The sequence below is a fragment of the Rhamphochromis sp. 'chilingali' genome, assembly GCF_963969265.1.
Source record: "Rhamphochromis sp. 'chilingali' genome assembly, chromosome: 11".
Lineage (NCBI taxonomy): Eukaryota > Metazoa > Chordata > Actinopteri > Cichliformes > Cichlidae > Rhamphochromis > Rhamphochromis sp. 'chilingali'.
Window position 1 is genome coordinate 18,445,999 of NC_137938.1, and position 72,089 is coordinate 18,518,087.

General features: G+C 40.4%; 5 protein-coding genes across 5 annotated transcripts; 2 read left to right on the top strand and 3 right to left on the bottom strand.

The window, feature by feature from the left end:
- Positions 1-1,949: 1,949 nt before the first annotated feature.
- Positions 1,950-5,222, bottom strand: LOC308405475 (chemerin-like receptor 1; the record flags this gene model as incomplete). Its single annotated transcript, XM_080896150.1, is given in 3 exon segments — positions 1,950-1,970; positions 1,973-3,048; positions 5,132-5,222. Coding segments are annotated over 2 exon segments (1,077 nt in total). The 5' UTR covers positions 3,029-3,048; positions 5,132-5,222.
- A 4,757-nt stretch (positions 5,223-9,979) lies between these two features.
- On the bottom strand, positions 9,980-13,343 carry fpr1 (formyl peptide receptor 1). The gene is made up of 2 exons (XM_080897037.1): positions 13,289-13,343; positions 9,980-12,531 (listed from the first exon to the last, which is right to left on the bottom strand). Exon 2 carries the CDS (start codon positions 12,518-12,520, stop codon positions 11,384-11,386), a length of 1,137 nt encoding a protein of 378 aa, XP_080753163.1. The 5' UTR covers positions 12,521-12,531; positions 13,289-13,343; the 3' UTR covers positions 9,980-11,383.
- A 5,735-nt stretch (positions 13,344-19,078) lies between these two features.
- LOC308405542 (trypsin-3-like) lies at positions 19,079-20,260 on the top strand (the record flags this gene model as incomplete). Its single annotated transcript, XM_080896213.1, has 5 exons — positions 19,079-19,157; positions 19,283-19,436; positions 19,537-19,799; positions 19,896-20,032; positions 20,111-20,260. Exons 1-5 carry the CDS (start codon positions 19,118-19,120, stop codon positions 20,258-20,260), a joined length of 744 nt encoding a protein of 247 aa, XP_080752339.1. The 5' UTR covers positions 19,079-19,117.
- A 4,108-nt stretch (positions 20,261-24,368) lies between these two features.
- On the top strand, positions 24,369-26,709 carry has1 (hyaluronan synthase 1; the record flags this gene model as incomplete). The annotated part of the gene is made up of 5 exons (XM_080896306.1): positions 24,369-24,459; positions 24,626-25,330; positions 25,428-25,653; positions 25,769-25,901; positions 26,034-26,709. Exons 2-5 carry the CDS (start codon positions 24,635-24,637, stop codon positions 26,707-26,709), a joined length of 1,731 nt encoding a protein of 576 aa, XP_080752432.1. The 5' UTR covers positions 24,369-24,459; positions 24,626-24,634.
- A 22,691-nt stretch (positions 26,710-49,400) lies between these two features.
- spaca6 (sperm acrosome associated 6) lies at positions 49,401-54,186 on the bottom strand (the record flags this gene model as incomplete). The annotated part of the gene is made up of 9 exons (XM_080897049.1): positions 49,401-49,522; positions 49,680-49,860; positions 51,965-52,121; positions 52,509-52,612; positions 53,102-53,179; positions 53,287-53,310; positions 53,537-53,608; positions 53,796-53,882; positions 53,973-54,186. The coding sequence occupies 9 exons, from the start codon at positions 54,184-54,186 to the stop codon at positions 49,444-49,446; spliced, it is 996 nt and encodes a 331-aa protein (XP_080753175.1). The 3' UTR covers positions 49,401-49,443.
- Positions 54,187-72,089: the final 17,903 nt, after the last annotated feature.

Here is a 72,089-nt window from a genome sequence, read left to right on the forward strand (position 1 = left end):
GATGATGAAATTGTCGCTGTATATTGGGAGATTCTGCATTACAGTCATCAGAAACCACGTAGCTGTTTAAGCAGAGAGTTTTGCTTTCATTCTTACACGCTTGCTCTGTGTCCATGATGATGGAATATGGAAAGCCGATCATCAAAGCCACCCCCCAAACACCCAGAGTCACAACCCTTACATACATTTTTTTAATCACCACCACAATGTAGACACTATCAAACATGTTCAGAATAAGTACCATGGTGTTGTGCTTACATATGAGTTTGCCAAAAGGCCAGTGGAAGTCTAAAGCAAGATTTATTAAATTAAGGGGTATAAATGCTACAAAGTAAATGAAGTTGGCCACAGGAAGGTTGAGGTACCAAAATGTGGGTACTGTTTTCCTTATCTTGAATCCAGTTGTCCAGATAACCAGTACCATTCCTGAGCACACCAAAGACAAATATCAGGAAGTGAAAAATGTTAGACACAGTAATGAAAGACTTTCTAATTTCACTAGTGGTTGTACTGGTGTTAATACAAGAGTTAATGGTTTGTTATTGTTGGTCTCCATCATTTTCTTGCCAAAGTCAGTTATAGTTTGGTTATACTCAATTAATTACCCCCAAATAATTACTTGATGTCAAATACAGTTGAAGTTACAAAGAAAATGAATTTTGTCGACATGAGCCCCCAGTGCTAAAACAACACGAATAGTGATCCGGATTAAGGCACTAAACTATGCCAAATTACAAAAATTACAGTAGTAATGAGTAATGAGTAAAAATAAATAACTAAAAGTGAATAAGAGCAGTAATAATGTCAAGTTATGAGGTTAATTAAACATTTTAAATGTTCAAAGTTATCGAAAATTTATCTAGAGGCAAATTATAATACAAATATAGGGCGTTACTACAAAGTGAATCAATATATTCAAGGTTCATTCCATGTATTTGAGTTTTATTCAATATATTCAAAGTTCATTTTATTCCATTTATATTTATGTTTATTTGACTAGATTTTATCTTAATCTGAATAAATGTCTCTGAGAATATGCATTTGTATTTGCTTTCAGGTGCAACTGTGTGGCTGAACACAAAACTGTGCTGAAAACAAAACTGTTCAAAATGCATGTTTCATGAATCTTATATATTTGTTTGTGTTGTGTGTTTATTTATTTACACAGGATAATTACATGTCATCTTATAAACACTGTATTCTCTTAATTCACCCTTTATTTCACTTGTTTGCCTACTTTTAATAAATAGTTTTGGCATAAGAAGTGCACCAAAAATGATTATGCTTATAAATGGCAGATTTAACCATGCACGTCCTGTCTAGTCAACACATAAGAGAAACAAAGCGCATTTTGTCTGATTTTCTTAATTTAGTTTTTAGAAGTTGCAACTCAATCATGTGTGGGGGTGCCATGACGTTTTAGTATGCAAACGGCTCCCTCTACTGGTTGATGTTATAATAATCAGTGTTTTCTGTTACTTGTTTTTTGATAGTGATAAGCTGCTGTCATTAGATCAGTGGTTCTTAACCTTGTTGGAGGTACCGAACCCCACCAGCTTCATATGCGCATTCACTGAACCCCTCTTTAGTGAAAAATAAAATGTGATTTTTTTACTGGTGCACAAAATGAGCCATGCATGTCATGGCGAAGGCTCTGCCGAACCCCTGAGACCGACTCACCGAACCCCTAGGGTTCGATCGAACCCAGGTTAAGAACCACTGCATTAGATGCTTCTTATTAGATGTTGGATTAATTGATACACATATGAGGATTTATTTATAGATATACAATGCAATACAATATATATATATCTTGAGCCCACATGTGGTGATTATAGGATGTATAAGTGGAGAAACAGTTCACATATCTGAATCATACTTAAGGTAGTAAAAAGCCCATAAGCAATTTGACATATGCTTTACAGCTTAATTATTTCGTTTCTTATACCTCAGTATTCAAATCTGAACTCTCTTGGTTCTGACTGGTGTCCACTGACTTTGTGTAAGTGTAATTGCGTGTCTCCTCTTCCTGGAAGGCACTCTCCAGCACAATCAGGATGGATTTGCGGACTTTATCTTTAAAATCTTGGCCCATGAACACATACAGCAGTGGATTCAAGCAGCTGTTGAGAAAGGCCACGCTGGTGGCTATCGGGAACCCAATTGTGATGATATCATCTAATATCTCACTTGAATATTCTGGCATGTGATATGCCATCTCAATTAGACCCATGATGTGAAAGGGAGCCCAGCAAAGAAAGAAAGTGATGATAATGGCAGCGATGATCTTAAAGGGGCGACTTGACTGATTGGCCAGTGTGCGGTTTCTTCTGAGACGATGGATTATAACAGCATAACACAAGACAATGAAAGTGAAAGGCACAGCAAATCCTAGGAGTACGTGTGTGATAGTCATGGCCTGATGACGAAATTCCCTTAACTTTTTCACTGATGGTGTTTCATAGTCATCAGAAAGAGCATAGTTGTCAAAGCAAATCATTTTGTTAGAGTCTTGTTCAGTGTCCCTGAAGATGAAGTATGGAGCACTGAGAATCAAAGCCACCACCCAAACACACAGACTCACATAGGATGCTCTGCGTACATTTCGGTAGTTCTGAGCCCAGACGGGCCACACCACAGACACACATCTATCCACACTGATCACCACCAGAATGTAGACACTGGCAAACATGTTCAGAAAGCTGATAGTGGTGTTCAGCTTGCACATGAACTTGCCAAAAGGCCAGTGGAAATCCAAAGCTGTGTAAGTCACACTGAGGGGCAAAAACGCAGTGAAGAGGAAGTCAGCCACAGCAAGGTTGAGGTACCAAACTATGTTAACAGTTTTCTTCATCTTGAACCCGGTCACCCAGATAACCACTCCATTCCCGAGCACACCGAGGACAAAAGCCAGGGAATAAATTATGAGAGACATGATGTTAAGCCCACCATTGCTGTCACTATTCTTGGAGCCATTTCCATTAGGTGCAGCAGTTGTATTGATTGGATTGAAAGAGTTAGTGGTCATCTCCCTCACTGACTTTAGACCTGCAAAGAAAAACAATAAGTAAAAAGTTCAGCTCCCAGTCAAAGTTAATAGGAAACTGAAACTGAAGCTATGGTGACATTCAGTCTAAGGCAGTATGTCAACATAGCTCCCAGACAATTAGACAAACATGAAAGGACATTATCTCTACATTTGAAATCCTCAAAAAAGCACACATTTTCTGTAATCAAGTGTTGTAAGTAAAGTTGTAAAGTGTGATTTCGTTTTTCTTCTTTTCTCTGCTGCACCCTTTAAGGGTCACCAGAGTGGATCATTTGCCTTCGTGTGACACTATCCCACATAGCAGCAGTGTTGGGCAAGTTACTTTGAAAAAGAAATTAATTATAGTTACTAGTTACTTCTTCAAAAAAGTAACTGGATTAGTAACTGAGTTACAAGATTCTAAAAGAAATTAATTACTTGAAAAGTAACTATTGCGTTACTTTAAAAAAAAAAAAAAAGTGGGGTCCAGGGTATGATTAGCCATTTTTAACTAATTTTCATGTTTCCTCTACATTTCACCTTTAAAAACTATTTACTTTACCTTGTTTGGTATCGTCCTTTTCAGCACAACCTCATGTGTCTGAATTTACAGTTATGTTTTCATTTTGACATACTGTATTAACACAATTGATCTAAATTGAGACAAAAAGCATAAAATCCGAGTAGGAAAAGTTATATTTTTTACTGTAAATAACCATTTCAAACTATTTACATAACAATCAGCTGTTCTGCATTCAATAAGATGCCACACAAATTATTTGTGCCACTCCAAATATTTCTGTCCACTATAGAGAAGAACATCACAGCCTGATACCTGCAGGTCTGACAGCAGGAGGTGTATCACTGCCGGTTTCTATCTGGAGACAGCAGTCGCCTCATTGTTCAGACATACAACACAAAACTATCCACAACACTACACAAGACTACACACTGGCTACACACTCCAAACACGCTAAACGTCACAAATCTCTCACATCTCAAAACTCGCTCTCTCTTTTTCTGCTCTCTCTCTCTCACTCCTAAAACTTCCCCCTCTTCCTAAACAACCAAATGTCATTTTGCCATATCATTTTTGATTGGTGGACGTGGTACATTTTCTCACCAACACAAAGGGCTGTTTTTGTCTTGTTTTTTTTACATTTTTGGTCATAAGCAGAGAGTGCTTGCTAGCACTGTCCTTAGACAGTAAACGTGACAAAAATATTCAGGAAAAAACAAGCATATATATTGTTTATCCCCCATCTTACACTTCCTTTGTCCAATATATATCCATTATCCCTCTGCACATGTCAAAACCATCACAGTCTTGCCTCTAATGTTCACCTGAGGTGTTCCTCTGAAGGACTCATTTCTAATTTATGTACTCAAAATGGTATTGTTTTTGCCACCCCATCTGAATCCCATGTCACTCAGAAGCCACACTAACAAAATTTCTCTAGATTTCCCTGCTACTCTTTCAATACCGTCACCTCTTCAGGTTCTCTTCCACCTGCTCAGTCCTCTCACTAAAGAACACAATGTCATCATAGTCCACAAAGACGCCTTGTTGACCTCATCTGTCAACCTAATGTTGCAAACAAGAAGGGGCTCAGAGCCGATCCCTGATGTAATCCCACCCTCACCTTGGATCCATCTGCCACTCCTACTGTCTCGCTGTTCTCATACATGTCCAGCACCACCATCACATACTTCTCTGCTGCTCCTGTATGAATTCTGACCTTCTTTATACTTTGCATCTACATTCTCAAGGCAAACATTACATCTGTAGTGCTCTTTCTTGGCATGAAGCCATAATGCTGCTTATCAAACATCTCCTCCCTTCTTAACCTGACTTCAGCAACTCTTTCACATATCCTCGTGGTATGGCAACAACTTTATCCCTCTGTAGTTTAGATACAGCTTTGCACATCACCCCTGTTCTTGAAAACTAGCACTAGTCCTGTGAAATAACACTAAATTAGCGTTTTTACATCATGTGACAGTGTAAGAAAATGAATTTCCTGTTTTTTTTATGCACATATACATATTTAGAGCAATATTCCTGGGAAATCTTTCATGCTTGGTGAAAAATGAAGTAAATACCTTGTGAAGCTGTCTTGTTGGTTGTTAATGAATCCTCTGCAGAAGAATGTTTGATCCAACTCTGACAGCTTAGCTGAGACTCGTGTGGGGTGTATGTCGCTGCTGATAAACATGCAAATCCACAGGAAGTTTGTAAAAGTTAAAACATGAGAGAGCATTCTATGATGGTTGGGAGCATGAGGGTTTGCAATGCCCTCATGCAAAATTTGGACTGCAACATATTGCATCAAGAATGCAGCATTATTTTTCTAAAAGCAAAAGACATGTAATATTAGAACATATATATTCTTGTGAGAGGGCCACAGTGTAACACGGCTAACAGCTGGCTGTTTTGCTATTTAACACCATTATCTTTCTGTTGCAACCTTGGGTTTGGTGAGTATCAAGTCATGAAATATTCTGAGGACAACCAACCTGTTTCCATAATCAGTAGCATATAATATAATTCAGTAAATAAAAGCAAAATATTAACTTTCTAACTTATTGTCCCTATGCCTTGGGTGTTTATTTTGTTTTTGTTTTTATTTGCAAGAAACATAAAAAATACTTTATGTTCATGATTAGTGATTTTTAAAGTTCTTCAGGTTTATAGAAAAATATCTGATGTATCTGGAGTTCTACAAATATGTTATTTAGTAATTTAGCAAAGCTCTTTTTTTGTGGATGAATTCACTAAAGATTAATGAAACAGTTAATGGATGATATGTCACCCCTTATAAAGAACTAGATCTACAGGAAGTTTGCACAACATTTAAAATGAGAATGTTTCTATTCCTTTTCAGTGATGCAGTATGGGGCTCTTATCAGCATCCGGTTTTGCAATCTTGATAAAATACTTTTTACGCTGAAGGCCAGCTGTCCTTTTCTTGTGTCTGCACAATATTCTCACGAAAAAATTAAAAAAAAAAACTCCATGTGGAAATGTAACTAATATGTCAACTTCTCAAGGAATAGCAGCTGAAACAGCATCTGTAACAACAGAGGATAATTTATTTAGGGTCTGACAGCAGTTTAGCATCTGTGTCCAGATGCTCATACCTTTTTTCTGGACTGTACATTCTTAACAGCTTCAGATCATCATCATCATCATCATCATCATCATCATCATCATCATCATCACCACCCTTCTTACATCTGCCATGCATTTGGGATTTAAAGGAAACTTAACTCAGTCTAACAATTACCAAAATTTGACCCTTTGAGCGAGTATGGTTAAATCTGATTTTCTGTTCCTTTTAACTTATGATCAGAATTGAGACAGAGAATTTTTTTTGCGTCAGTTACAACACCTCTACTGATGTTGTATTACAACTCATTTCTGCTTAACCCTGAAATATGTGCATTGAGTCCTTTTCCATTCCATGAAAAACAAAACTATAATGTCTTCATGGCAAGAGGATGTCACTAAATACTCCTTGAAATAAAAATGTAGAAGCTAACCAGCAAACCTAAAAAAAAAAGAAAGTGTATCTATATAGAGTGCTATATGAAATTTATCTGTGAGCCAAACACTCAGTGGTCCAGAAGAAGATGGAGCAGCTGCTGCTCGCCCTCCGACATGATAGCAGGACAGCATTACACTACTTGTCTTGAAGACCCAAAAGGAAAGTCTCCTCACTAGCAGGAGATTTAATAATAGTGTCATTAAGGTGTATCAGGTGTAAAATTTACACTGTTGGCTCACACAAGCTCTGCCAAAGCTCCAGACCACATGAGCTCATAGCCCATGAAACAGTCAGGCATGAAACAGTTATAAATCGACAATATAATAATACTTTAAAGTAAAAGTAGAGCATATTTTCTGGAACTGCAGTTTCATTACAACATGACACAGTTATACAAATAATAATAATAATAATAGTAATAATAATAATAATAATAGTAATAATAATAATAATAATGAAGCGCACTCTCTGGACTATTCTCTTTTAAGTGAATAGTATTGCATTTGGTATATAAAGTAAGTAATAAATAATAGGCACTGAATTTTGCTTCTAATCTATGGAAGAAAAACATTCACTGATTCTAATCAACAAGAAGGATTCCCCTGCCACCTACAGCTCAGTTTGAGGTATATTGTGTTGATATCCCTGGAGCTACAAAGGAGTTGATTCTATGTGAGTTTGCAGTTTAACTTTGAGTGGGACATTTACATGATAATCCGTCCATCCATTTTCTTAACCAGTTCTCAATCAGTGGACAAAGAAAGAAATGAAGAAAGATTATATTTATATTTTCCATAAATCATGAAGGTTGGGGTTAGGATTCAGAGCTACAGTTAAGGTCATCGCTGATGTTGACTTAGGTGTCAGAGGGTTGACCTTTGCCTATCTCCATTTTATTAACTGAATAATAGTCTTTGACACCTGATTTCTATGAGACTCAGACCAAAAGTGCCTTTCTTTATGACGCATAAAGCAACTAAACTCATTTAAAAAAGATGGAAGAGTGAAGAAAAAAGAAGGAAAAAGAGGAAAATATGTAAAAGATACTAGTAGTAACTGAGTTTTATTACATAAAATAGCTTATCAAACTCCATTTATTTACCAGCAGCCTGACTTCTTGACCAGAATACACTTACAGTGACAAAAAGATGGGGGTTTACTGGCTGATTTGTACCCAAGCATGTTGCTGCAATTACATCATTAAAAACTGCAAATCAGCCCGTCTGTGCTCATGTCTTCTTCTCAAGACTGCTGCACTATATCAGTAAAGCAAAAGCGTAAAGAGTCCCTCTGCTGGACAGACATATACAGTGCAATAAAAAAAGCATTCGCACACTTCCTGATTTGGAAAGAAAAGCAACTGGACTTCTTTAAGTTGCTTGAAGACGTTTCACCTCTCATCCGAGAAGCTTCTTCAGTTCTAAAGGGTCAAATGGTGGAGAGTCCCAGATTTAAACCCAGTGGGAGTATCCTCCCAAAGAGGGATAAAGGACCCCCTGATGATCCTCTACCTAATCACACGAGCCAAGGTGTGAAAACGGGTGTTTATTGGGGTGTTTTTTGCATTCATATGTTTTAGTTACTTAAGATTACCAATTGTTCACCTAAATTTCTGTCATGAATTACTGTATTGCAGGAATTACTATACAAAAACAATACAAAAGCAGGAGCCAGGAACTAACAATCCAGGAAGGATCAGAGAAAACACAGCTTTGAGGTAGAACATGACAAAGAACACAGGGAGGCTTAGACAATAAATACACAGCAGGTAATGAGGCTGCTGTGTATTTAAGGGAAAATAGGTGGGAAACATAACACACATGGGCAAATAGACTTAACTGTGACAGTCCTGGGTCAGTTTACCCAGTGTATATATTTTGGCCAGAGGTTTTATTTATTTAATTATTTATTATTTTTAAATATATTTTTGTCATTATTTATTTTATTTTATTTTTTTATTTATCCATTGTGATCCCTGGTTTGTTAAAGGTTTATATTCACTTCATGTGTTCTTTAGTGTTTTTAGGTTTGCTCCTAGTTCTCAGTTGGTTTAGAGTTTAGCTCTTTTCCCAGCGTTTCATCCACCGCAAAGTCCATTCACATGTCTGCGGTTTCCCTATTTAGTTCTGTCACTTCCTGTTTTATTTTGGAGGTTGTGTTCCTTTTTCATTGTCTTAAATTTTGCTTCCTTTCTCTGGTCTGTTATTCTCTATTCTGTTCTATTTGTTATCTTCACTGCTGTAATCACCCTTTTAAGTATATATAGTTATTGCCTTCTCCTTGATCTTTTTCAGAGTGTCAGTTCATTTTCCCCTCTTATTTTCCAGCTCCAGCACTCCCTTGCCTAGTATTAGTTCTCAGTTTAGGTTTCAGTTTCTTTTTTCCCTTTAGTTCTTTTTTTGTACTTTGGTCATCAGCCAGTTTTTTGTTTACTGCATCTACCTGTGAGTCTGAGTCAAAAAGCTCAAATAATCTCAAACAGCTTTATTAAACATGACAGTGAATTAGATGACCTCCACAGTCGCCAGATCGCTCCAACAGAGCACCTTTGGGTTTTACATAATGGATGTGCAACCAACAAATGTGTAGCAACTGTGTGATGCAATCATGTCAATGTCCTCCTGAAAAACAGAATATTCATTTATGTCCTATTTGAACTACCCTGTTAAGGCCTGATCTACTAAATAGAGGACATCCTGGGCTTTCCATTGACAGCTTGTGTGTTTGGGTGGCTTCTTTTAGCTCCAAAGAGGAAGGAAGTCTTAGGAAAAAGTTCAATGAGTAGATTCTTTTTGATATGGATCAAAATTTCCAATGTTTTATCCACTGCCTGAGAACTTCACTGTAACACACTAAAGAGGGGAAACAGATTGGAGCCTACTGACTGATTTAAGGCCTTTAATTGTGCAAAGTGGTTTAAGGCAGTAATCACTCGATTAAAAGCTACAAATCAGTCAGCATGAGCTTATCTTTATCTTTCAACACTGCTGCGATACTTCTCATCAAAGGTATAGCAAAATAATGTTATTTTAATAACTACTGTGTTTCTCAGTATCATCCTTTAACCCTCTCAGGCTCAAATTAAACTTTTTGTTGCTAATGCACAACCAAGTCCTGCAGTGGTACTTCTGAGTAAAAAAAAACCTCATAAAATATGTATGTGGGGTAATCAGGTTGTTAGTTTTTAACTGTTGCAAATCAGCAACACCTGCCTTGAGAGGGTTAAATATTCAGTAGAGGGAAATAAGTTGTTTTCTGCATTTATGTTTTGATAATGAAATGAGATGTAGGTCGACATTATCAGTGGGAAAGCATTAAAGCCAAAAATGTTTTATTGATGCAAATAATGTTGACAGAAATATTCACAATAGTAATACAATACTTATAGACATTTAAAGACAAGTAGATTTGGCCATTTGGGATTAAAAAAAATTAAAAAATACATTTTTTCTTATAGTGGAATCAAGATTATATAATGTTGACGACATGCTTACCAAACTCATAACATTTTTACCGATTGGATGATTATTCATTTGATAGATCGAGGACTGGCAACAAGGCTGACAACTGTTCCTTCTAGTTTAGTTGTTGAGGTAAACCTCCAAAAGGCTGATTTTATCTCTGAAATGTAAAAAAATGTAGATTTGTAGTCTTTTTGGTTACAAACAGAATTAATTAATATTTGAAGAATTATAGCAATACTTATGAAGGCCACAGACATTGACCTCTCACTCCCTATCAGCTTTCCAGTGGTTCTATAGTCACTATGTATCCATTAGATCTGTTGTTCATTATGCTCAAATAAATAAATACTAGAATAGATTTCTGTCAAATGAGAATTTGATTACAGGGTTACACATTTTACTTTCATATGTACCTAAAGGTGCCATTTGTTTTCAATATTGTGAGCCAGTTTTGTCATTTACAATCATAATTGTTATCAGTTAGTTCAGTGGTTCAAAACTTTTATTTCAAACTCCACCATTTATACTGGGCAGAATCAGTTTTGTAGATTCATCTAATTTAAATTCTGTTGTATTTATGTATTGACAAATCATAACAAGGGTCACCTCTAGGTGCTTATTTACAGGGTAAAATTTGATAGGTTAATTAACAGGACAATGTATTGTCTAGCAAGAAGCACAGTCTTTATTACTATGTCAGTGATCAGTAAAACCATAAGTTAAGGCCTATTCTTGAACTGGTAATGCACTTCTAATCTGGTTTCTTTTATGTCTCATGCAGAGAAGAAGAAATTTACTGGAGTGTGAACAAAAGATGCTTTCTTCCTACAGATGATACATTGGTATTGCTTGTGTTGCATGAATTCAACCACAAACAAATTACCAATTCTGAAACTAGTTTCTCTTCTCGAAAAATTTGCAGATCTTTTTATACCCTGAGTCTGAGAAAGTGTGACAGCAAAACTAATAAAACATCACACCTACCATAGATCGATACATTTAACTCAGATTGTGAACACCTTAGAAGTAACACGCATCTCATTTCAGGTGTTGCTATAAATACTAAATAGTTGCCACTGAAACAATTTTAACCATCCTCAATGCTTTAACACATAAATGAATTGCAAGCTTATTGTACAGTATCACTAAAACAAAGTCTAAGAGGCTGTAGCTGAGAAACACTCTGCTGTCACAACAAAAAAGTGAAGATAAAGAGGAAATCCTCCTGTACACCTGACAGATTAACTCTTTTGATTAAGAGAACTTTTGATTAAAAGTTGTTTAAAAGTGATTTGTTATACAGTTATTTCTACTCAGAAAGTTTATTCATGTCTTTAACGGCCTTATAACTCAGCATCAGAAAATGACTTATCTTTGCTGCGAGTGGTGACCATTGAGTTTGTATAGGTGTATGAGCGAGAAACCTCTTCCTGGAAGGCACTCTCCAGCACAATCAGGATGGATTTGCGGACTTTATCTTTAAAATCCTGGCCCATGAACACATACAGCAGTGGATTCAGGCAGCTGTTGAGAAAGGCCATACTGGTGGCTATTGGTAACCCAATTATGGTGATATCATCTAATATCTCACTTGAATATTCTGGCATGTAATTTGCCATCTCAATTAGACCCATGATGTGAAAGGGAGCCCAGCAAAGAAAGAAAGTGATGATAATGGCAGCGATGATCTTAAAGGGGCGACTTGACTGATTGGCCAGTGTGCGGTTTCTTCTGAGACGATGGATTATAACAGCATAACAGGAGACAATGACAGTAAAGGGCACAACAAATCCCAGTAGGAAGCGTGTGAAAATCATGGCCTGATGACGAAACAACTGAGTGTCATTGTATGTGTCTTCATCATCAGAAAGAGCAAAGTTGTTGAAGCAGTTGATGATATCCTTATTGTGGTACGATGGCCCGATGTCCCTGAAGATGAAGTATGGAGCACTGAGAATCAAAGCCACCACCCAAACACACAGACTCACATAGGATGCCTTGCGTACATTTCGGTGGTTCTGAGCCCAGACAGGCCACACCACAGACACACATCTGTCCACACTGATCACCACCAGAATGTAGACACTGGCAAACATGTTCAGAAAGCTGATAGTGGTGTTCAGCTTGCACATGAACTTGCCAAAAGGCCAGTGGAAATCCAAAGCTGTGTAAGTCACACTGAGGGGCAAAAACGCAGTGAAGAGGAAGTCAGCCACAGCAAGGTTGAGGAACCAAACTGTGTTAACAGTTTTCTTCATCTTGAACCCGGTCACCCAGATAACCACTCCATTCCCGAGCACACCGAGGACAAAAGCCAGGGAGTACACAACGATAGACATGGTGTTCAGAGAATGTCTCAAATCGGCGTGCTCGTTTCTGTAGTCATACTCTGTGCTTTCATCATATATAGAGCCATTACTTCCAAAGTCATCTGTTCCATTAAAGAGATTTGGAGGGGTGCCAGTCATTAACTCCATCATTGTCTTTGAACCTATAACACAAACAAACATGAATATTAACCTTTTTAGATTTTCCTGAGATTACTAATGACCAACAAAGCAAAACTCTTTAAATTGAAACATAGAAAGCAGTTCAGTCAAATAAAAAGAAAGAAAGGTTGCCTTTATTTCATTCCCCCCAAAATCATACCGAAACATGACATAACTCCAACATGCCCTAAACAGGGCAACTCCATTATCCACCCATTTAGTGCACCCTAAAAGTAATTAGAGCAAATATTAAAAGCATTTTAATAAAGTTTACTTCTGCATGCTTTTTAAAGTTTAATTTAAAAAAGCTCAAACCTCCTCAAGTTTTGTGCAGCGTGCATGTGCAAATTTCCCACTGTGTTAAAAATCACATGAACGTAAGTTGGGGTTTTTTTGGGGGTTTTTTTTAAAAAAGGAGAGAAAAATACGGAAGAGGATTTAAGGTTTAACCACAGATAACTACATGCAAGAAACAGTTCCCACGTATGAAAATATGGCTATACGTAATAATACTTACATTTAATACATATAATACGTTGCTAATTGCATAATGTTTATATAGTTCACGGCTCCACAAAACAATTAAAAAGCCCAGTTCCCGACGTTTTTCCAAAAAAAAAAAAAAAAAGCCCAACCATTCTAATGTGAGATGCTTCCCAGAAACAGTGTATATTTCTTACATTTAATTTTCTTTTCCTACTCCCCCCCCCCTTATTTTTCTTCGTCTGAATAACAAAGCAGAAAAAACTACAATCCTACCTCTCTCGGCGACCCACTCAGATCTCTTATGTCGAACACCCTCCCTTTACCTCCGACTGGGCTTTGAAAAAGCTGGAGCTCAGATCGCGGAGTCGTTAAATATGTGACGTCAAATCTGGGACGGGGTGCTGAGGTCCCGCCCTCCAACTACCATAACTCTCACCGACAATGAACTTAAATTAACTTCTCGAACTTTTGATTTCCATGCATCGCAACATATTCTAATGCACAGTGCTAAACCAGCAGTTTGTCAGTGATGACTTATTAAATCTGTCCACGCAGAGTGGAGATTTAAGTGTGAGTTTAAATGTGTTGCCTGCACACATTAAATCCAACACGACAGTCAAAATGATGCTCTAATCCGCAAGAACTGCGCTAGTGCTTCACTAAAACTCCTGCCTCTGCAAGATTTTCTTCAAATGTCTGCCACAATTGTCTTCATTTTTCTTCGGGAAACTCCAAAAGTGAAAACCCTGAGTAACCAAACAACTAAATGTATAAATTGTGGGTTGTTGAAATGACTACCTGAGAAGGAGTGGAGCCTGGACTTCTCATACGCCCACCTGGGCTCCTGCTGCCTAATGTGTTTTTCTCTGCGTAGGTTGAGCTCATGTTTGCTTGTGGTTAAGTGTAATTGCTCTGTGTTGTTGACTGATTTGACATCTTTGCATGTTGGTATATGCATCTCCAGCCTTCCAGCATCTGTCAGTATCTGTTGCGCTTCTGTAGATAACAACCCGCAAAAAACAAACAAAAGAAAAAACCTGATACTGGAAGCATTTTGGATATTTCAGTTATAAACTTGTTAGAATCAAATAAGCAAACTTTTACTTGTTAAGTAGACTTCAGTTTGTTGACTTGTAAATTTTGGATGGACTTTCAAGTTAAACACACTGGGATATGATGCAACACTTTTGGTCACACATCATTGAAATCCATGTATTTCTGAGGCATTTTACATTTAGTGTATATGCCAAAAAAAAAAGAGAATGGGACCAGCAATCAACTCTAGACCTGATCACATGCCTTAAAAAAAAGAGGAATTCACACAACTACCCTGGAGCAAACCTAAACTGTAATCCAGAGCAATTTCATTCATGACATCTATCTGGCACGTTCCTCTTCTTTGCACTTTATGTGTTTTCTGTTGTACTTTATGTGACTCTTGAGCTTCGAGAACTGAGAACTCATCAACAGTCATTCTTTAAATCAGTTTACCTTATTTTCTATGCTTACATCAACCACATCTGGACCATCAAACTGAATTATGACAATATCCAATTAATCAAGTTTCAGGAAGAAGAGGGCTGAATAGTAGATATATATAATAAGTTCAAGATGGTGGATCTAGGGAACTTTTAGCCACAGACAATGAAAATCAGTCTCACATCCCCCGAGTAAAGCCCTACCTTTCACTTGGGGTGGGGGATGTTCATCTGAGCTTAAATTCATACTCATATTTCCTCCCACATGGGCTCCCGCTACTCTTGGTTTTGTTGTTCTGCTATCCACACATTTCTACATCTGTGTTTTATGTTTAGGAGCTCATCGTGTGAGCATCAATACTTTGTCTCTTCACCTTTCACATGGCCTAACTCTAAAGTTGCAGCTATACCGTTTTCTAAATTGGCTGCTAGCGGATTTTAATCCTCCGAATCAACCTGAAATACCCTCCCAAAAACAAATATTTGTAGCACCAAAAGAAACTCTGATGATACTAATAATTCAGGAAAACATCAAGCTAGACAATGGTGGTTATAATAAGTGAACTTGTTTTCACAGTAAAGCACAACGAGTTTTAACTCCTGCACAGATCAGATTCACACAGTTCAAACTTCTGCTAGAACCTGCCCAACCCAGAAACTGGGTCCCCCTCTAATGTACACACATCACACAGGAACTGGATCCTGCCAGAAGTCCAGATGTGAGGGGGAGGAAGAAATGAAAGAAAGTTGTGGGAGGGACAGAGGGAGGAAGAAACACTACATGTGTGCGTGTATGTGAAGATGTATGTGCTCTCAGTCGCTGCGTGTGTTCAGAACAACACCCTGATTTGAGTGTGTGGGAGGACCCATGAGTCTATTTTCTTTTCTTTTTGTCTTTTTCTAGCAGAGTGTATAAATATTTAGCAAGTAAAAAAAAAATCCCCAGTGAGCGATACCTGATGCTCGGACCAAACTCATTCCATTAGCTACAGGAAACTGCTCGCATCTTTTCATCTCCCTTAAACACAACATTAAGCTGTTCAGCTCCAAAACTAAAGTACATGCCTGTTTTAGCTGAAGTCTAGACAGCGTTTAATTTTATCACGGTTCTCTTGAGCAATGCATCCACTATTTTTCTGCAAAAATGTGTGTGTGTGTGTGTTTTCCCCATTTTTCTGCTGTGCTGTTTTGTTACAGAACTTTAAGGCAAAGCATTTTGCTAGAGTCTGTAGAGGATATTAATAGCTATCTCAGGGCTATAGTTTGAGGGAAGCTTTCAGAGCCCAAGGCTTGATTTACCAACCAAACCTGCAATTATGTGTATGCCACACAAATACCAATTTGGGTGTGTAGAACAACCAGTGGAGGTTTAAGGAGAATATAGATTTAGCAGAGTGTGATGCCCACTGTTGAAGTTTGGGGAGGGGGGTTATTATTTAATACAGCAGCTGTGAGCAACTGTTCTGGAAGGCACACCAAACATATATGTACATTTATACATGTATCTTTCCCTGTCTGTGCATGTGTGCGCCTTTGTGTGTGGGATAGTGAAGTACTAATGACATACTGCAGCTTCCAGCGTCACTGTAATACACCCAGTATTTTGCTTTTGAGTGCAAAACAGTGTGACCTTGCAACTTTTCTAAACTCTAAAGAGGAATGTGTAAATTCCCGAGTTGTTTCACAGGGGAACATAAGTGTTGAAACTTCTACACCTCCATTACACTGCCATAAAGTCACAAACAGTGGGAATCTGCTGTGTCTTGCAACCTCAAAGGTTTGTTGATCTTATTGCGGTGCTGACTGGAAATCAAACCCTCATCTCACTTGTGTGGAGAGGTCAGGAATTTTGTTTTTTGAGTCAAAACCCGTGCCAACTGTTTTTGCTCATAAGGGTAGGAAATGTTATTTTTTTTTCCACAAATAAACCACACACAGGGAAAAAAGCTGCACCTCAGTAACCAAAACCACTTCCTTACATTCGTCCCCACTTTAAACCGCAGTCCCCCTCAGCAGACCTAGTGAATATGAATACTCAACCTCAGCTCTGTCTGACAGAAAACAAGCATGGCACTGCATAAGTCATACAGATCTGACACAGTGCTCTCTGTCTTGTCCGTCTGAGAGTGTTTTGAGGTAAAGTGGAACGGGATTAGGGGAACCGGAAGTGGTTATGCAGGCAGTGCCAGATGATGAAATAAATGGAAGTTTTTATGCTTTCCATATAATCTAAGCAAGCGTTAGGGTAGCAAATGTGGAAAAACAGATGCTGCGGTGTTGGAAATAACTGGAGGTCAATGACAGTCTTAGGCTGCAGAGAAAGCAGCAGTGAACTTTTTTTTCCTTTCTTAATTACTTAATTCATCCAGCTGATCACATCCTGAATGATGTCTTGCAGATGTGCAACTAAACAGGCATCTGGCTATCATATGTGAGGCTGTCACAGATTTGAAACTTTCCAACAGTTAAATCAGCGACTTTGGGACTTAGTCTAATAAATACCACTGTGGGTTGCTGTGATGTCTTGCAGTGTTGTAACTTCTTTTGATATTGCGATGAAATTTGTCAGCAGGTCTTGTAAAATCTAGACCGAGAAGAGGTAAAGTGCTGCTCATATCGGGGAACAGATAAGCAGCCTGATGTGTTTTTGACTTTGGTGAGTAAGTCCAGTAAGTCTACCAGCAGAACCAAGCAGCTGTTTCCAGTCAGAAAAAGAAGAAACGAAGATACAGGTTGGACGAGGAGTGAAGCAGACTATGCGAGTGTCTCATAGCAATGACAGGGTGAAGAACCTGCCTGTGCTGGATGGGAATGCGTTATATTTTAACCTTAAGTGTATAATCACAGGGTTTGGGTAAATGGGCCCTAACATTTCAATGTTTTCCTGTCTGGTGCTGATAAACACCTACGCTCACACATGAGTAACAGAGCTTTGTGCTTTTCAGTATATCTCTATTGTGAAATTATGACTCAGCAGTGTTGGCTTAATATTTTTGTTTAATATTTTAAACTGGACAGATTAAAATGATTCACTGATTTCCCAAGGAACCAGACAGACTGTGTATCAAGAGCTTAATACTCCAGCAGCACTTGTAATTGTGTCTCTTGATGGAAGTACGTGAAGTTGTGCCAGAAAATTCTACTCTGTACAGTTTCAAGACAGGATTACTTTACATTTTCTAGATTTACTTCTTTAATTTGCTGTGTTAGTAGATATTACTAAAAAGAAGAGATGAAAGGAATACTTTAAAGGTCAAAAGGTGACATTTCAGTCCTTCTTCTACTTGTTCTTCTTCCTTTTTTCCTTTAGAGGCCAACTGCCCACATTACACCCGATCGCTAGAATCTTTCTCTGTCCACCAACCTTCTGCATGTCCTCCTTCACTACCAACATTGGGGTATTGAAGTAGTGAAGTGGGGTTTTATCATCATTCAATAAAAGTTGTGTATTACACATTCCTTATAGGCCTACTTCTCTTAAAAGTAATGGTGTTTGTTGCTTAATTGCTCCCCAGAGAAAGTTACTTGGTACACTACCTATTAGATTACTTTTACCTTCTGTATTCTGTAACATGACCTGAAATGCATTCTAACATAATAACCAGTCCCACAAACAAAACACAATCCGTTTTCTAATGAGGACACACCTTTGATCTTTATTGGGGGTCTATGTGTGACCACAAAACTTACAAAAAAACCCAACCAAAGTTGAAAAGCAGCTCAAAGGGACTTCAAAGCGATTGTCACTGTGATGCTAGTGTGGAAACGTCTGCGTACACTCAGTTTCTTCAGTTGTGACACCAGCACCACACACCATGGTTCCTTTGCTAACTTTGTGTTAGCGTGCTGTCTGTCCAGATGTTTGCAAAGATCTGAAACTCTGCTAGCAGGATAATGCAGTTCTTTCTGTCCTATATGCAGCTATTATCCTTAGATGCAATAATAATATCACTACCATCTTGTAAACCTTCCCTTTCTCTCTTGCTGCTGTCATTCAGTCACAAATCCCCCCTGACACTCATCTCCAGGCAACAAATTTCTTATTCTACCTTAAATGAAAAAGGCTAACATTTATAGGTTAAATATTGCCACCTTAGTTCTCTTTAAATGCATTTTTTGCTGTCTTTGTGCTGAAAAATGGTACGTGAGCATCTGTAACCACATGAGCTTCACCCACATGCACAGTCATAACTTCCATTGACGTCACTCTGTGGGTCACTTGAAGGCAGTGCATGTCATGTAAAGTATTCAATTTATGATAAACCTGCAATAAAAAGTATAATGTCACATGACTGTTCTGTGAAGAAAATGTATTTAGGCAAAAGTGAGCTTTAAACATGCTCACGTAATGCAGCACAAAGGAAATAAACAAGAATGCACACTGTAAAGTGTAGCACTCACATTGTTTCCTAATCCAAGCTATGTTCTAACTTGTATTGAACTGCTGTTTTGTTTCTCCTATATAGTGTACTTCAAGCACAGTATCACTGGGGAAATGTAACACCTGTTTAGTGTCTGAGGCGTGCCTCTGGTGGCCCTGAGAAAAGACAGATAAGAGGGACTGAAATACCTGAAACCAGGAGAATTAGGGTACATTGATCTGCCAGTGAGAAAAACAGAAGGCATGAAGCTTTTCCTTCTCCTGATTCTCTCTGGAGGGGCAGGTATAAAATCTAATTTATAGATTCAAATGACGAACACTCAAGTGTTAAGGATAGGATGCCGAATCACTGATAAAATAATTTTCTGATTTTGCCACTTATTTAATTGTATTTTTTTTACTCTACAGTTGCGCTGGAAGGAGATAACAAGATTGTTGGAGGATATGAGTGCCCCAAGAACTCTGTGCCCTACCAAGTGTCACTCTTCACTGGGTACAACTTCTGTGGGGGGGTTCTTATCTCTGATGAGTGGGTGCTCTCTGCTGCACACTGCAAACCAAAGTAAGGCACACAATCCCCATCAAGCCTGAATCCAAGCAGCTTTAAACTTTAAAATGAAGTCGGGTGTAAGAAACTCTCAAAGTGGGCTTTGTTCTTTCAGCTCAAATCTAGAAATTCGTCTGGGGGAGCACAACATCTGGGAACCTGATGGGACTGAACAGCACATCATGTCTGCTGAGTTTATTCGCCACCCTGACTACGATTCCCGTACACAGGACAGCGACATCATGCTGATCAAACTGAGTCGACCTGCCGCTCTGAGCAGCTACGTGCGTCCTGCTGTGCTTCCTTCAAGGTGTGCCAGTGAGGGGACAGTGTGCCAGGTCTCAGGATGGGGGAATCTTCGTCCCAGCGATGAGGGCTGTAAGTTAAACTGTGCTATACGGCCTATCTGTGTTGCTTGAACAGGCAGTCAACTCAGGTATTTTTAAAGATATTGATCTGTTTGTGTCTTTGCAGCAAGATACCCAGATAAGCTGCAGTGCCTGGAGGTCCCTCTCCTGAGTGATGACACCTGCTTTAACGCATATCCTTTCCAAATTACTGAAAACATGATCTGTGCTGGATATCTGGAGGGAGGGAAGGACTCCTGCCAGGTAAGATCAAAACAGGAAATGTTTATGCGCCGTGATAAAAAGGTTGAACCACTGAAAAATCATTTATTTTAACTCCAGGGTGACTCAGGGGGCCCATTGATGTGCGACGGAGAGCTCCAGGGAGTTGTGTCATGGGGGCACGGCTGTGCACAGAGGAACAAGCCTGGGGTGTACACAAAAGTTTGCAATTATGTTTCCTGGATTAAGAACACAATGGCATCTGAATGAACAGAAAAGATTCATGCCAGCTGGTTAATTTCAGTAAAGTCATCTACATGATGTGTGGTGTGTACATATATGTCTGTTTGTGCGTCATTTGAAGTTTCTAAAAAGAGAACACGTTTCTGCCTTGTGCTTAATATTTTCCCAGACATACGAGTTCTCTTTTAGACCTTACCTAGCAGTAAAGTGACAGGCAATGTGCTAAAACAAGTGTGTCCAAAGTATTTGGCTTTGAAAAGCCCACTTGTGTGTAATTCAAACTTTAGTATGTAAGACCGTAAATCAAGATGTCACGCAGGAATTTTATGCAGTGTGTGACACATCTAGCAGCCTCACATGCCGTCACAGCATTTGCAGTTACAAGCCCTGATTCAAAATGGCTTTACAATGAATAGGCATCCAAGTTTCATGCTCAGGGATGTCTTAGTAGTTAAGAAGCAAACCGAGCACTTAAAGTCAGGCAACAATAAATCACAAAGAGCAAAATACGCCGCCACACTCCTCTCTGTGGGTTGAAACTGTAAAGCATGTTGCACACAGGGCGACTCTCCATAATCACTGATTATAGTAGAGTGCTGCTGCAAATGTGGTACAGTCAGTTTCATGATGTATCGGTTTAGCGTTAATGTTAAGCTATCAGCTAAAGAAGTAAGCATCTGTCACAGCAGCACAGCATCAGGTGCACACATGGGAATGCTCGATTAGAAAATCCTGAAATGATTTAAGTGGATTTCGGTTTCCTGGGTGTGGCGCAGAGCAGCTGAGTGAGTCACCAGGCACTTGCTTGACCACCACATAAAGACCGGGACCTAACAAGGTTTCTGAGGACTTTTATCCTCCTCATAGCCTCCCTACAACGCCCATACAACGGCATGTGGGGGCTGACATGTTTTTTAGAAAGCATGATCCTGGTCGATATGTTTATTCTGGCAACACAGCTGTCTGTGTTTTGAATCCATCTGGAACCCCAGAAACCATGTTTATGAGCTACTTAGAGGTTATGGCAGGTTGGTAAAGGCATCTTCATCCTTCTGCAGTGCGCTTTAGAGGACACATTCTTGATGTGGCCACAAACTAATGCAGTTTAACCATCAGTAACTGTAAGGATTAGTCAGGCATATGATAGAAGAAACCACCAGTTTAGCCATGATCTTTTCAAATAAGCTCGGTTATGAAAAGGGATGGGAAGCAAAGGAAAAAAACTGAGGAGCTGAGTGGAATAAAAGTAACATGTGAAAAGCTTTCATGAACTCTAAATGTGTCCATCTTAATATATAATAACAAAAACATTTAATAGAGATGATAAATTGAACTGACAAAATCATAAAAACACAGCTTAATGCATACACTGATATCATAAATCAGTATCATATGAGACATTGGCACACAAGTATTGCCATATACAGCTGGACTTTAGGAGAAGTTTAAATCAGGAGCATTGTTTGAAGAAGTTTCTGTTTGAACCAATAAATCTGCAGCACATTGTTGGAAAGATTCAAAAACATAACCATTAAGTGAAGCTTGTTCACCAGCCCTAAGCACGCATGGGCTCCCTGCGTGACATCAACGTCCCTGTGGCTGCTATTTGGGCATGTTGATGGCTACGGCCAGCTCAGAGGGTGTGGACCATCATGAGTGGTCAACAGAGTTCCCTTAAAGACACTCTCCAGGGATGTGATCATGTTTAAATCAAGAGTTGTAGGCAGCTGTGGAATAAATCATCTGGGAGAGTTTTCTTCTTCAGAGAGGGCAGACTGTTTTCAGTTGTGACACAGAGGAGTGAGTGTCACATAGTGTGTGTGTATAGTGTGTGTGTGTGCATGTGTGTGCAAGTGTACACACACACACACACACACACACACATACACACACACACACACACACACACACACACACACACACACACACACACACACAGAGGAGTGAGAGCTGGCAGCATTTACCAAAATTAGATATCCTCACCTTGGAGCCTCATTTTAAAGGCAGGTCAATATGACATGTTGCAAATATTCAACATGTTAAAGCAAACAGCAACTGTATTTTTATGATCCCATATGCTGTTTTCTTTACTTTGTTTGTGTTACGCCCCTAGTCTAGGCGGGTAGGGACGCACATAAGGTTGGAGGAGAGAGAGACAAATCCCCGCCCTGGTTCCCAAGCCAAACATCCAAACCAGTTGTGAGTAAAAAAAAGTGATTTTATTTAAGGACAAGAAGCATAGCTCCAGGGTGAGCCCAGGCCAAAATAATAAACAAAACCAACTAAGTCCCACCAGAAAAGACTAACTAAACCCTAAGAAAGAAAAAAGAACAAACAAATGACAGAGCTATCCCTCGCTCCCTGACCAAGAAAACAGGAGAAAACGATTCCAAAAGAAAAGGCAGCTCACCCCTTCCGCTTCAGCCCACGAGTGCCTAAGCTCTCAGCTAATGCACTAGGAGCGGCTTTTACAATTCACACTCCCACAAATACACAAGATAAACACAGGCTGGGAAAACCAGGGTCAGGACTGCGACGGCTGTCAGGCTACTCGCTCGTTCCACACACACTCTCACTCTCACTCTCTCTCTCTCTCTCTCTCTCTCTCCCTGGAGCTGTCAGAGCGGCTTTTTGAATGTGGTCACCTGTTCCATGGTCCAATCAGCTGCTCACTACTCTTCATTAGGGGAGGGACCTGTAAAGAGTCTTAAACACAGTAAAGAGACATAGAACAAACAGCCCACACAGTGTTCTTATGGCCACAGCCGTAACAGTTTGTTTTGTTTTTTTAGTAATTTAGGTTCTTTTAATATGAAAACATAGCGCAATGTAACTGGTATCATATACATTGTTAATTTAAATCACAGCCTCAACCCTTTTTTTTAACTTGACGTGTGGAGTTTCAGAAAAGAACCACAAGAGGGCAACATCTAACTGTGAACAAACCCTTAAATGAGCGAAAATGCTGCACACACGGTAACAACAGCTTCTGTAAAACATAAAAACATAAAAAGGATTTTCAGCTTACAGCTTCGAACAGCCTGATATGGTTTTTACACTGTTAGTGGATGGAAAGCTTCTATCTGCAAGCTGCAGATCATTGTAAGATGAATTGTCATTGTAACTGAAGTTAAGATCGGTCTCATTGATAGGCTTTGACTGATTACATTTATCAGTTGATTGTCACCAACAATAAAACGGCTAGAGATTTTTCATACATTAGATTTATGACATTTTGGATTACACTTATAACACATTAACAATTAAAAAAAGAGTTAAATATATATTTTTAAAAAACAACAACAATAAGTAAACAGATAAATAATGTTCGCACCAAACGTCGGTTCTTTGCTCCGCAGAGCATCTGTGAAATGCTCCTATAATGGGAAGCTTGGGAATTCCCTTCTTTACAGCAAACGGCAGCATGGTCGGAGGTCACTCTCTACACATCTCCATGGTAAAGAAAGAAAACATAACAGCTGTATGCAATCTGCACAGCGATGCCCTCACGTTAAATGGACCACCGCCTTGCTCCTGACGCACGACTGACTCAGCGAGGTTGCGTGAGCGTGAAAAAAAAAGGAGGCCCCCTCCTCTCCTACACTACACTTTAAAACTCATGCATTTCAAACCAAGTTCTGAGACAAAGAGAACTCCGGGTGGATATCACATAATTCTACATGAAGCCAGTGTTAACATCAGGTAGGGTTAAAAATATGTGGTTTCATTATTTTATTCATGCTCTTATTATTATTATTATTATTATTATTATTATTATTATTATTATTATTATTATTATTATTTGTTTTTGCTTGGAAACTAACATTCGACTTAAGTGGTATAATAATAGTATATAGTATTATCCTATATTGAAAGTTTTATATATAAAATAGAATTAGATACATTAAAATTAAACAAAAATTCTGATCAGTTACTTCAGCAAATTGTTATTTCTATATACATATATATGTTGTATCACTTTTTTCCGTATGCTTTCGCACAATAGGGCACAGTTCTTTTGATAACACCTTCTAGGATTATCAGCCGTGATAACTTGATCACTGGTTAATACAGTGCAATTATAGATAAATTCTGTGGTGTATTTCACCCCTGACTGTAGATTGGTAATGAGTCCCACAAACGTTTTGCATAAAACAGTTGTTTTCACTGAATTCTTTTTCTCCCAGTCTGAGTGTCTGTGTATATTCCAATGGATAAATTTAAAGGTATGACAAAGAGATCTGCTCAGAAAAGTTTCAGTCTTTAACCGATTTTTGTCATGTGCTGCTAAACAGAAAACATCTTTCACTGCAATGTGTTGACATTTTGACTGACAAGCTTTCTTGACTGTATTTAAAACTTTACTGATATGTGTTGTCTGTGTCTCCTTAGGTGAAATAAATGGAGCTAAAACCTTTATTGAAGAAGCTGGGTTCAATAATCCGCGCCATCCTCACTTTTGTCTTTGCTTTGGCCGTCCTGGGTGTGATGGTGTGGGCCTACGTTCAGGGCTATCAGCTGGTGTCGTCCATGTATGGCATCATCTCCTTTGGCATTTATGGACTCCTACTCTCACTCCATGTGTTGGTCCAGAGCTTTTTTGCCTTTGTTGAGCACCAGCGAATGAAATCTCGAACAAAACCATGCTCCTATACCAAAACAATCGGTTTTACTATATCGGCTTACCAAGAGGACCCTGTTTATCTCAGAGAGTGCTTGAACTCAATCAGGGCCCTCAAGTATCCCCCTGAGCTGCTGCGCATCATCATGGTGATAGATGGGAATTCAGATGATGACCAGTATATGATGGACATGTTCAAAGAGGTGTTTGCAGACCAGGATCCGGGCTACTATGTATGGAATAACAACTATCATACCTGGGATCCCACCCAGGTCCAACATGATGAAGAAAATGGCTCAGCAATGGGCATTGAAGGGGGTTCTGATTATGTGGTAGGAGAGGATCCACAGAGAAAAGAAGTAGAGCGCCTGATCCAGACCAAGAGATGTGTGTGCATCATGCAGAAGTGGGGAGGCAAGCGGGAGGTGATGTACACAGCATTTAAAGCCCTGGGGTCATCGGTTGATTACATGCAGGTATCTACTTTTACTTAAGTGTTTTCTTTCTTATTTTTTTATGAAAATAAAAATGAAATGTTTCCAATTTTCAATGACGTTATGTCTCATTTCTCAGGTGTGTGATTCAGATACGAAGCTGGACCCTTTGGCCACGGTGGAATTGTGCAAGGTATTGGAGAGTAATCCCAAGTATGGGGCTGTAGGAGGGGATGTGATGATCCTCAACCTTAAAGACTCTTACATCAGCTTCATGAGCAGTCTCAGGTACTGGATGGCTTTCAACATCGAAAGGTCCTGCCAGTCCTTCTTCAACTGTGTGTCCTGCATTAGTGGCCCTTTAGGTAAGGGAACTCTTTTCTAGCTAAATAGTATTATATTAAAGGCTTAAAAGCATTGATGTAACTCATTGTAACCAACATCTTTTGAATTTGTCATTTCTTGTACTTGTTCATGCAGGTCTGTATAGAAATGATATCCTTCAGCAGTTTCTGGAATCGTGGTACAATCAAATGTTTCTGGGAACTCATTGTACATTTGGTGATGACAGGCATCTCACCAACCGTATGCTGAGCATGGGCTATGCCACTAAGTATGTTTTCTAGATATTATTAGGCACAGAAATTACATAATAGGACCCAACAAAGCTCAGTAGCTACAATAATGATCCTACAACATCAAACAAGCAGGTTCTAAAGGTCTATTTTTTACCCCCTTTCTTCAGATACACTGCTCGCTCAAAATGCTACACAGAAACACCCGCTCAGTTCCTTCGCTGGCTCAACCAACAGACTCGCTGGACAAAATCTTACTTCCGGGAGTGGCTCTACAATGCAATGTGGTGGCACAAGCACCATCTCTGGATGACCTATGAGTCCATCGTATCAGGTATTTTCCCCTTCTTTGTCACGGCCACCATAATCCAGCTGTTTTGGACAGGCACTCTGTGGGACATCCTCTGGGTTCTGTGCTGCATCCAGCTTATCGGGCTGGTGAAAGCAGCCTACGCCTGCATCCTGCGGAGAAACATGGTGATGGTGTTTATGTCACTTTACTCAGCTCTCTACATGACCAGTTTGCTGCCTGCTAAGTACTTTGCCATTCTCACGATGAACAAAAGCAGCTGGGGAACATCGGGCAGGCGTAAGATGGTTGGTAACTACATTCCACTCCTTCCCCTGTCGGTGTGGGCTGCCATTTTATTAAGTGGACTTGGTTACACCATCTACAAAGAGAGCAAAGAGGACTGGTCAACTGAGGCTAAAAAAATGGAAACTAGATTTCTTATTTATGGCTGTGTAGCCTACGTATGCTACTGGGTTCTTATGATGTTCCTCTATTTTGTGTGGTTCCACAGAGCATGTAGAAAGCGTTCTGGAAGTTACAAAGTGAACGTATAAAGCTGGGCATACACTGTGTGTTATTCAGCTCCTGCTCAAACTGAATCGCAGGGGTTAGAAGTTTGTAGGTCACGATGCAGGGTCTCACACTATAAGGCCCGATGCTGTGATGCGACCTGAGTGCTCACACTGGTCGTGTTAGTCGTGTTAATCGCTTTTCGTTTACTACATGATGCACGGCACACGATTAAGAAGAAAATTGGGCTGATCCCTAAAATGGTCGCACGACTGAAAAGTCGTCTCAAAATGGGGCCAAAAATCACACAGTGAATGTTCAGCTTAAGTCTGAAGAGCAAAAGTAATTTATTCAAATTTAAACCTGACTATGTGTATTTATTTTGTGTCACATTACTGAAGGACAGGGATGTTCTACAATGCTGCTAAAGAAATAAACTGAAAACTCTTTTGAGAGTCAAAAAAAAAAGAAGAAGAACAGTATTGTTTCTAAGATTGGGGAAACCTGCAGTCAGCTGAGACTGAAGAAGTCTCTTGGATGAGGGACGAAATGTTTCTCCCACTGAAGACGCTACGTCCAGATGAACCGAATCAACTTTTGCAGAAAAAGAATGAAAATAATAAAATATTAAAAATCTGTATATAGAGACAAACAATTTTTTATATGGAGATGGTGTTACGTATTCTTTTTTAAATTACACTGAGATGTTTTGTTGTCTGAGGTTCTCTTTGAGGTTAATGGAGGTGATGCATTTGCATAATATTTATTTATCAGAATTGTGGTTTTTTTTTAATGTTTGTGTATGTCTATGCTGATAATTTAATTTAATTTTAATTTTACCAACACAACAAGTTCAAAGGTGTGTAAGGTTTCTACAGCATTGTTGGTGTCATTGCACTGGATCCTGGATGCAACTTTCTGCAGCACTGCAAGCTTACTTGAAAATAAATGTTATAATATACTGCAGTATGAAATTAAAACAAGCAGAAAACTGTTAAATTACTGCGACATGAATCAAGAAGGACTTAAATAATGTATCACATTGTTTGCTGTATCAAGAAAAGTGAAGTAGGGATGTATTTTGTACAGTGCACTTTATTCAATGCTTTGTTGGAGAGAAAATTTGAGAAAACATATGTATTTTTTATGAATCACCTTAGCAATTGTTTGTAATGGTGGAATTTTTTAGGAAAATGTGAAAAAGAAATGACGAAATAAATTTGTTTTATCATGGACACTTTTGTCTCTGGTACAATTCATGTTACCAATGGAAAACTATGGAAATGCTGACTTGGTAAATGAAAGAAAAGTGGACACAAAGTTACATAACACAAGAACATTTCTAACATTCCCACATAATTCACAAAGCACAAAACCAAAGTCTTCAAATGTCTGTGCTGGAAATGCATGAATTCAGGGTGCGACTATAGGGGACGAAAATCAGTCATTCACACAGTGATAGATTATGGTGCAAAGCACATTTAGGAATATAAATCAAACACAGTTTTTCCACATATGGCTAGGTAGTATATATATTTTTTCACATATTAACAGATTATCGTGGTGACTATTCCCGGACTGGAAATTAGATTAGCAGTGTACACTACAAGTCTGGAAACACCCCTTATTTCTTTATATTTTGCTTCCAAGGAGACAGTCTTTTCTTGTGATTTTTAAAGTGGTCTTAAGCAGTAGGTCTCCAGGCTTTCTGAAGGTATTTCAGTGCTTTTCTTTGGACATTGGCTACTTTATTTTAAATTCGTTTGTGATCTAGTCCTATTCATTTTTTTTTTTTTTTTTTTTTTGTGTCCCGTTTGGATCTTTAGCCATCAGAATTGTTGTCTTAAGGCCAAGAAAGATGCCAAGCGGATTTATTTTACCAAGTGGATCATCATGGCCTTGCCATATTGGTCCATTTGATTGACCTTTATTATAATTATGAATTTATTTTATTTTCAGTTGCTACAAACGGGACAGACATGACTGGGGGATAGGACAGGGAGAAAGAATGAAAGAAAGAGAGGGAGAGAAAGAAAACCAAAGGGGAGAAGAGACGATGAGAAGGGGGGGAAGAAAGAGAAAAAAAACAAACAAAAAACAAAAACAAACAAACAAACAAACAAAAAACAAACAAACACCTGGGTCACCTGTATGGAGAAAAAAAAAAGAAGAGAAAGCAAACAACAAAGAGCAACATAATAAAAAAAAAGAACGGCACCATCACAATAAACTAGCTAGCAGTAGATACTAAATAATAAACGATATTGTGAAGCACGCAAGATAGACAGCGCACAATGTGCTTTGAGGCAGCAGCCAAGAAAGCTGTAGTCCGCGTCTGTGAATACCTGTGTGTACACCCGTGTGCATACCTGTGTGGATCAGCATGCTTGCATTCCAAAGGTTTCTCCATGTAACGATCTGCTAGGGAGTGTGGGGAGCCACAGCCCCGTCCTCCAGGGTATGAAGCAGGTATGGAGGAGATCAAAGCTCCAGACATCCAGAGGCTCCCAGAACACAAGAGACCAAGGAAGACCAACAGAGGGGCAGCCGCGCCACTGTCCCAGTAAGAGCTGAGGAGAGTCCCAGATGAGGGCTCACTCAGCAGCCGCGGAGCAGAAGCCAGGGGGAGTTGCAGTGACGCGCCCGTGAGCTCCGCCGGCCGCCAGCTGTGCCTGAGTGACCGAGCCCCAGGCCGAGAGGCCGGGGGCACCCCACCTCCGAAGTGGCCCGAGCGAGCCCCAGGCTCCAGGCCCCGATAAGCGGCCGCCAAGGAGTGAGCCGGTGTGTACCTGGACGCCCATCCCCAGACACAAAGAACCACCAACGCACCGATGCCTGAGGGAGTCCGCCACTGGCAGGGGAAGTGGTGGTGGGTGGAGATAGGCCTCCAAACCTTGGAGGGCCTGAGATGTCCCTAGAGAGGTGGCGTCTGATACCCAACCTGACATATAGACACAGACATACAGGCAAACACAGACACAAACATCCATTCCCACCCTCATGCTCTCATATGCACTTACTCCACACTCAACCAACGTGGAGACAGACATAAAGAGACGTTGTACACACGATCACACTCCCCAAGCGTACTCTACAAACCGGGTCTAGGTACCCTTGCCCCTGGAGGGGGGAACTGCACCCAGACCCAGGTGGTGTTACCCTTTTCCCTGCGGTGGGGAGAGGCAGACAGCCCCGACTCCGCAGCAGCAGGAAGGCCCCACACTCCAGACCGCAGTCGGACGGCCAACTCCTCCTAGCCCCCCCGCTCCAGCAGGCCGCAAAGAACGGGGGTGAGAGAAGACTCCAAACCTCCCTCCACCCGCTCATTGTAGTGTTGATGCATGTGTGTTCTAAGGTGCAATTAAAACCCAGGAGGGCATGGAGCTACCTGCCAGAGAGCAGCAGGTAAGCGCATAGTCCCTCCTGCTAGCCCTTAATGTCTACGTGTATTCAAAATTGAGAGGTGGGCAACGACGCCTCCTCTGCACCCTGGTGACATACCCCTACTCCAAGGCCCTGCATGTGTGGGTGGTTGTGGTGGAGCGGGAAGAGGGAGGCAACTGGAGATGGGGAGGGAAGGAAGGGAGGGGCAGGTGACCCCTCCCTGGGGTCAGCTCCCCCGCTGACCCCAGTAGGCACTCCCATACTCCGCGACCCGCCAGGGAAAGGGGGCCCAGGCCCATCCAGACCGGGGCCCAGCGCAGCAGCGCTCCCCGGCCCCACAGAGCCCGGGACAGTCCACCCAACCCCACCACAGAGAAAACTGCACCCACCCCACCATCCACTCATCTTCCAGACTACATGAGACAATAGACGCCCAGGCTGAGATCTTCCTCCACCTCTCCTGTATCTCCCCCTCCTGCAGAGAGTTCCTGAGGAGAGGAAAGCTCCTGCAAGGTGTGACAATCTCCCCCACCAGTTGAAGAGCCCCCCAGGCGGCTCAACGCACCGGCGGCACCCTGCGCCAGGGATGGGCCCCCAAGCATCCACCCGCCCACAACCCCGGCAACACACCAACCAGGACCCAAGGCCCCGAGGCCCGGCCAGGGCCCAGCCCAGAGACGGAGCGCCCCCAGAACCTCACGCCCATCCCGGACCCACCCAGGGGCAGACAGGCTACCAGGTCAGTAACCCACGTCCGTCAGCACAGACCCTCCCCTAGCCCCGCTGCACGCAGCCACGAGGAAACAGTCACCCGAGAGCCAAAAGAGCCCCCAACCGGACATGACCGCTACCCCGGGTTGAGCCCCCCAAGGAAGCTGCCTCCGGGGAACCCCCCGACGCCCTACGCCTGTCCCTACCCCCACACCAATCACAACAGTGAAGGCGGGACCAAACTATGACCCAACTAAACTTGGGTTTGATCTAGTCCTATTCATGACCATTTTTGTTTGTTGGTGGTCTGTAGGATCACTCTGGAATCCATGAAAAGGAAGCGACTGACAAAGATAAAAACATGGAAGTTAAATAAGGAAGAATAAGGAAAAATGTTGCACAGGGTTCAGGAAGAAGTTGGGACAGGGTCTGTGTGGTAGGGAAAGTTACTATAAATAGCTGGAAAAGTACAGCTGTAGTGTTGTTGTACGAAGGTGTTTGGTGTAAACTCTGAACAGAGGAAAAAGGACAGGAAGTACAGGAAAGTATTCAAAGAAAAAGTGGGAGAGGCAAAGTACTGGAAGGCTAAGTGTATGGCAAAGAGAGAGGTAACAAAAAAAAAGAAAGGTTTATAGTGAGTTGTTTGTGAGACTGGAAACTGAGGAAGGAGAACAGGGCTTGTATCAGATGGCTAGGCAGAGAAATTGAGCTGGAGAGTGAAACAGGTGTGTCAGTAAGATGCAAGGATTAGATGTAGTGAACGTAGATGAGAAAATACTGTAAAAACAACTCAAAGTGCAGTTTAATTAATCTCTGCACCTATTTTTCAAATATTAAGAAATGAAGGGTGGCTCAAGACCTTTGCACAGCACCATAAACACTGACGTAAACACCAAATCAGAGGTGAAACTCATTAAAACGGATTAAACAAAAGGTGTGTAGCTGTGATAAAGTATGAATGACATCCATCCATCCATCCATCCATCCATCCATCCATCCATCCATCCATCGTCATCCGCTTTGTCGGGGGTCGGGTCGCGGGGGCAGCAGCCTAAGCAAAGAGGCCCAGACCTCCCTCTCCCCAGCCACCTCCTCCAGCTTGTCCGGGGGAATACCAAGGCGTTCCCAGGCCAGCCGAGAGATATAATCTCTCCAGCGTGTCCTGGGTCTGCCCCGGGGCCTCCTCCCGGTGGGACATGCCTGGAACACCTCACCCAGGAGGCGCCCAGGGGGCATCCTTGTCAGATGCCCGAACCACCTCAGCTGGCTCCTTTCGATGTGGAGCAGCAGCTGCTCTACTCTGAGCCCCTCCCGGATGGCTGAACTTCTCACCCTATCTCTAAGGGAGAGGCCAGCCACCCTTCGGAGGAAGCTCATTTCTGCCGCTTGTATCCGCGATCTCGTTCTTTCGGTCACTACCCACAGCTCGTGGCCATAGGTGAGGGTAGGGACGTAGATCGACCGGTAAATTGAGAGCTTCGCTTTTACACTCAGCTCCCTCTTCACCACGACGGACCGGTGCAACGTCCGCATTACTGCAGCTGCAGCCCCAATCCGTCTGTCGATCTCCGGCTCCCTTCTCCCATCACTCGCGAACAAGACCCCGAGATACTTGAACTTGAATGACATTACAGGCTTTATTACTGGAAAACATCCTTAAAGGAAGGGAAGCTATATTTGCATGACATTGTAAATTTTAGTGGTAAAGTTAGATAGAAATGCTTTATTGCTAAACATATATCCCATATGAAAATAACAAAATGTTTATTCATGGGGCTTAAAATGTTAAAATAAGTCAATATTCTTTTCAAATAGTATTACAAAACCATTTTTTGTTTTTGTTTTTTAAGACATTGTGCTTAGTAGCAGTTTGTAAGAGCGTGACCTGCTCCTCACCCATTAGCTTGCACAGGCTCCAGCCCTGCTAATTTTTGAAGGACAGATAGATGGATACCTTTATGGCTTTATATCTGTTTATTTACAATGCAGAAACATTGCTCAATAGTATCCAGTCTACTCTTGATTCCAGCATTTCAAGAATTATATAGCTTGAGAAATTCATTCTCAAGCTATATAATTCAGTCAAACTGACATATTGACAGATGACTTGTTTTACATAACATTCAGGGTGGGATACAGTATCTGTTTATTCTTTTTAAAGAACATGAGGATTGTGACCTGTCACTCAGTTCTGAAGTGGGGAATTATCCTATTGATGATCAACACTTGGGATGAACTAAACAGGTGATTCTTTGTGTTTAGTAGAAGAGAAACATCATAAAGGTAGGTGTTTCTCCTTGTACAAATATGAAAACACTATTGACAAATGAACACACAAATAGCATTATCAGTAATATCAGGTGCACCTTTATCACTCTGTGCATTCTGACGGTGGGTGTGGATAAGTGGGATTCTCTTTACACAACCGCTCATGTACACAGTGACATATGCAAAACCTGTGTTTATTCTGGATATTTAATGCAAGAGGTTGTATTTGACCAAGAACCAGTTGATTTTTTATATTATTACTAACTACATGAACAAATTTATCATAGAGCAACATAATAAGAAAGATTTGTAACAGAGAACTTGGGGCAACACCACATTACGTAGTTTCACTTTGAAGTGATTAAAAGAAGGTGTTCACTGGTAATGGCCTGCATTTGTATAGTGCTTTTCTAGTCCATAGGACCCCAAAGCGCTTTACACTACATTCAGTCATTCACCCATTCACACACGCAGGCGATGGCAAGCTACATTGTAGCCACAGCTGCCCTGGGGCACACTGACAGAGGCGAGGCTGCCGGACACAGGCGCCACCGGGCCCTCTGACCACCACCAGTAGGCAAACATGGGGTTAGTATCTTGCCCAAGGATATTTGGCATGCAGCCAGGAGGCAGCCTGGGATCGAACCACCGACCTTCTGATTAGTGGCTGACCTGCTCTGCCAGCTGAGCTACAGCCACCCCTGTCAGTCTCACTGACAAATCTCTGTCACCATCTGAAAGGCAGGAGGAAAAAATAAATCAAAAGTGACCCCCTCATTGTCTGTGTGAGTGATTAGACTGGAAAGCCCCTGATAAGAAATGCACAGGGTAATGTGGGAGGAAGCATGTAGTTTTAAGCTTAACAGATACTCAATATTATTTTCTCTGGCAATATTATCTCCACAAACAACATTTTTGGACATTGAATCTTTGTAAAAAGATGATGTCCTATGTTGCAAACTCTAGGACCACACAGATATTGTCCTTTAAAAAGTTTTTATTTCAGGGTAATTTTATCATTTTATCATGAGACCTTCTGGAAATATCCTGACCCATGTCTGGTTAACTACAACACCACTAATGGGATCACAATAATAATGAGTGGACTCATATGATTTAGTCCTAAATAGTATCATTAATTCTCAGAGAAGAGCTGCTTTTGTGAAAGAAACAATTTGTAAGATTTTTTAGCAGAAAACATTCAAAAGTGAACTCAGTGGGAAGATATAGTAATAGTGACAGTCTCTGTGCTGCTTTGTATATTTATTAAACAAAACAGATAAACAAAAAAATTAAAGTTAGTATGTTAACTGTCCATATGTTATTTACCACTTAGTCCCTATAGCATTCACTCTGCTCTTGATTCCAGCATTAATGAAGAAGACAAATTACAGTGTAGCTCTGCCTAGAGATCATACTTTTATTTTATACATCTTGGATTCTAACCTCTCGTAAGTCATGCTGAAGGGCAGGCAGGCAGTGAATTGAACAATAACATCTGAAACATGCGCTAAGTAACCAGGGAGAACTGGTAAGCTAGGATTCATTTTTATCTAATAGCCCTTTTCCACTAGTGCCTACTCGGGTCAGCTTGGCACAGCTCAACTCGATTCTTAGGGTTTTCTATTAGATACCTATTAGATACCTGGTATCAGGTACTTTTTTTTTTAGTGTGTACACAGCTGGGGTTCAAAGTGATTGAAGACAATCTTAAAATGTGATGTCAATGGACTGCTTGCCACCGACTGGCTATTCAGTGATGTCACTCGATAAATCATGAGATAAAAATCAGCTCTGTGTCGTTACGAATAGGGCTTAATTTTGACATCATGGTGCACAGAGCACATAAGGAGGGCAAGGACATCAGTAATGAATAGCAATGAAAGTCTGGTCAACTTAAAAAATAAAAAACCACATGTAGAATAGAATAGAATAATCCTTTAATTGTCCCACAAAGGGAAAATTGGTTGTAACAGCAGCAGAAGAAAAGCACATATACAAACAGAACACGACACAGGACAGAAACACACACAATTTTTGTCATTAAAAAAACATTTACATCATGGACAATAGTATGTAGTAGTAGTAATGTAGACTAAACGCCCCACTTCTGTTTCATTTGGAGCTATCTCACAGAGAGAATAAAACTGCGTCACAGATTTGACGTCAAAGAAACACACCTGGTGTATTGCCAGGATGTTTCAGCAGATGCTATCCAGGGCCAGTGGTCGCAGACTAAAGCATTTTCTCATGCTCGGTAGATGTGACTAGAGATCCCACTGCGTTAGTCATTAGAGTTTGTAAAGATATGGTGGTCTCCAGCCAATGTGGGAATTAGAGCTGTGAGGTGATTTACTGGAGGAAATCACTTTTAGTTTAGCTGGAGTTTTAATGAGTCAGAGAAAGGAGAAGGAGAGAAAGAAATGTAGAAGCATGACGAAGCCAAACATCACTTCCCTTCACGTCTGTTTTTAATTAACTTGTCCGCCCCCACCCTGTCTCAGCTTCCCTCCCGTCTGCCTGAAATGGGAGCCATAAGTTGCGTTTCACACCCTGGTCTCATTCCATCTGAGCAGCTCACGTTGCTTTAGAGGAAGCTGTCCCCCCAACCTTTCTCACCACTGCTGTAGCTCTGAAAACCAGCATGGTGATCATGATTAGTGTAACCTCCAACGTGGCTGATAATCCATACAAGGTTTGTACAGAAAATCAAGAAAGGGACTGATGTGAATTAAATCAGTAATATATATAGCAGGTACACTGATATAATGTTGATTAACGTTATGTTACATTGTTACAACATGATTACTTTCCTTACTACAATAAGATGATAAAGTAAAACCCAAAATTTGGTTTTTATGTTTTTGTTTGGTGTGGCTTGTACTTGCAATTACCATTGTAATATTTTCCACATTAACTCGATTGCCTCCAGTTCTTTACCATACTAGTCTTTCCTGTTTAAAAAAAAAGGAAAAATGAAAGAAAACAAAAAGTAGATGGGCTGGGAGAAAAGAACCATTTTTTCGAACAAGAATGGACAACTCTGTTAGCTCATTTAGTTATTTCTGGCTCACAGTATATGAACAAATTAAACCGAGGGTGTTTCCCCCTTCTGCAGAGACAGCTTTAATCTGTCAACATGCAGTGGGCATACTCATGCTGGTGAAGCAGCCGTCACGTAATGGAAACTACGCGAAAACACATAGTTTGAAGCAGCATACCATGAAACACCAATGAGTGCCCACAATTGTTCCTAAAACTTTTTCAAGTTACTGGAGCAGTGAATTTTTTAAAAAAGCCTCTCTTTCATGATGACACAAACAGTGTAATGACTAGTCTGAGGTCTTTAGAGTCATTTGTCACGCTGGATCATCAAAAAACAAGCAAACGAAAGACTAACAAAATTCTGATGAAGTAAGACAGCACAGTGATTGCTTCACAGCAAAAGGTCCCGGGTTTGAATCCACCATCTGGCTGTGGACTTTCTGTGGAGCACGTTCTCTCATGGTGTGTTTCAGCTTCCTCCTGTGGCAGCTGGGATAGGCTCCAGCTCAACCTGATTTGAATAACCAGAAGAATATGGATGGATGATGAAATATCCTTTGGGAAGGTACAGTTGTATATCAGTTTGCCAGAAAGTTAGTCCCAGCTCCACTGTGAAGGTTTGGATTCATGGCGCAACTGGTTAGAGCCAGAAATTTCCTTCTGTCAAACAACAGTTAAATTAACCTTTTAGTATATAAAATTATTGCTACCCCTTTTTTAAAAAAAACAGCAAAACAGAGAGATATCAACAGGAAGTTTTAAAAGAAAGAAGAAACAAAAATATAGTTTTAGAAGAGAAAGCAGACACAAATTTTACTGTAAGTAATTTTTGTATGTAAAGACTACCGTGTGTATTTTTAACTAGATTAAAAAGATTCTAACTTTTATTGTAATTGCTTAATTCATTAAGGCGCAGACTGGAGGATGCCTTGGTAATTTAGTTCTATAGAGAGAGATAGAAAGGGTGCAGTGCATTTGGCTTATATGGAAAATATTCCTGGTTCAAGACTGGGATGAGACATAAAATCAGCCTCAGCCTCAAGCCTGGATAAATCGGACGGTTGCTTTAAGCTACCTGTAAAGAAATTATTTTCTTTACAGGTAGCTTATTTAGAGCTTTATTTAGGAGGGACAACGCTGATGACATAAGCTTCAAACCAAAATAGGTTTGCAAAGACTAAGGAAACAAAATGAACAGAAGTATTCACCAGCTACACCAGCAACATCAACTTTTCATTGCTGAGGATAAAAATGGATGCCAAACAACAAGGACACACACACACACACACACACACACACACACACACACACACACACACACACACACCAAATACCTTGTATAACTACTGCTAAAATCAAAGTGAAAAACAAGGACAGGCAACTTTGTGTTAAATTACCTTCAAATTATGACACTGTTTCAATTCAGTTTTGTTTTAAGGTATGACATATACACCTTCAACCTTTCTCACTGAGAGGGCTTGTCAGAGCTCTTCCCTTTGGAACCTACCTCTTCTTCTGTAAACTCAGCTAAAGTTTATCACAGCTGGAGCGGGAGGGCTAGGTGGAGTTGGCCGTCCGACTGCGGTCTGGAGTGTGGGGCCTCCCTGCTGCTACGGAGTCGGGGTGGTCGGCCTCTCCCCACCGCAGGGAAAAGGGTAACACCACCTGGGTCTGGGTGCAGTTCCCCCCTCCAGGGGCAAGGGTACCTAGACCCGGTTTGTAGAGTACGCTTGGGGAGTGTGATTGTGTGTACAGCGTCTCTTTATGTCTGTCTCCACGTTGGTTGAGTGTGGAGTGAGTGCATATGAGAGCATGAGGGGGGGAATGGATGTTTGTGTCTGTGTGTGCCTGTATGTCTGTGTCTATATGTCAGGCTGGGTATCAGACGCCACCTCTCTGGGGACACCTCAGGCCCTCCAAGGTTTGGAGGCCTATCTCCACCTACCACCACTTCCCCTGCCAGTGGCGGACTCCCTCAGGTGTCGGTGCGTTGGTGGTTCTTTGTGTCTGGGGGTGGGCGTCCAGGTACACACCGGCTCACTCCTTGGCGGCCGCTTATCGGGGCCTGGAGCCTGGGGCTCGCTCGGGCCCCTTCGGGGGTGGGGTGCCCCCGGCCTCTCGGCCTGGGGCTCGGTCACTCAGGCACAGCTGGTGGCCGGCGGAGCTCACGGGCGCGTCACTGCAACTCCCCCTGGCTTCTGCTCCGCGGCTGCTGAGTGAACCCTCATCTGGGACTCTCCTCAGCTCTTACTGGAACAGTGGCACGGCTGCCCCTCTGTTGGTCTTCCTTGGTCTCTTGTGTTCTGGGGGCCTCTGGATGTCTGGAGTTTTGATCTCCTCCATACCTGCTTCACACCCTGGAGGACGGGGCTGTGGCCCCCCCACACTCCCTAGCAGATCGTTACATGGAGAAACCTTTGGAATACAAGCGCGCTGATCCACACAGGTATGCACACGGGTGTTCACTGCTCGTAGACCCAAATTACACCTTTCTTGGCTGCTACTTCGAAGCACATCTGTCCTGCGTGCTGCACAACAACATTGAATATTTAGTATTTACTGCTGTTTACACTTAGCTAGATTAATGCGAGGGTGTTGTGTTTAGTATGTTGCTTTGGTTTTTTTTTTTGTCTTTTTTTTGCTTGTTTTCTATTCTTCTCTCAACAGGTGATCCAGGAGATTTTAATTTTTTTTCTCCCCCCCTTTCTCACTGTCCCTCTCCCCTTCTGTTTTTCCTTTCTTTCCTCTTTCTTTCTCCCTTTCCTATCCCTCACTCATGTCTGTCCCATCTGTAACATCTGAAAATAAAATATAATAAATAATAAAAACAAAGATCGACCAAATGGACCAATACGGCAATGCCACGATGATCCATTTGGCAAAGTAAATCCATTGGGTATCCTTGTTGGTCTTCAGACAACAATTCTGATGGCTAAAGAACCAAATGGGACAGGCGAGAGAAAAAGAAAAAAAAAAAAAAAGTTTATCACAGCTTGTATTTCAAAAATAATGTGTAATTACAACGTAAGAAGGGAATATTAGGCTACTCTACAATAAAGCTTGGACCTTAAATAAATTAATATTGCAATGCAAACAGGAGAGATTATAAAAATCTTTAATACAGTCCCCAGTATTGTGTAATTAAAATGTAAAAAGCAGAATGTCTTTTTCCTTAATTCCAGGGTGCTTATTAAATTAAAATGCTTACACTATCATTTGTTTCTTCTTTTTCTCTAAAATGTTTTATGTGCTTCTTCTGTTGTATCTGTCTGTAACCAAAGTTATTGTCATCATCAAAATTAATCCATATCTACCTGTGATACGGTGCATACAAATATGCCAAAGGCAGCAAATTGCAACAAGCTAATGGTTAAGTAATTATATTTGACAAAGATCAGCTGCAGTAAAAAAAACACTTCTATGTGATAGCTTATTTACTTATTTACAAAGTGATGATAAATTTCAAATAAGATAGCCTTTTTGTTTCTGAGTATTATTATGAGTGCAATGTAAACATAAATCCTCAAATATTCAAAGTGACAAGTTAACAAAAGGAGTTATACTTAACACTTTATTCACAGAAAATCCATCCATTTTCTTCCACTTATCCATTTCAGGGTCACAAGGAGGCTGGAGCCTATTGTATGCCCTGAACTGGTCACTAGTCTGTCGCAGGGTCACCAAGTTATAAAAATATTATACAAGAAAATAAAGTTTTATGGTTCTGTCAACAGTGAGATCTGCCTAAGGGGCTTTTACGATAGCTGAAGGAAATTTCAGTCTTAATAATGCATTTAACTTCATTGCCACTCCTGTATGTGATCTTTAGTGGCCACATACAGGACTGGATGATAGGAGATGATAGGAGAAGTGAGTTGGAGTCTAAATGGCTCAAACAAGCACACGACTCTGACAAAAGATATGATTCACTTTGGGGTCAAAAGGAAAAAGATAATCCAGAAATGGCTAAGCCCATTCCACGGCAAATGCATTTTCTCTCATGATCTGGCATAAGTATCAAAATACAGTACTGTGCAAAAGTCTTGAGTCAAATGAGAAATAGATGCAGTGATTTAATGAAAAATATGTAAATGTGCATATACAGTATGTAAGGCAAAAACAGAGTTGGTACAATTTTAACAAGCTCGAAAGTCAATATTTGGTGTGACCATCTTTATTCTTCTACACAACTTGAACTCTTATTGGTAGCTTTCTTGTCACTTCTTTAAGTCGTCTTCAGGAATAGTTCTCCAGGCTTCTGAGAGGATCTCACATTGCTTCATTTATACTGATTCTGAGGAGGAAAATCCATGAGTGAGTGTGTTCCACTGTATGTTTTTCTATCCAGGTATGTTTTGGCTGCACTGCCATTGTGTTTAGAATCACTGGAACACTGAAAAATGAAGCTGATGCCAATCAGATATTTTCCAGATGGCATTGCATAGTTGATCTAAAACCGGACAAGATCACCAAAACCACAGACCGAAGTGCAACCCCAAACGGATCAATTGAGGTTCTTTGCAGGATAATTTTTCCCTCTTAAGGACATGACTTTCAGATACTGTTTATGTTGTGTAGATAGATTCCACTACTACTTGTTTTTTATTTTATTTCCTCAGACTTTTATATTTGTGTTTTAAGGAACACATTGCACACCTTGTGTGTGTGTACCATGTGTTTGTGTTATTTTTGTGTCATTTTTTTTCATAGATTAAACCAGAGGAATGGAAACAAATTGCGCTGTTTTGCAATGCACTGGTATTAGTAGAGTGCCTGAACATACAATTTAAAATTGGTTCTTTGCTAAGTTGTCTGTTATGTATAGAGACAAAAAGGTTCTTTAAGTTGGGGGCTTTTTTCTTTTCTTTTTTTTTCTTAGATAGATATGTGTTAAGTGTTGTAACAAACAAACAAAAAATCCTCTGAAAATGGTGACGTACAAGGACTGGACTAAAACTGAGTAAAGAAATTTAAAAAAATGTAAGAGTATAAGATCATCTGGACAACTATTGCTAAAGCCCAAATAGCAAAGAAATCTTGTTCCTTGGAACTAAAATATTAAGATTTCAGAGGTGACTAAGGCCTTTTTTTTGCACAGCACTGTAAAAACTTATGTTCTCATTTTGATTGCATCAAATGTTGGCCTGGCAACATGGCAAGCAAGTGGAAAAATACAAGTGATCTGACGGTTGGATGACATGATGAATGTTGAGTCATGTGTGACTAAATTTAGGATCGCCACAAGAGCTTTATAAGGGTTAGAGATTGTAGGCTGTCTTCATATTGTCTTTCTCCACCAACAGGACACTATTCATGTCAGGAAAATACAGACACTCAACAGATTTATTTCTCTTTTGGACCAATTGTTATAATCTTACAAGTAGATTTAATAACATTCCTCTAGCTTTCTCTCAAAGCAATTAACCAAAAAAAAAAAAAAAAAAAATTAACAGAATAAAAGTAAAAAGTGTGTTATAGAACATTTTAAACAACAACAGGTCTTTTAAACGTCATGTTAAAGTCCTGTTGCTAAAATAAAGTATTTTATCTGAATTTTTAGAGAATAATGATAATGAGTTTCAAATTCATCCTTTTATCCAACAGGATAACAAAACAGGAAGTAATTTTTGAAGATCCGTGTTGATCCTGACCTTTGGTCCTTGGTTTTGAAAGTTTAGCTTTACTTACAAAGGTAAGTCTGTAGGGAGGTGGGAGGCTTGACTTGAGACATGGCAGTAAAATAATCCTGAATTAAAATTTGTGGCTGAATTCTGTAAAGATGGAGCAAAAAGTGTGGCTGTGACTTGTGCAGTTAGAGAATAATGTCCTAAAATTGAGTAGCATGATCTTTAGTGCAGTGGTTCTAAATTGCTGAAGCTGTACAAGCATTAAACAATTTTCATATCAGTGTGATCTAGCCATCAGGTTAACTCCAACTAAATTACAGTCATTAAAGATAAGTTGTTACTAGGTTACAGCACTGTTTGGCTAAATGATCACTGAACAAAAAAAGATTTGGCGTTGCTGGAAAGACATTCAGAAGTTGATTCTCAGTGAATCTGTTTAAGGAGCACATGTAAACACAAAAAAGACAAAAATCTCTTCAATGTAAGATCTGATCTTTTTATATTATAATGAGCCTTTAAAATGTCAGAAAATATTTGCCTTCACATTAAAAAATTATCTTCCTCATTATTTTCCTCTCTCTGAACAAACTCTGTGTAAACACTCTTGGTATCAAAATAAAGCGAACACTTGTGAGATTTCATCAGAGGTGTAAATATTACAGCAGGTGTTACTGTGTCAAAGTTACTGAGGCTGGAACACAGAAAAAGTAAGTAGATTTATTCCTCCCTTAATTAATGAATTAAAAAAATTTTGAGCATGTAACCCCTTTAAAAATATGCTTTAGTTCACATTTTAAATCAAAAGATCATTAAACAACATATATACACATCACCTGTGCAAAGATTTATGCTTCTGAAGTGAAACAGTGAAAAGTGTCTGCACTTTCAATAAATAAATATTCAGGTGTGCAATGTGTCCAAATCTGGCACACACTGCACACCATATATGAGTTGAATTTTTCAGGTATGAACAGCAGAAATTATTTAATTTAATTTACGTGCCTAGAAATGCTTGTTTCTTTTGTTTTTTTTATATATATTTTTGAAGAATTACCCATACACTCATGTCCAGTGGGCCCATTCTCCCTTGTGTCATATATAGTATAAATGGACTCTGGCGCTTTAATCTACAAATCTGTGATTTTTTTGTGTTACATTGAGTACTCACAAATGCGTGCTTTGACTAATAAGTAACATTCACTAATAAGTAAAAAGCCATTTGAGGACATGTACATCTAATATCATATAAAAATATTTTGTATATCTTTGAACTTGAATATTTATCATTTGCACAGAAACGTAAATTTTTTTGGTTCCACAAATCTGATCCTTTTTATGTTCAAAGAGCTTTGTGCACGTAAAAATATCATAAAAAAGATGGTTAAATGCGCATGCACGGATCACCTGCTGTGGACAAATGTCATGTTTTGCATGCAGGTTTTGAGACTCATCGACAGCAATAAAAGATATGTGCAGCCACAGTTTATGAATTCTGACACATGAAGATGTGCAATTTCTCCATCTCGATCCGGATGAGTTGAAACTGATGTTACGAGTGAAGGGTGGATCTCCCTCTTAAATTGTGTGTGGAAGTTTGCTTAGGAGGAGTAAAACATAAAGTTCAATTCAGTTTTATTTATATAGCAACAAATCACAACAACAAGGCACTTCGTTGTTTTTCTTTTTTAGACTCCTTTTTTAAAAATTAACTAAAGTGAGTGACTGGGCCCATAAACCCGTTAGCAAAATGTAACGAGGTCAAGTCCGGTGGTCATTTTTAAGACTTCTATAGAACAAGAAGCCTTCATAATCACCATACATTCATCTTTTATACCAGAGCTTCCCAAAGTGTGGAGCCCGCAGAGCCATGGCAGGGGGGGGGACAAAACGCTTGGACACTGCTAGCACGGGCGCCCACAGAAACGCAAAGCAGGAGATGAAGCATCGCTGAATATGTTTCCAAACAAACTTCATTCTAAGCCAAAGGCTAGAAAATATGGTGAAGCATATCTTCCCGTTGGCTTCACCTGCACAAGTGCCGAGGCAGGTCTCCCCTGCAGAATTGGTTTTCCCTTCGTCGGGAGCAGCGCTGGGCTCTTCAAATCACGGACAAACAGTATCCCACATTCTTGATTTTTAGTTCACAAACACTTGTTGTAATGACTAACTACTCCTGACATTTTGGAGATGTTAGCTCTTTATACAGTAAAGTTACAGCGGGATACAAATAATATCAGGCTGATCCTGCCACGATTTGTCCCCGATTCAAATCACGGATAACCAGTATCCCACAGTTGTTTATGTTTTTAAACCCATTTTGCACAGAGAGGCATTTTTTGATATTATAGCAATGTTGAATATTATTACACAGGAAAAAACAACTACATGGAGGGAGAGTAACTGCGTGTATATATGTAAGCTGTAAAACCCAAAGATAGTCAGATTAACAGTATTTTGTCTCTATCTTCCATTCTGCAATTCATCTCATGTAAACAATAACGTGGCGCACAGCGTGACGTGAAAAAGGCACATACCTTTGACGTTGCGTGACCAACTCTGTATTCCTCGTCCACACGTAAACACAAAAAAGGAGTTTTAAAAAAATCTCCGTTTTCGGTGATTCGAAACGCCGTTTACATGTGGACGAAACAGCTGCGTTTTCAAAAATACCCGTGTAGTTGCGGACGTAGCGTAAAAGAGTTAGTAGTTTATTTTCTTACTACCTGTAATTTATTGCAGATTACTTGTATTTACTTAATTGTTTAATAAATGTTTGAGGTGTGAAATAAACCGTAATGGAGCAAAATATGGGTGTGTGTGGTTGGAGGATGTGTGCGTGCATGTGCGTGCGCGCGTGGACGTGGGGGCGCGAACATTTTTCTTGTAAAACAAAGGGGGGCCTAGCAAAAAAAGTTTGGGAACCACTGTTTTATACTATCATTGAACTCCTTTTACATGCAAAAATCCTCAAAGTGTCAAGAATTGCAAATTGTGGACCTAAGTAGAGATTGACAGGCAGACAAACAACAAAACAAAAGAAATGCTGGTCAGTGCTGCCCTCAGCTTCCAGAAGACACACCTGTGTCATCAGTTTCAAAATCTTACGTCACATTGTTCTCAAGTTATTGATTTCTCAAAATTTTCAGAAAGCTTACTCTGACTATGAGCTTAAGATTGCTGAGATTGAAAGTCATTCAAGATTTTTGGTAGATACATCCATGGTATGAATTTGAGAGTTATCGCATTCACAAGATTTTTATAAGACTTGACCTTAGACCTTGAGGTCAAACTCACTGAGATTTGAACTCATCCAAGATTTTTAGTAGCTGTATTGATAGTATTAATTTAAAGCTCCCATGTCAGCTCATTCTTGAGATATCACATTCACAAATCTCGGTGTCCACACACCAAAGAAGAGCTTTATCTTTATTGGCATCATATAAAGAAATGCATATTAATTGGATCGAGATCAATGGTTATATTGTTGTCATGTGCTTTTATGTCTGTGTGCATAAAACTGAGGGCAGGTGTGGCTTTTTTGAAGAACAAAACAAAAAATATAGTTACTAAAATAATTAAATGCTGATTTTTTTTTTTATTGATAGTCTTTTATCATCATAGGCTATTGGTGATTTATAACATTTATCCATCATAAGACATGTCTACATACTAGTCAAAGTACAGTATACAGGGAGTGCAGAATTATTAGGCAAGTTGTATTTTTGAGGAATAATTTTATTATTGAACAACAACCATGTTCTCAATGAATCCAAAAAACTCATTAATATCAAAGCTGAATGTTTCTGGAAGTAGTTTTTAGTTTGTTTTTAGTTTTAGCTATTTTAGGGGGATATCTGTGTGTGCAGGTGACTATTACTGTGCATAATTATTAGGCAACTTAACAAAAAACAAATATATACCCATTTCAATTATTTATTTTTACCAGTGAAACCAATATAACATCTCCACATTCACAAATATACATTTCTGACATTCAAAAACAAAACAAAAACAAATCAGCGACCAATATAGCCACCTTTCTTTGCAAGGACACTCAAAAGCCTGCCATCCATGGATTCTGTCAGTGTTTTGATCTGTTCACCATCAACATTGCGTGCAGCAGCAACCACAGCCTCCCAGACACTGTTCAGAGAGGTGTACTGTTTTCCCTCCTTGTAAATCTCACATTTGATGATGGACCACAGGTTCTCAATGGGGTTCAGATCAGGTGAACAAGGAGGCCATGTCATTAGTTTTTCTTCTTTTATACCCTTTTGTTAGGTATTTTAGTACCATGGTAGCATTTACTGGATATTGTTTTATAGTGACATTATACAGGAAAACTCTGTCATTCAATAAGGCCCCTTTGTTTTAGTTATTTTTCTCTTTGACCCAAGAATTGATGTGTGAGAATCACAGGCTGGTACAAGGTTGAAATACCACAGAGATCACTCCCTCAGCTACATTAGTTTCTTAATCTTTTAGACGCCTGTTGAAGGCCAAATGGTTTGTTTCAGATTTCACTAATGAAAGAACTCTTTGTTTTGTGCCTTGAAAATATGTCGCTGAGATAATCACAATTGTAGCTGAACTGATAAACTACACAAAGGATGCTTCTTCACCCATGGGCAGGAAGACGCTGCCTTATCTTGGTCTGTACTGGTTTAAACTGATAATCTGCTGTCTCATGAATTTTACCCTCTATATAAACTGTTATACTTGTGAATAAAGTTGAGTCAATTTGGGAAGACAATCTGAAGCAGTCTCTGTTTTCTTGTTCTCCCAAGCTGCTCCCGAGCTCGTACTAACACGCTGAATGGCATGCTTGAATATTACTTGAGAATATATTTGACTGTGTTACAGACTAAGGGACATTCTCTGCTGATAGGTGAAGGTACATTCTCTGCTGATAGACGTCCACGCCTCGAAGGAAGTCGATCCACGGATTAGGCCCTGGAAACCGTTTCCTTCACCTTTCTTGCCAGCCACGCTGTGGAGTACTTGGACGCGTGTGATGGAGCATTGTCCTGCATGGAAAACATGTTTTTCTTGAAGGATGCAGACTTCTTCCTGTACCACTGCTTGAAGAAGGTGTCTTCCAGAAACTGGCAGTAGGACTGGGAGTTGAGCTTGACTCCATCCTCAACCCGGAAAGGCCCCACAAGCTCATCTTTGATGATACCAGCCCAAACCAGTACTCCACCTCCACCTTGCTGGCGTCTGAGTCGGACTGGAGCTCTCTGCCCTTTACCAATCCAGCCACGGGCCCATCCATCTGGCCCATCAAGACTCACTCTCATTTCATCAGTCCATAAAACCTTAGAAAAATCAGTCTTGAGATATTTCTTGGCCCAGTCTTGACGTTTCAGCTTGTGTGTCTTGTTCAGTGGTGGTCGTCTTTCAGCCTTTCTTACCTTGGCCATGTCTCTGAGTATTGCACACCTTGTGCTTTTGGGCACTCCAGTGATGTTGCAGCTCTGAAATATGGCCAAACTGGTGGCAAGTGGCATCTTGGCAGCTGCACGCTTGACTTTTCTCAGTTCATGGGCAGTTATTTTGCGCCTTGGTTTTTCCACACGCTTCTTGCGACCCTGTTGACTATTTTGAATGAAACACTTGATTGTTCGATGATCACGCTTCAGAAGCTTTGCAATTTTGAGACTGCTGCATCCCTCTGCAAGAGATCTCACTATTTTTGACTTTTCTGAGCCTGTCAAGTCCTTCTTTTGACCCATTTTGCCAAAGGAAAGGACGTTGCCTAATAATTATGCACACCTGATATAGGGTGTTGATGTCATTAGACCACACCCCTTCTCATTACAGAGATGCACATCACCTAATATGCTTAATTGGTAGTAGGCTTTCGAGCCTATACAGCTTGGAGTAAGACAACATGCATGAAGAGGATGATGTGGACAAAATACTCATTTGGCTAATAATTCTGCACTCCCTGTAGGCTGAATTGGTTACATAATGCTAAATGACATCAGTTATACTGCCGTGGTCCTTCCTTGCTTGGCTAACCTGTCATTTCTTCTTTTGTTTTTTCTTCCACCTCTAGCTCTTTCTTTGCTTCCTGTATGTGTGTATATGTTTGTATGCATGTGTTCTTGTCTTTGTGCAGCATAGGGACCTTGAAGAAGTTCCTGCTCTTGAGCCACACATCTGCTGATAATCCACACTTGCTTTGATCTTGACGCCATCAAGGGTCACTTTAGTAGAGTGGCTGAGCTTCAGTCAACGCTGGATCGTTGATTAACAATAGCCATTGGAACCCTGCCTCATGCAAAGAATTGAATTTGTTCAAAGTTCAAAGAATTTAACTTGTCATGTTTTTCTGAGTGAAGGAAATTAATCCTCTGTCCTCTCTGTGTCCATCAAATCTGTGGAGAGTTTTAGAGAGAGCACTAAGGCTTTTGTAAATATTTTGGAAGGAACTATGGAGTTTTTTTGGGTTTTTTTCCTAGGAATCGCCGCACCCACCGGGAGCTGGGACTATCACCACTGAGGAAATCACATCTTGTTGGAACTGTTGTGCACTTAGTTTTTTCACTGTAAATAAACTCACTGTAACTGTCCATAAAGTCGTGCGACTGGGTCCTGTTCCTCTGCCATTCAACAAACCTGATCTATACATTCTTGCGCAAACCATAATGACACACTTTGACATCAAAAGCTTTTGATTGGGGTTTTCAGATTTGAGGATTGGGCCCAGTATATGAGCGACTTTTGTAAAACAGTGTGTTTTGTAACAGAATTTCTTCATCATGTGATATGTAATGGGGGGGGGGGGGGGGGGGGGGGGGGGGATGATTTATCTTTTGCTGTTGTTTACGCAACCAAATATTTCTTGGCCCACAACAGTAATGTGACAGTGTGTCAATGTAATAGCAAAGTTCAATGCAAGTTCCTGCTGAATATATTTAAACATGTCAAGACTTACTACTTCTTGTGGTTTCATTCAGACTGACTGTAGTCGGTAGCTTGTTGCTACCTCTGTCTTTCTCTGTCCTCTCTGTTTCTGTGTTCTGCTTGTGGATGATGAAACAAAGGATTTTCCTTTTACCCTTTTGACTGCACAACTGTCTGGACAGAACTGAGTCCATCAGCCACTCAGAGTGTAATCATGGTCACAATGTCTACACATGACCTGTTTTACCTCATAACTTTTCCTTACAGTATTTCTCAACTCATACTAGATATCGGGTCCTTCTGTGTTGATAGTTAATAAATTCTGTCTTGGCAAAATGTTCTGTCAGGATGCCTCGACTGTGTAAATATTTTGCTCAGCTTCATCTCTCTGATTTTAAGCTCAGCTGCCTTCTGGAGTAGCCAAAGTATCTAACCCTAACCCTCAAAGTCAAAGTGCCCTTAAAGTACCTTAAAGTTACTCGCTAAGGTCAGTTTAAAGTGGTTCCTGCTTCATGACGAGTGATGAGGGCCATTTTTCTTCTTCATACAAGGACACACACACACACACACACACACACACACACACACACACACACACACACACACACACACACACACACACACACACACACACACACACAAATATGAAAGCAAGCCCAGCTACTCTACACTATGGTAGTATAACGTTTACTCAGTACTACTACTAATAAAGAGGTGGATCCTGCCCTCTAGTGGTGGAAGGAGTGACACACATGTTGTCTGGACTATGACGTATCACTCTGCAGACTTGATGAAATGCCTTTGTTGCGTCACATACATCTTCCAAACACTCTAGAATAAACCTAAATCTTCAGCCTGATGTGTTTCTTCAGCATGACTTTGCTCTTGTATGGATAACCAATGCAGAACCCTGAAACAACCAAAGAAAAAGAAAAAAAAACATGAATACCACCTCATTTGTGCGCCCTGGAGCATCATGTATTCATATGACAGGTGTGAATGTCTAAATGACTTTGCGGTTAAAATCTGTTAAAGCTGATACTGTGCAAATAATAGTTCTGTTTTACCCCAGGGAGAGACACAGCAGCAGCAGTAAAGCGGTTAAACAGGCGGCGAGAAGCGGTAACAATGAGGCGAGGAAGGAGCGGGGAGAGTCACCAGACGCGGGGAAAAACTGCCCTCCTGGGAGCAGAGACAGGTCAAATGTCTCCTGCAGCTCTGTGTGGCCTGCCACAATCTGGGGGGTCACTAAGACAGACACGAAGGGATGAAGACAGGGAATATAGAGGAGAACCGACGATGAATGAAGTGAAAGAAGTTGGTTGAGGAAGTCTGCAGTTTTAATTGTATTTGCTTAGTAGGAGTTTCCTCATTTATTAAGCACAAATACAGAGTTAGTTAGTCTTCTGTACACAGTAGTTGACATGTATCATTAGTGGGTTATAACCCACCAATTCAACAGCTGTATAATTTAAGAAAAAATGTGCTAACCCAGAAAACTAAAATAATTATTCAACTAATCATATAATGTTCAGGAGGTGAGATGCACATAATATTATACATATACATAATTACACATGCTAAGCTGTGTAAAAATGCATAATCATGAATGCTAATAGATGCATTCATATAGTCAAACAGTTATTTTTGTTCTTTCCTCCTTTCTAAAATCCCCTTTAACTCCACTTTTCAGTAAAACACAATCTGTACACAGGGAATTGTCTGCACAGGGCTCATTTACATTCTGATATATTCTTCCACATTTCTTTAAATGTGTTAACAACTTTGCTACCAAAGGCATACATCCAGCAGGCCTGATTTATTTCCCTGTAAGAAGAATTTGGCTATAAAAAGCAAGGGTATAGTCAAACTGGATGTGCTTTAGGTTAGTTAGTATTCAGTGTTAGTTATTAGTGCTTTAGATGGGTTAGCCTTTAGTTTAGTTAATATGTTCCTCTTTTGTTTTCATGCATATCACTCCCTCTTGACTCCAAACAGCCAGTGCTTGCTTTGCCAGCCAACAGCTGTATTAAGATACCTGCGGCAGCACGTCCTCGCAGCAACACACTTTCCAAATATATTTTATTTGCAAGGTCACTCAGTAGTAGTGGAATAGTGTTTAGAAACCTTGGGTTCATCATAATTATAATTTTATTTTACTGGATGTGAACATGTTTGGAAGCGCACCTGAGCAGTAGACTCAGAAATAACAAGCTTCTCAGCAGCTCAACAGTCCAGTCTCTTTTTATTCCCTTTTTCTTCAGTGGATTAGTGTGCTGGATCTACATTGCAGACTGGTTAGACAAACTGAAGAAAAATCAAACTAAGAAAAAATATTTTTTTTTGAGAAAACAAAACAGCTAGTGTTTTCAACTTAAATATTATATTTCAAAACTAAATCAACCTTCTAAGGAACAATTCTGCAACAGGCTAAACCCATTATCAGTGGGACCTTACAGCCCTCTGACCTGCTCAGCATCACAGACTGACACGCAACAATCCCTGAGAGAAACTCCTGGCTATATAGTTAATAACTTCTCTCATCCCAGGAAATAATACTTAAATACCAATAAATATTAAACTTATAGCAGTGCACAGTGTCTCAGTCAAACACAATGGTAAAAAGTTAAGTTTAAAAAAAAAAGTAGATATATTTATCTGTCATCTATTTATTTCTTAAACTTCAGGCTAAAGTCCCCCTCCTTCATACCACACTTCCAGGAAGGTCACCATAAAAAGCAGTCCCAAAGTGCCTGGACATGCACAGCACAATGGAAATATAAACACTGTGGAGTATGTTTGGAGGTCACAGGCCTCCCTGTGACACACAGTAGCCAGCTTATTTAGAAAGGTGCGTGGCTAATTTACAGTGATTTTCCAGAGGGTGCTAATTTTGGACAGAGAAGGCTTTCAATTAAATGCACTTACTGGAGACTTTAGAGACTTTCTAGCCAACTACTTAGAGTGTCTCTGAGTGCAATCAAGTGGTGAACAAGACAAACAGGAGCCAGCACTCACGTCTCTGGAAATTTATGGGAGAAGATTTGACTGGTGATGGCGAATTTAGAAACGAATATGAAAGTTCAATGTACCCTCAAAAACATTTTTAAGCTGTTCTTTCTCATTTAAAAAAAAAGTAAAACTACAATGTAAATAATATAATATCTTTAAAATAGTTTCAATACATGTCAAAGTTTGGACCTATTTACTTATTTCATCAAGTGTTCAAACATTTCTCTGGTACAAAGTAATGTTGCTTTAAATGTGAAGAAGTTTCCTTTTTCCTGGTACAAGGACTCTCCCCTTGATCAGTTAAAATTTCCAAATATCCTTCTAAAGTCAGCTGTTTTACCTGAGACATAGTAGTATACTCGGATAAAGGAGAGCTGGCCCGAGTACACCTCACACTGGTAGGTGCCCTGATGCTTCAAAGTCACTGAGGGGATGGAGTAGAGCCTGTCAACGCCCACAGTCACTTCTTTAAACTGATCCAATTGCTGCGTTTCAACCTGAAGGATTAAAATGTTCTCAGTTGTTGTCTGCTTCACACAAACAAACAACAAAGTGTTAATAATAACAGCTCAGTATTTTATATTTATTAAATCTGTTGTCACAAGAAGTCAACTCTGTTCATGTGGTTATAAATTTGCAAAAATTTGTAGGCAACTGAGCAAAATCACGCACTGACAAACACACCTGTTATTAGGAGACATCTTTAAGTCTGTAGTGCAGAGCTAACTGTCTTCCAGCTCCAGCCTCAAATTTCAAAGATTTGAAATCACGTTGCTCATTCCGTCTAACTCTAACTCGAGTAAGCTGGTGTGTGTATTTTGCAAAAATGTTGAACTGTTACTTTTAACAGTGACCCTGAATGATTCACCATATGCTGAGCGTACCTCCTCTGCGAACCTCCAGATCACTTCAATATCAGTTGGCAAGGCAAATGGCACGTCGCACCACATTCGAATCCTGCTGTTTTCCATAACTTTAATTTCTTCCACTGAAATAAACATATAGCCACCCACATGCACACAGACAAATGCACACACTCAGATAACATTCGCACAGGGGCAGCTCTTGCAGCCTGAGCTCTCCTTAATGATAATATTTAAGCCCAGTCTCAGAGGAGTCGAGTAAAAGTGATGATATGCTGAAGAGTGGCGGTGCTGTAAAGGCTTGATACGAATACCATGTGTGTGGGAGTCAACTGTCACCTTGCATAAAGAAACCAAGGACTTAAAGAGTACCTCGGGGGCTCTGTGCAAAAGATATAATGTGTGGAAATAAAACCTTTCCTCTGTCTCTCTTTCAAATCCTCACTTTTTGCTAAGAGCATTTCAAGGATCAAGAGTGGATGCTTATGGAGGTGAAAATAGGGCTATTTAAGGATATGTCACATCTGGATTAGTACTTATTTCTTTAGTTGGAAATTGTGACATAACAGAATCAGTGATGTGTTAGAGGTAATAATATGAATAACAGTGCTCACCTGGGCAGTCGAGAGGAAATTCACAGGAGTCGTACTGGCAGGTAACACAGTCGTACACTGCACCTGCACTCTGAAAACCTGATGGGTGAATGAAACCGATACTGATGCCATTATTATTTGGTTTCTAAAAGCAATGATTGTTATGTTGTAGAATAAAAAAAAAATACAATAAAATCAAGACAAACCACATGGAGGGATACATCCAGAGACTGTGAAGAGAATAAAAAACTTTGATTAATAAATATTACTGATACAGCATCCAGGAGTGAAAGCCAGTTAAAGCAAACCACCTTCTGGATCCTTCATGGTATTTTAAAGACTCTAAAAATGTAACTGGCATCTTAGAGAGAGTACAGAGATCACTGTAAGATGTGATGACCTAATATAAGTTATTATGGACAGAAAGGTGGAGGAAAAGGGAAGTCCGTGGCTCACCTCTAGGCAGTTTGGAGGCAGCTGAGATGAAATTGTCTGCTGCTGTCTGCAACCTTTGCTCGTACACAGTGTCTGATAGATGGAGGGGAGGAGGAGGAGGAAGACAGAAATATTTGGCTCAATTCATACTGGGGAATTGTGTGGCTGGGGGCATCGTTTTTTGTTTTTTCTAACTTCTCTTTTTCTGACCTCACTTAGCAAATGTATTACTCTTTTATCGATGCAGCTATACAGTCTGCTTAAACAGGTGTTTAGCTACCGTTATTCAGCTTTTGGTCAAACTCTTTCAACAGCCGGAGGACCTCTGCATCCAGAATTTCCTTCAGTTGGATGTCATAGCCTTTACCTAAAAAAATCAAGAAATTACATATCACCTAGATTTTTACATGCTGTCACAAACTGTTCCTAAATTGGCAAAGAAGAAACTCTTTCGCACCTACTCTACCAGCTTCAATCACTGTCTCATTATTGTTGAATATGCGGTCCAGCTTCTCGAAGCAGGCGTCAACGTTTCTCACATTGTACTCGGTCAAAACGTGACCCCAGCACAGACGGAGACTGTCTTCCACATCCACAAAACACTGATAGCAGCTTTGAGACAGGCACAACAGCAGGCTCACACACACAAGCCGCAAAGCAGATGTCTGCATCTTTCAATGTGAGCTTTAAAAACTCAACTAATGTTTCTCTGTAGGTGTTTTGATTCAAATCCTGGTCTCATAGCGACTAAAAATGTGCAAATTCTAAGGTTTTTGTTTTCTTTTTTCTTCAGGGCTTGATGAATTAGAGCCCTGTATTTATGTTCACATCCCACACGGGGATAAAAGTAAAGTCTTGAAAGTGTATCACGCTCATCTTTTCTCGACACGACAGGAGAGCATCACAGACTCCTCTCTGTATTTCCCACCATTCTATTGTCTCTAGTCCCCATTTCCTGCTGCCTCAATGCACCAGTTTTACTGCAGAGCACAGAGATGAAGCGAGCCAAGGAGGGAGGTGGCGGCAGCGAGAGGGAGAGGGGCAGATGAAGATGGAGTTAAATGCTTGTGTACGTGTAGGGGATGGAGTGGGAAGGGTGCCGACGTGAAAACCCAAGAGAAATATATAATATGCGATAAATGAAAGTCTACCCGGCGGTGTGGGGTGGGGGTGGGGGGTGGACGGCGAGACGGAGAATGAGAAAAAGCCAAATATGAAAATAAAGAACAAAAGGGACAACAAAATCGATGGGGTAGCAGAGATAGAGAAGGAGTCAGTGCACATTATTGATGATGAAGTTTAGAAAAAATAGAATTGGTGAAAAACAAAAACGTGAGAGAAACAGAAACAAAGAAAAGACAAGAGGAGGTAAGGGAGGACACGCAAGTGACAGGCAGAGGCAGGCAGAGAGGGAGCGGGACTACAAATCAAGTCGACTGCCTCATCGCATCCTGTATCCCCCTCTCGTCTCCCATCCTCCTCATCCCCTCCACCACCACCCCTTCTCCCTTGTCCCTCACTCCTGGTGCATCTCCATGGCAACCAGACAGGGTGCCTAATACATGAACTTAATATATTTCCAGTGGCAGGGTGAGCTGGGTACTAATGCATTCATCTGTCTCCACACAGACAGGCCAATCAATATTAGGCAAGAGTGTGCTCCAGGACTGCCAAAGTCAGACAGCTAGTCAGATGGTTGGACATGGAAAATCCCAAATGAATGTGTGTGTGTGTATGTTTGAGGGCATTTAATTGTGTCTAGTGACAAGGACACTTTGATCATTTTTGCTGCTACATATCCAAACTCACTCAGAGCTTTCAAAATGTCTGGCTGTGAGAAAAGATGACTTTATGTATATGGAAGATTTGACACAACAAACAAACAAAACAAAAAAAAGAAGGAAATAGTGCAGGATCAGAGAATTCCCTAATCTCAGAGACTGTCTAGATAACATTAGGGGAAAGCTGGGATACAGTATATTTAGTGATTTTTTGTTCATTATCCAATAACATGTTTGATTTAAAAAAAAATAAAAAAATTAAAAAAAAAGAAATACACAGAGTACGTTTTCACATTTTATTAACATACAATTGTTAAAAACAAACAGGCAAGTATGAAAACTTGTACATGATCAAAAACAAATGATGCCATAGATTTTTGAAGGTGTCATATATGGCGGGGTCACAACCCTTGGCTGTCTTCTTATTTTGCCCCCCAACTGGGGTCTGTAACACAAAGTCAGCCAGAAGGGTTGGCTCCCTGAGATGGTCTGTGCTGCAGGACAAGCAGCCGTTCTCTTCTTCAACCTGAAAAGTCTTGACGGTCACTTACAGATACTGAGATGCATGAAATCCAGAAGAAACAGTGACAGGTATCGCCTGTCACTTTTCTTGCACTTAAATTCCTTTTAAACATACCACTTTAACTCCAAGTGGTATCAAATATACTTTGTAGAAGAGACAGAGTGTATCATGTCGAATATAGTGCTAAAATGATCCCCTCCTCTACAGGATGTTGAAACTGAATGCAGCCCTGTTCCCGAGGACCTCACCTGTGACCTGCTTTGACCTCACAGGTTAAGGGTCTCAGGGACAGAGGGGCATACTGTAAAATTAAAATACACTGAGAAGGTGTAAAGACGGATCCAGTTATTATACAAAAATGCCAAAGCAGAGTTTCAAGCAGTTTAAACTCATTCGAGTTAAATGAGAGAACTGCAGAGTCACTGCACCGAGACAAAGAAATGACCTCATCTGACATTTGGATTCTGCGGCACCAACCGGTCTCCTGGTTTGCTGCAGATTAGAAGCAAAGCTGATCAGTTCAATTAAAACATAATCGGTGCATAATCATGACAGATTTATCCTTGTTTTATCCACGCTAATCTTTTTGTTCTGCAGTTCATCAAATCAGATATAAAGTAACATTTTTAACAGCAGGCACACATACTCTCAGAAACGCAGCCGCTGAGAGCTCATTGCGGAGGAGACACAATTAATTTAGAGGAAACAATTAATTATAAACTGTTGGTAAATGCCACAGGAGTTTTGAACATAATTTCTCAGCTAGCATGGACAAATTACAGTTTCTAATAGCTTTTCTGAGCCCACTGAGCTGAAGAGATTTTAAAAATCAATTTGTGCTCATGTAAAATACGTTACTAGACCATTTCACATGCTGGAACTTAACACACATACACTGAAATCTTAAAGTTGTCAAAGCTGACAAATAATTATTTAAATATGTAAGCATACTTTGCATAGGTCGCATTTTCTTTTTGTTCTCTAGTAACTGTGGCGATACGACTGTTAAATTTTCCACAACTCGCTGTAAAGAGGACTTCAGATTACTCCATCCAGTCTGAGACTTTTTCATTTCAAAGCATCTTTCAGGATCTCCGTGCAGTTCTTATCATTACGGCGTCGCACTGTGCTTTGTCTGTCCACTTCTGAACGCAGGGCAGCATGTGTCTTCTGACTTACCAGCAAAAGAGGAAATTAGTTTTCAAACATTATGAAGAAAAAAGAAGAACCCGAGCAGGACACAGGCGGCATGCAAATTATCAATCCACCTGTAGATGACATAACATTATTACACTGCTTGGTCACTTAAACTATGGTGATATCACTATAAAACACTTCAAAGAAATAAATAAATGTCATTGCGTAGAAGTATTAGAAGGCAACGCCACCCACTGGTAGACAGACAGAATGACTGGAGAAGACTGCATATGACCATACCTTAAAATCCAAAATAAAATGGAAATATTTGTATTTCATAGCTCATCTGTGGAGAAATAATGTTTCATCTTGTTTTAATACATTCGCATTAATTTGAATAAAATGAGACGCATTGTGTCCACATCAGTTTGCTGCATTAAACTGAACTCCATTAATGCATATTAATGCATCACGAAAAACCTACAGGTTAACTTTATAAACGTCAGGCCTTCACATTTTGGGACACATAGGTGCGATTTTTGAGGTTTTCTTTGTTAACAGTTGCAGCTGGGGCAGACCACAGGGAACAGCCGAAATGACTGGAATAACGGCAAAAGAGGTGGAAATGAACATTTGTTTAAATCTTGTCAGTATCCAGAGAACAAAACTCTGAGTTAATTACACAGCTCACAGAAATGATTATATCCAGGTTAATTAAAATGCGTGTCATTTTATTGCCTGTCATAACACTGAAATTCATTGACAGCTGTGAAGGGGAATAAATTAAAAAAGAGATGCACGAATGAGGTGCAAACAGAAAATGTGAATTAAAATGAAGGGCAACTTAGACACAAAATGCAGACATGACCTCGACAGCATGGAGCATGGATTCTAGATACTAATTGAAAGGCTATTCAGCATACGGCAACAAAGACAGAAGAGCAGAATAAATACCACAAATACAGGCACTTACAGGAGGGCTCTCATGCTTTTCCATGCACCATGTTTTATTACAGTCAAAGAGAAGAATGTGAAGTGAATTAGTGACGACAAAAGTTTCGTATTATAATGCATTTTAAAAGTGGCATAAAAAAATATCACTCTTACTCTACATTGAACTTGTGACATAAAATGCGTTTTAAAAAAAAGAAAAGAAAGAAATTCACCTTACACTCAGCCTCTTCTTTCCTTTTCTTCCCCCAGTCAGAGTGCTTCTGTGTTTCCTCTCAGCTCCCTCTATTTCTGATGGTCTCTGCCGGGGCCAGACAGGGAGCCCGGTGGCAGGTAGGTTACAGACAATAGTATTGATTCCATTATTCTTCTTCTCACTGCCTACCTGCCTGACTAACAGCAGCACCTATACAACACTTCACCTTTTGTCTCTGCAGGGCTGTTGTCACAAACACACAGAGCTGCAAACAAGGGGAAAATAAAGAAGAGAGAGGGGTGAAAAAAAAAGAAGAGAGCTCACTTGTGCGCTCACATTCACGTGTACACACCAACCCGCCTGGTGCACATACTATCCAACAGTTAAAAACGACACACACACAGACACACGCATATTTACCCTCCATGCTGCATAAGTGGTCTCCAGCCATCTCTTTTTCCTTTCCCTCTATCCAAGTCTCCTCTCCTCCTTTTCTCTCTCCTTCTTTTACACTCTCTGGTCGTCATCCTTCCATCTCCCTCTTTTTCCTCACACGTATTTCCGAGTCTCATACAAACCCGGTAACCTCCCCAACACGCTCGCAGGCACACACGCACGCACGCACGCACACGCTCGCACACACGCTCCAGTCTGCAAGCTCCATATATCTGTGTGAAAGTGTGAGTGAGGGAAGGAGAGAGGGAATGTGAGTGCCGCGAGTGCATGCAGGCGTATGTGTGTGTGTGTGTGTACGAGACAAACTCTGTGTGTGTATATGTGTGTATATGTGTGAGGGGGGGGGGAGCAGGGAGGCTAGCAGAAAGTGGGGATGGAGGGGGAGGGTCAGAATCTCTAATAGGATGAGAATAGAGAGAAAATATGAAGCCCAGGAGTCTCATGAACCTGAGAGGCTGACATTACTGCCTCCTCATATGTGTACAGCAATCATACCGTCATCAAATTGATTACAGGATTTATGGTGTTGCTCCAACACTGCTGTAAATTGCAGCTGGAGTGACTTCAAACACACTAAATAAAGCCGTGGTGGAAAGCTCTGCTAATTGTAAAATGCGTCTTGATTATACAGCTTGACATCAGAGGTGAACAACATGCATTTAGCCATCCTGTACAGCCGAATTCATCCAAATGAATCTGAAATGTGGGGAGCTGCTTAAGGAGGAATGAGGAAATAACATTAAACCTGCACCCGTGTTGCATGCATAAGTAACAAAACTGCAACAGCTTTGCACGTACGGACAAATACAATCAATATTTCCACTCTTTGTTCAATCAGCTCACATCTCTTAAGGCAGTTTGATTCTAATATTTGAGCTCGTCTCCGGGAGGAAAGAGAGTTGCCATTGTGCTTGTTGGGTAACAGAATCATACAGCCCCCAGGGAAATTCAGAAATGAAAGTAAATCCAATTTGGACCCACTGATTGGCTGTCTCTTCAGCGAGAGCGAGCATAAACACTACACTTGATGGGTAAGCGTCATTAATGGCTCTAAAGTGTTCTGACCATGTTTTACAACAAAGCATATCACCAGTGCCTCACACATTTAGAGCAAATGGGGGTAAACTGACAACAAAAACACATTGCTTTTGGCCACAAAGTAGCTGCAGTGAGGAATTGATAAAAAACCTCAATGTAATGAAAAGCTAGTTAAGACCTTGGCAACTATAAAAATAAAATAGGCGAGGAGATAAAGAAAACAGCAGGAATAAATAGAAGCACACTGATTGCTTGTATCATTAGGTGAAAGTTTCAAAAGCCTTCTCACTAAAAAGCAAGAACTGACCAACAGCAAATGAAGTGAATCCATCTTCACCTTATTTCAAAAGGGATTTTTTCATAAATACAAAAAGCAGGAAAAAGAGCATTCATTAATAACACTTGGTTAATTAACCTGCATGCATATAGGCTATATAGTAGTCTGTGTCACCTTCAGACTTTTAACATCCTCCTCCATAGCTGCAATCATACTGTAATGGCAAGACACATACATTTGCATAGAAACAGCACTACAGAACGTGTTTACACAATCTGCTGGGATTTGTGCATTCAGTGGTCGGCACAATTCCTCTGCACCGAATGCGAGTTCCTCGTCTTGTGCAGCACATATAATCCACCTAATCCCGCTTTAATGTCACACACATATTCTGGCTGTGGATGGATTTCAGAGTGCAGGAGCCTTTGCCTGCTCTCCTCTGCCAGTAAACTAAAGCACCTCTTTCCAAGACAGAGGCAATGTGGGCGCCATTTTGGCAGAAGAACCAAGAAAAAGTCCCTCTCTAGCAGAACGGCAGTATCCGAACCCAAGTCACAAATGCATAACGTCACAGTCACAGACAGGTGTGTGTGTGTCTGTGTGTGCCTGCAGCTGCACTCTGCAGTGCCGCTGACAGACAAAGCACTGGGAGTGCTCCACAGGGATGACATCATCAGTCTGGGATGATGTCTGCCTTGTCTGTCTTAGGATCAGGATGCTCTAGTTTGCCGATGCACCCCACGAGACTGCACATGGCACTGTTTGTGGCAGCGCCGATTTTCACAAAGTATCGTGCAAAGTCTGATGTAGGCAGAGTAATGTAAGAATTTCTGCCTGAGTGAGAGGGCGCTTCAAGGAACTCGCAGCACTTCATATAGAGATTGTAGCATTTCAATCACAGTCCCAACAACTCCTGTAGGCGTTTTTGTAAGGAGCATATGCGCATGCGGACGTCATGAGAATATGTTCACATAACAATCTGTTCACACATATGCACAGCCTGCTGCATATGCAGAGATGGAAACCAGGTACAAAAGGTCGCGAACGCAAACAGTCTTTACTATGTCAGCATGTGACACAGACAGAACAACATGCGAGGTCAATCGCACTTCCTCCCATGCACATTATTATCACTGCTCCACACACCTAGCAGTTGTCTGATGTTCAACTGTCTGCTCAGGCAAGAGAGCAGTGTTGCGCGGTGGATGATAAAGAAGGCCACGACTGACAGTGCAGAATCAGCACATTTCTGATATATGCCCCCTATTTTCCACCCCTTCCAGGAGGCGCGCGGGGGGGGGGGGGGGGGGGGGGGGGGGGAGGAGACTGTAACGCACTGCAGATGGCTGCTGTTTGAACCACCAGTCTGACTTGCTGAGGGGAAGAGGAGAGGGGGAGGAGGCAGGGAAGGTTTCAGGGTAATGAAACGGGTATAAGTACAACGGCAGACACGCAAGGCTTCTCAACCTGTGGTAGTATACAGCAGTCCGTGGATACTGTGAAATGGTGCAAAAATACAGGCAGGGAATTCATGAATGTCACAGTGAGGCTGTGTATGATGAATGTCACTTATGTGAGGTAACTGAAAGAGGGGGAGAGTAGTAGGTTATTTTCATTTAACGAGTGTAGTCTTACATTTTTATATTAATTAGAAGTCTTATTTCATCATTTGGAGCTTTAAAAACACCTAAACTAACCTGTGTGGTTATATGCGAACAGCTTGTTAACCCTTTAAGACCTACCATAGAACCAAGTCCGCCAGAGCTTATATTATATTTTTACATGGTGTGGTGCCATTTTTGGGAGCATTTCAAGTTGTTATACATCAATACAACCATTATAGCCCAGATTTTAATAATATGTATTCATTAAGTGCATAGTAATTACATAAATTGCAAAAAAGTGCAATAAACTACAAAAGAATTGAAAATCGTTTTTGCTTTTTTAACATATATTTGTAGTTAGAGAAATTTAAGAGGCTTATCTCTCAACACTGTAAATACAAAAAAGTTGCACAAAATAGTTTCCCACCACAGGAAATTTATTTTGAGTGTCTTCATAGTTTTATTTTTGAAATATACCAATTTTTATACACTGCAGGAAAAACAAAAATAAATATTATACTGCAAATTTGCAAAAAAGCAGCATATGCATCAAAATAAACTATTTCCAGCAGTGCAATATGAGTCCTAAGCATCCCAGAAACGACACAGAAAGTCATAAAGTCAAACATAACTTTTAAAAAGACCAGTATAGGCCCTGAGGCCCTGATGGTAAAAAAGACTACATTTCCGCGAAAATGACGTCACTTACGGTTTCGGGCAGGTAATGGCGGACATGCAAAAGTTCGCGCTGACCTCTATTCCAACGTAGGAAGTGTTATGAACAGCTGATCGGATCGGCAAAGCGTGTTTCTGGAATATTATGTTTTTGTTCCTGCAAGCGCTTTTTATGCAGTTTTTGCAAAGCTTTATGTGGAAGGAAACCATGACCGAGGACAAGCTGATGGCATAAGATGTAAGTACAACTCCTCCGGTTTCATATGCAAAAAAAATTATTGTGCTAGCTTACGTGATTGCAGAGCTACCGGGATTTAAAAATAGTTACGTAAAACAGAGCGTGCCCGCTCCGACCGGCTCTAAAGGGTTAAGCAGCCCCTTTCCTCACAATATAGGGCAGTTGGATTATTTTCTAGGGTTTTTCTTTCTTTACGTATTAGTTTCTACTCAAAGTCAGAGTCAGCTGCTTGATAAAAATGGACGTTCACCGTCCTGTCTTAAGGGTATTTTTGCTGCAGTACGAGCCACTGATTGCTGTACAGCCAACAACCTGTCAAGCAGCGGGTAGTCATCCCAACAACTACAATCCAACTGCCACAAATATTGCCCATGAAATGACACAGACCCGGGAAAGAGACTTCATGAGGGTTTGCCCAAAGGAGAGAATATCATGATAAAGACCTTGAGGGGATAAAAGGCGCTGCAGTTGAAAAGGACGTGCCGTGTCATTAAACACTAGGAGATCCGCTCACAGAGTAACAAAACATACTTACCTCTCTGCTGGTGGTACACTAGACGTGGCTAGAAGTGACTCCGCAGGGAAAGCTAGAAGGTTGTACAGTTATCTCCATGCTGTTTATTATGCGAAACCATACAACCAACTACCTCACACTGCAGAGCACAGACTGTAGAGACTCCAGACAAGATTTCAACAGCAGGACGTAGGCGTCTGTGTACATACTCACCTTTCTGCCTCCTACCCCATGCCCCGCTTTACTCTTTCAGCAATACATTCATAGTGTAAGTGCCCTCTTCACTACAGAATTCAGCAAGTGTTGAGACTGAGTCGCACAAACTCAAATGGGAATTTATCCTTTGATTTCCTTTTGTGCACTTTTCATTGTGCTATGGAACGTCTCTGTTTGCTCTTGGATTTGGGCAAAAAAATCGATTCACTGACATTACAAAGGGCTGTTTTTTGTGTGTGTGTGTGTGTGTGTGTGGGGGGGGGGGTTCTATTGAGCTCGTTCAGTGGCGTGTTTTCTATTTCTTTTTTATGAATAGCAGGAAAAGAAGAATAAGAGATGCATGTTACTTCTGAGCAGTAATAAATGGGGACTGAACCTGCAATCATGATTGAAACGTGGGAACTGTAGGTGGCTGCAACCACACAAAAATTCACCTCCGGTCCTGCAGTGATGCCACGGGAAGGTAGATGTTAAGTGGCTGCATTGGCACATGTTGTACAGAGCACATGTATACAAAAGCACAAAGACTGCATGCATATGTATGATGCTGGAGGATGTCTTATGTAATCAAATGTAGTGTAGGAAGGAGAAAACCTTGCTGGTCTGAAATTTGACAATGCTGGAACAGAACTATGAAAATCCTTTTCCTGACATCTAAGCCTCTCATACAAGTGTGAGTACTACAAAAACTTCAATTTATCCATTCATTCATAGTATTTCCAACCATTTCTTAGGACTTGTTGCCCTCTACTGGTGACTGGGCAAACTCCTGCTCACTTCCCCTTCTGGCCCTTGTTCTATCAGTGCCACTAGTCTGCAATAGAGCAGCACTGACAGCTACAAAATACGATTCCAGGGGTTGACTGTCTAAGAAGAGCGACATGCAAAGAATTACAATCACAGTCTCCTATTCTATCAGAGCCTGAATTTTGTCTTTGGAAAAAAAAAGTCACGAAGCAAAATTATTCGTCGACCTATTGTTGAACCAAATTCCTACATTCACTGACTGCAGCATTTCATCCACATCAACTGTCCGATTTCACTTAAGCGCTGACAGGTTTTCATGAGAGTTAAAGGCCATCTGCCATAACACTGTCACAAGCATCAATTCTACTGTCAGCTGTTACATCTAAATCTGGGGGACTTCTGCTTCACAGTCAAGCAGGAATTTCTTTCACATTACAAAATGATTGCTAAACTGAAACTTTTTAGGTGGGTGTAGATGCTCTCTGTAGAAATTGCAATTGTTGTGTGCTGCGGTGCTACATTTGCTGGCACAGTGATACATTCCAGCAGAGACCAGCCAGGAGTGATAGGCTACTCTGAACACTCATTCAGACATAACTGGGGCAAGATGATATGCTGTGCAAATGGTGTTTAAAGGATTCCAGCAGACCCTTATCAGGGCAGAAATGTAACAAGAAATGATATCAAAGTAAAGATGATTATAGAAATGTAAAGGTAAAACGTTTCTGCATGCACTGACAAAAGAGAGCTATATGTGGGAGCTCTGCATTCTCTGCATGAAACCGGTATGCAGGATTTAAGGAATCTGACTTCCAACAAAGAAGCGTTAGAGACATAGAAAAGAAGAAACTGAATAGCCTATCTTGAAAGCCTTGAGCCAATTGAACTGCAGTTTGGTGTAACTTAAAGGGGAAAAAAGCTAGGTTAATATGTGCACATCTTCCTCCTCTTCCTCGTTTCTTTCTTAGTATGCATTTATAGTCCAAACCACTCTTTTTCTGCCACTCCCTTTCAATCTTCTGTCCCAAAGTGCACCCCCACTCCTCCTTCCCCTCACCCACTCACCCTTTTTTGGCTTTTTTTTTTTTTGCTTCATCCCTCATGGGTCCCCATTTCCCGCCTCTTACCCTTTTAGCCACCCTCTGTCTTCATACCCCCCTCCTGCCCTTTGAACACACACATGCTGGCATTTTTACATACCAACAAGCTCCTCTACTTTACTCCGTGTGCAGTATTTCACAGTCAAATCACGCAGAAATGCAGTGTAACTGTGCCAGTGTCAGCTATCATTCACTCACTCCCTCTTTGTCTTGCTCGCTCCACCCTTAAGCAGGCCTATTGAGCATTTAAGCTGTAAAAACAAAAAATACTCCACTATGAAAAATGTGTGCAGCAATTCCCGAATGGGTTGGTGTAACTTCAAGTTCAAAATTCCTCGCATACTTGAGCATCATCCACGAATGCTGACGCAGAATGAGATATCACTCAAGTCTTTAAAAAAAAAAACTTCCCTGATTTACAAGTTGACACAACAAGTTTACTGTAAATGATTTCTTGCTGTAGGTGATGATGCAACTAGGAAAATGTAAAGTGGAAAATACCTGTCCTCTCTGAAAGTGTGCAGTACCATCAGATTTTTATCAACCAGGTTTCTAAATCATGTATTAGCATGCAACTTCTGCCACGCCCTTTGCATTTCCAACACTGTTTCTGACAGAAGCCATCTCCACGCTGTTGTTGATATTTTTACTGTTACAGAGTGACAGTGATCTGATGTAATGTGTGTTTTTTCCCCAGGTAAAAGCAGTTCTAACCTAAAGTAATCTGCTTTGGTGTACGCCAACCACATATACCAAGATGGCAAAATGAATGTTGCCATGGGAACCTTTTGCCTGGCAACTCTAACAGCCTGGCAAATAGCCAAACTGTTGCTATGGCACAGCTGTCAAGCTACGTATACTGGGATTGGTGTGTGAGTGGCTGTTCATAATGCCTCCCATCCCAAGTTTCCAATCACATGCCTGATGAAAGAATGGATCTGATTGGAAATGAAGTACTTGGGTTTTAAAGGGGGTGGCTTTGTGGTGGTAGAGGGGTGTTTAACTGAAAATGAGCTTGGTCCATTTTTTCCCCCAAAAGCATCCTCATTTGAAATCTGATTGCATCTTAAGGTTTCATGATTTTATTTTGCATTTTGGTTTAAAATCACTTTTTAGACATCACAAAATATTTTGATGTTGGGTTTTCAGCTGCTGGTAAAATGCACCACAGGTTAAATTTAACTGAACTGTAGGACAAGCATTGTTTAATGTCTAATAAGTCAAAGACAAATATTTTAGACTCCTAAAGCTCTAAGGAGTTATTGCAATCCACTCTGCCTCTGGGCTAAAATTTGTAAAACAAAGTGGCGTGAGTATATGTTAATATATCTGTGAAGCCTGCCCTTTGGCTTACAGCCTTTCTAAATGTCATTTGAAATATGATGATAATGAATTAATTTTGTAAGTAATGCCAATGCCATCTGAGTGATCTCTTATTTACTAAAGATCCATACATTTCTAAATTAAAAAATAGATGTAATGACTATTGAGGATCTATATTTTTGTACAGATAACAGAGATGATGAAAGAGAGCTATTAGTCTGCCAGAGTGCAGATATTTCAATCCGCACACTTTACAGTGAGACTATACATAACTCAGGCTTTGGACAAAGATGCTTTTACTACTAAGTCCCTCAGGAGACTGAAAAGATTTGGCATGAGCCCCCGCATCTTCAGGACCTTCTATCGCTGTGCCATTGAGAGCATCCTCACTGGATGCATCACCACCTGGTACGGCAACAGCACCGCTTACAACCGTAAAGCTCTCCAGAGAGTAGTGCGGTGTTCTGAACGGATAATTGGAGGTGAGCTTCCCTCCCTCTAGGACATCTACAGGAAGCAGTGCCTGAGGAAAGCGGGGAGGATCATCAAGGACTCCAGTCACCCCAGCCATAAACTGTTCAGACTACTTCCATCAGGAAGGAGGTTCTGCAGTATCCGGTCCCGAACCCGCAGACTGCGAGACAGCTTTTTCCATCAGGCCATCAGACTGCTGAACACTTCATAGACACCTCACCTTCACTACTGGAACTTCAACATTATGCACTCTACACTGTATATAAATGCCACTGTTTTGCACATGTCCAACTACCAACCTCTGTATATTTTATATATTTTATTTTATTGTTTACTCTATTTAATTTGTAAAATATGTATACACACACACACACACACACACACACACACACACACACACACACACACACACACACACACACACGTAGAAAAACATATTTAGTATACACATCCAGTAATGCATACACTCTTATATTGTACATATATTTATTACTCTCAGATTTAACCATTCTTATATTTTGCTTGTTTTATGTTATTGTATTTTTGCACAACTCTGTTGCTTGTGAAGCTCACACACAAGAATTTCACTCGCATGTACTGTACCAATGTACCTGCACATGTGACGTGACAATAAAAGTGATTTGAAAGTGATTTGATTTGAAGTCTATACTCAGCTTTGAAAAACATCTTTCAGTTAGTTTATCACTTTAACTCTTTGCAACGCACCCTAAAAATGAATTCACTGGTAACTTTGCAGCTGTTTTACACGAGTTTAGAAAAATGTTAGGAGTGTCAGGATGGAACGTTGTATGAAAATATGCTTTTGCTCACATACAGCACACAACCCGAGATGGTTGACTTTACTACTACTGGACATGTTGCTCTGGCTTAGTCATAGAAACGTGCAGGAGGTAGAGCTGTGTCCGCTTTGCTCTGTGTAAACCAATCAGATCGGCACTATTCCCACCTGTACTCAAATAGATGCAACTGGACTTTACACATTATCGTCATCAGATAATATCAAGAAGAGTTCAGCATGGTGAAAAGAGATTAATTTGAATTCATGATCACAAATTATTTGGCTCTGTTTGCACCTGTTTTAATTGATCTGCCCTTCACTGACAGTGTGCAGTTTCATTTTAATGGGTAGGTAAAAGTATCTTTTATTTGTATTCTTTAAAGCAAACTGCTATTAACAGAGATTCTTTTAGTTGAAAACCTTAATTTAATTTACACAGGAAATTCTGTTGCATTTTCCTGCAGTGTTAACATCTTTTTATTCTGTTAAGTGTGGGCTTGTTTTACAGAAAAACATAATAAGGCAAATTAAAAAAGAAATGTCCTTGTCTTTGAGACTACTACCTGGTATGACTGAATAATCAAAGGCCTGATAATAAGTGAATTATTTTCTCTTTGATATTCTTGTATTACAACCTGCTACAGGTATCAGCTAATAATCTGTCAATATTTAATTTGGCTGCCTAACAAAAGAACAAGAACCGCAACAAATGAAATGTGTACAATAACATATTGTTTAAATATGAGTATGAATATGTGTGTAAGTGCGTGAGAAAGCCATCCATTCACAAGAGGCCATTATTTCTCCACAGAAATCTGTAAAATTTCCTACTGAGATTTTTACCTTGAGGTCGCTGTCATGTCGACGTTCTGGATCTTCCTTTAGACTTGAACCGAAAAGTAACTGAAAAACACAAAGAAAACACAGATGGTATCAAGGTTAGAGTGAGTAAAACTGGCCTTGTGAATTAAAAGACTCCTGTTTACACAGGAGGTCACAGGTTCAATGTCAGCAACAGCTGAAGAGAGACTGGACAACCTACCAATTTAATGTAGCAGATTAAAACAAAATGAGCACGGTCACTACTGAAGCAGTACAAAATCTGAAAAAAGATTATTCAATTATTTCGTTTAATTACACCACTCAAACAAAATAACTACAAAGGGAAAGCACACCATTTTTTGTGTATCAATTCAATTTTCAATTCAATCTTTATTGGCAGACTACATGTCCATAAAAACAAGACAAGAAACACACACACACAACTCCCCCCCCCCCCCCCCCCCCCACACACACACACACACAACACAAGGTATACCATTAAATATATATATGTATATAAATAAGTATATAAAGCATTTGTAAAAATATAAAACCATAATATACATAAAACACAATTACTTAAAATAAATCAATAAATACACAAACACTTTAACCAGTGCTTTCTGAGACTGGATGAGTAACGGGAACCACTCACTGTCGGATCTGTAAGTGCTAAAATTATGTATGTTGACACAATTTTAATTTTCATTAAGGATTTTAATGTCAGTATTTAGACATAAAAATAACAAGGGAAAGGTGATCCAAATATTCAGCTCAGGGGAAATCAAAAGGTGCATAAACTGAGAGAGTAAAAACAAAATGACACAATCAAATGATCAGTTTATTACCACTTAAAACATCATGACACGAACCTGTATCTAAGTTTTACAATAACTCTGACACATGGAAAAACACATGGAAAACATGAGGCTTAAAGTGCAAAAACCAATTCATGCATCTCAGTTAATTTCATTATATTTAGTCTGATTTAAAAGAAAACTGTTTATTGCTTTTTGAATGCTTCCATTTAATAAATGATTTGATATTTACTTACTGTGAGTTTTTGCTATGAGGGAATTACTCAGAAAGGGATAATGCTTTTAGATGCTATCATATCAGTGTTTTACTGCTTACAGCTAACATGGAAAGGCATCACTGTTAGAAACACTGTAACCTAAATTGCGTTTTATGCTTATTTTTCTAAGATTTTTTATTTTTAAATAAACATATCAGGGTGCTCAAGTCTTGATGTTTGAAAGCCATCTCAGTGCACACATGCGTTCTGCAGTATGGACAAAGCAATGCACCAGCTTGAAGCGCTAAGCCTCCTGCTCCGGTTTGATAAATATAACTTCAAAAGAAGCAGCCAAACGGCTTTAGCTGGCCGACTGCACAATGAGCATAATAACTCCCCACCTCCTGGGAGCTCCAGCCTAGTTCATTTACCCTTCCAGAGCGCTGCCAGGTCAGTATGTGCACATGTGTCTTTGTTTCACTGCAAGCCTCTTGGAGGCTCCCCACCTTCTGTTCAGTACAAAGCGGATGTATAGAGGAACCTTTTGGACCTAATTTTTTTTACAGAGGAAATGCAGTCCCCCCCTTTACTCTCCTCTCTTCTATTTGCCCCTCACATGTAATGCCTGATTGACCACAGAGCCCCTTAAAGAGGTCAAAGGGCAGACAAAACAGTCTGGTGTCATGGCAACCTGTGTGCCACCAACCAGAATGTCGGGGTAGAGGAGGGGGATCAAATGGGCTGTCAGTTAAACCTCTTAAAATGCAGCTTTGTGTTTAGGCTAATGTGTGGGCAACATACAAACACGTAATGCACCTGCACTGTGAAATGGACCCTCCTAATTTGCACTCCACAGCCCGGAATAATCAAGCCAAATCCCCCAGTGCAATGCAGTTAAGTGTAGTACCTATCAAAGTGTCACATGACGCGCACGCTGCAGTGATGTGTCGGACTGCACGTGCACACGCTTGTAAGTGTGTGTGTTATTTGTGCGCATGGGAAACATTCCTGTGTAAAAGGTTCTTTGTGACCGCTCAATGCAGTGGCAGTGCATACGTGATGGGGGAGGGGTGCTAACGGATAAATGGGAGGCAAATGCATTCAGATCAATATTGAGCTGAGAGAGGGTGAGTGGGGTTGCGAAGGGAGAGTGGAAGGTGGTGAGTAGAAAGGGTGGGACCATGGAGCGACTGATTGATCATTCCTGTATTGTTATTGACTTTCTGTTAAAGGGAGTGCGTCAGACTCTGAATTATGTCCCTATATATGTGTGTGTGTGTGTGTGTGTGTGTGTGTGTGTGTGTGTGTGCGTGTGTGTGTGTGTGCGTGTGTGTGTGCGTGCATGCGTGTGTGAGCGTGGCTTTACTGTATTCATTGAAAGCACAAAGTCATCAATTACAGACTTCGACTTCCAAAGGGTTGGCACCATTACTGGTCTAGCTGCGCTCTGACTAGCTTTTGCATTCCTAGTGTTCAGTAACAACTTTTGGCCGTTGGTTCACAGAGTCAGCACAATAACTGTGAAGGATTTAATTATTCATGTTTTGTAAAAAGAGCTAATATGCTGTTCCATTTTGAACATGAACAGGAAAGTGAAGGAGGTGAACAGGAAATCCCATGTGAGGAGTTAATGAGGAGCTGTCGAGTGAACAGACACAACAGAGCGGGAGGCAGGCGGGGAAGCAGCTACATGTGGAGGAGGGGCAAACACTGCCCTGACATCTGACCCTCTGACTGTGACCTTGTTCACTGTCTGAAAGGGCAGAGACTGGACACCCCTCAACATGAGCCACGTGCGAGCAATATTTTAAACGATTCGCTTTCAATAATTCTTTAAAAATAGCCAAAGGTTGGAACCAAAACCCTTATTTAAATAAATAAAACTGACATAATTAGTTTGCAATTATAACCAAGATACTAACATCAGATGATGCCAGAGGCAGTATTTCCTCTAATTATGACCCTTTTGAAAAACAGCAGCTTGTCAGGGGATGGAGGGCTGAGCTAAGTGAATGAAAACCCTATTCAGTGTTACCTTGAACTTGAACAATAAGTCTGGTGTTTGTGCTGGGGCCACTTCCTGACCCTTCCATCTCTCTGTGGAAGCAGCCAACCAAAGCTTCTCCTTTCATCTTACAGATGTGACCCTGATGACCTACTGACCAAAGAACAGGCAGCTACTGCAGGTTTTAACTCAGCTACAGACTCCTTGATCCTAAACATTTTTGTACTTACACAATTCTTAATGTATGGATATTAGTTTGGCTACTACTTGGCTCTTAAACTGACAACCTTTTGTGCTAAGGAATCACAAGGTTCATTTTCTAATGATACATTGAACAACACTGAAATTTTTCTTGTTTTCCACCACTTCAACGACTGCACCTCCTCCCATTGTCTAGCATTAAACCCTTTCTTCCCCCTCAGACACTTTCTGTCTCGCTTTATCACCCACTTGTCTCTACCTCTCAGACAGCATGTTTCTTTACACCTTCATCTTTCTTTTGCCTTCTATCATCATGTTCTCTCCCCTCCTCCCTGTTGTATTCTCTCCTCTTCCCTGCCTGGCACCAGAGAGCTGGCACGCTCAAGGGAGTCGTTGTGTGACGACACCTCATTGCAGAGTGCGTGTATCACTGCAAAGTGTAAAGAAGAGCCTTGTGAATGCCATCAATATGCTTACAGAGG

Bases quoted from the DNA above. Each gene is read 5' to 3' on its own strand.
- fpr1 (XM_080897037.1), bottom strand. From the start codon at position 12,520: ATGATGGAGTTAATGACTGGCACCCCTCCAAATCTCTTTAATGGAACA.